General features: G+C 39.0%; 2 protein-coding genes across 3 annotated transcripts; one reads left to right on the top strand and one right to left on the bottom strand.

Moving 5' to 3' along the window:
• Positions 1-10,987: 10,987 nt before the first annotated feature.
• dnajc19 (DnaJ (Hsp40) homolog, subfamily C, member 19) lies at positions 10,988-17,837 on the top strand. Its single transcript, XM_067414926.1, has 6 exons — positions 10,988-11,139; positions 11,594-11,645; positions 11,743-11,813; positions 11,895-11,974; positions 17,516-17,586; positions 17,682-17,837. The coding sequence occupies exons 1-6, from the start codon at positions 11,137-11,139 to the stop codon at positions 17,750-17,752; spliced, it is 348 nt and encodes a 115-aa protein (XP_067271027.1). The 5' UTR covers positions 10,988-11,136; the 3' UTR covers positions 17,753-17,837.
• Positions 17,838-25,873: 8,036 nt separating this feature from the next.
• Positions 25,874-56,740, bottom strand: fxr1 (FMR1 autosomal homolog 1). Of its 2 annotated transcripts, XM_067416383.1 has the most exons (17): positions 56,620-56,740; positions 54,162-54,214; positions 53,988-54,081; positions 52,949-53,020; positions 52,712-52,860; positions 48,165-48,258; positions 47,964-48,080; positions 46,955-47,125; positions 46,064-46,142; positions 45,763-45,872; positions 45,589-45,675; positions 45,292-45,502; positions 39,950-40,159; positions 39,076-39,276; positions 33,090-33,167; positions 32,200-32,285; positions 25,874-26,780 (listed from the first exon to the last, which is right to left on the bottom strand). In XM_067416383.1, exons 1-17 carry the CDS (start codon positions 56,668-56,670, stop codon positions 26,673-26,675), a joined length of 1,971 nt encoding a protein of 656 aa, XP_067272484.1. In that variant the 5' UTR covers positions 56,671-56,740; the 3' UTR covers positions 25,874-26,672. The 2 variants fall into 2 exon arrangements, with proteins under 2 accessions (XP_067272484.1, XP_067272485.1); XM_067416384.1 differs by lacking the exon at positions 33,090-33,167 and having other exon boundaries at positions 56,620-56,736.
• Positions 56,741-72,089: the final 15,349 nt, after the last annotated feature.

Genomic DNA, 72,089 nt, shown 5'->3' on the forward strand with positions numbered 1-72,089 from the left:
CAAATACCTTGAGATGCCCAAAGGAAGCCTGCGGCCGGAGAGATGGGGCGATACATTTCTTCCTCACATTCTCAGCAGCTTCCTCTCTCTGCGGCAGAAAGCGAATGCTTTGAGACTCTGAGGCATATTTAATTAGAAGCAAGCTGTTTGCACTATCAGTGTGAGGATCTACCTCGCCAATCTCTCCTGAGTCAATCTTCCCCATCTCTGATTTTCTTTTATATTTATGCTGGAATATTTAATTGTAGACAAAAGGTTACTCGGGCTGCATTCACTGCACACAGGCAGAATAATCTGCTTTAAAAGGCTTGACATTTCAGGCTTTTGAAAAAGGCTGAAAAAATTATATCCCTGCTTTTGTTAATCAATGAAGTAGAACTCTCCTGAACAAAAGAATTAAATTGCTTGGTTGGTTTAATAAAACCAACAGAAATCGTGGCTTCCTCTGGGCTTTTTGTGTGGAGATGCAGCACATGCACCCGCCACTGTAATTCCATATGATTTGGGGGCAAAACTGTCATTCTTTGCACGCCATTGGCTTTTGCAATCCTATTGAAGCTCCAGCCGGCGTGCCAGGAGCTTGCAGGGGACGCGGTTGTCATTAGACGTGACTTTCGCTGACTGCGGCCCCCGTCCACTACAATTTACAATTTCTATACTGTCCTGTGGCTGTGAAAAAACACTGTAATTATGCAAATGAGGGGGGGGGGTAATAATTAGGACCTTCAACCATTCATTGTGTTGTTGCAGTGAAATCCTTCCCGATGGGAAGAGCCTGAGCGTGAGTCTGGAGAAACTTGAGCCAAACTTGATCATTTCCATGAGCGAATTAAGATGAAATCATATGATCTTCAACCCTGTGAGCATAGCTATGATGCGTTTTCTATGGAAGGCCATTTCTGCCTCCTAAGGGGAAAAATGTATGGCTTATTACTTAAAAAGAGCAAGTCAGAATTACTCTTCTTACTCTTATTACCAAGTCAGAATTATGAGATGAAAAGTCTAAATTATGACATACTAAGTCATAATTGTAAGAAACAAAGCCAAAATTGCAAGTAATAGGATAAAAAGGTTGAAATTATGTAATATTTGTGAGATAAAAAGTCAAAATGTACATACTAAGTCATAATTGTGAGATGCAAAGCCAAAATTGTGAGTCATGAGATAAAAGTTACAAATGTCATAATTGTGAGATAAAGTCTAAATTATAGCATACTAAAGTCATAGTCTAAATTGTGTCTAAATTGTGATTCATAATTATGAGATAAAAAGTCAAAATTATAGCGTACTTAGTCATAATTGTGATTTTAAAAAAAGTTCAAATAGAAAGCTCCTTACAGAGAAAGATAAAAAGTCAAAATTGATCTGTGTCCCCCTCTGCCTTAGTTCTTCCTCATGTGCCCTTGGGCTGGAGTGTTTTGTTTGGGTCCAACATTACCTCTGTGGCTAAGTGGTAGATTTCTCAACTCAACTCACCACACCAGAGACCCGAGTTTGAGCCTGGCTGGTGACATGGAAACCGAGTCCTTGTCATGGACCCAGAGTCACTCAGTACCAACGTTTCCTCACCCAGTGCTCCCTCACCTTCAAGCTCCAACCCTCAAGTTTTCCCACAGACCATTCAAAGATTGCTTACAATATTACCCTTCTTTCAGAAAAGGCGCTCTCCTGGGCCTCTGCGGTGTAGCAGTCCCGTGAGGCCTGTTGTGATTCCTATGTGGCATTTGTGGAAGACTTTAAGTGTGAATTTGATCATCTTGTCAGTGGTGGGGAAGCTTCCAGGCACCTACTTACTCTCCACCAGGGTTCTCGTAGCACGGCAGATTTTTCCATTGAGTTTCGGACCATAGCAGCTTGGAGCGGATGGAATGATGAAGAGTTGAGGGTCTGTTTCCAGGGAGGGTTGTCTGAGCCCCTTCAAGATGAGTTTTCCACCCTGGAACCAACTAAGGATCTCAAATCCCTTATGGCCATCCGCCTGGACAATCGTATGAGAGAGCGGATGAGCGTATGAGAGGAAATTCTTGTCACGTTATCACGGACAACAGGAACCTGGAATACCTCCAGCAGACGAAGCAGTTGAACCCATGGCAAGCACGATGGTCCCTGTTTTTTGATTAATTCCAGTTTCTTACAGAGAATCTTACAGACTCGGCAGCAAGAAGTTAAAGCATGATGTCGAACCTACTCTCCTGAACCAGAAGAGAAGCCCATGGCATTGATTATTTCGAGTTCTAGGATCGTGGCCCCTCTTCAGTGGGAACTAGAAAGAGTGGTATAAGAGGCCCTTGCCCATGAGCCCGATCCAGGCGGTGGTCCTGCCTGGTTGCCTGTACGTTTCTCTATCTGTCTGGGCCCAGGTTTTGCAGTACATGAGTCTCCCTTGAGGTGCCATCGAGGAAGTGCTCACACTTTGGACTTCCTTCAGTGGCGGCTTTGGTGGCCGTCCATCAAGAAGGACGTTTAGGTCTATGTGGAGGCCTGCCCCATGTGCAACCAGGGGAAGTCTATGGCTGCAATTACACTGCAGGTCTTGATGCACAATTCCGATTTAGTGACTATATCCAATTTTTTTGATGCCCTGCTTATATCATCTTTTCAAAAGCGACCCGTATCCGATATTTGCATTTACACTGTACACTGGCAAAACAGCCCAAGACGTTCTTAACCAGTGAAAGTGATTGTACAATGTTTTGCTGTCTGCACTGTTCTACACATCTTTAAAGGTCAGCAAAACATTTATCTCGTAAGGTGGAGAAAAAGAAGAGAGCCCTTGACAGGGTTGCCAGGTTTTCAAAACAAAACCTGTCCAATTGCAAATCAAAACTGTGTTAAAGTAGCCCAATTCTTCATTAAAACGCGGACTTGGCAACACTGGCCCTTGATCGCAGTTTGTGTCCACCTGATTTGACGTAATTCGCCTCCGTCCTTTTTTTAATGACGCATTTACTGGGGAATATCCGATCTGTCCGCTTACATGGCAGACGCTAATGCACGCATCCGAATCATATCGGATTTATTACCACATATGAGTGAGGCCTGAATCCGATCTGAGGATATAATTCATCCGTTTTTTTACTGCTTACACGTTCACATGTCATATCCGATCTGTGCCACATGAGAGGAAAAAATTGGAATTGGGTCACTTGAACCATGCACTGTAAATGGGGCCTAAATGTCAGTGACCCTAGGGACTGCTCCATCCCTTACCAGTTTGCCGCAGGCCATGGTCATGGTCACCTTTCTCTGGACTTTATGACGGGACTTCCTCCATCCCAGGGTTATTTGATATGTTCTCTGGTTTTGTTTTCTCCCCACGGGGAGATTTTATTTTCTCCTGTGATTCTTTGCGGTATCACTACTGTTATTAATACCTCTCTGAGAAGAACTTTTGTTTGGATTAATTTGTGATTTGCAAAGTGTTTTTTTATTTGTATTAATTAAAGCAGCACTAGGTAACTTTTCAACCTTCATAATATATTTTTTAAGACTCTTGTGATGATAAATCGACTTACAATAGGTTGAATGACACGTCTGCCATAGCCTGATGGGGTCTGTATCGTTTTTAATCGTACTTTTAAACTTCGGGTTTCGGGTAGTAACCCGAGAAAAAAAAAGAACTACAAAATTCGACTGCTTTACGGCATATACGTCACTTCCACCAACACCCACACTTCCTTACATTCGGACGTGCGAGCCCAACTTTGTTAGTCGGATAATATAGTCATGTCCGAAGCAGCACAGACAAATAAGAAAGAAAAGGTTTTGTTGGAGGAAAGCAATAAGAGGAAACGAAAAAGTGATGGGATTAAAGGCAGGACGAGGATCAAAATGTGACCAGGGTTTGCTCGTCGGCGTGAGCTGAAGGAGGCGTGCCCGACCGATGCTGTCATGCTTGTTACGGTGAGCTACCACTCAAACATTGAACTGAAGTATATAGATTCTGTAAAACGATAACCAATAGACTACTATAATGACGCTGGCTTTTAAACGTGAGCATCGTGATTATTTGGCGTTTGAAAAAAATAAAACCCATGAAATTATATTCATATGCCACTGACTGTAACGTTACCTGGGATGAAGACATTTCACACGCGACGCCAGAAGAACTCCTCTTGCAGTTTTCAGGGGAAATGTTAGTGCTGCACCGACCCGCGGGACGCTTTTATGAAGTTATTTGGCCCGCACCGCACCACTGTATATATTTTTACAACACGCCGCGCACCCGCGACCATTAAATAGACATACGGGGTCCGCGGGTTATGGGACGACCCACGCATCACTAGTTCAGGGCTATCAGGGTTGTCATGTCAACAAATGCACGCGCGATGGCATCCCCTGTTGTAGGATGACTGCTCTCACGACAGTAGTTGAGGACATTATTTTTTCCAAACTGTAGGGGGACCCCGAGAGCAAAAGTAGCCAAGTGGGGCTTTAATCTACCTTGCCTAAAGTGTTGCAAGTGTTTTGCAACACTTTAATGTTTTGTTTGGTACCAACATTACCGACTCTGTGGTGAAGTGGTAGATCTCTCAACTCACCACTCCAGAGACCTGAGTTTGAGCCTGGCTTATGACTGATAATGTGTCATAATTGTGAGATGAAAACTCAAGTATTTGTCACTTCTTTTGTGTTTGGTTCTCATTTTAGTTAGGACTTTTAGCTTACATTCTGTTTATTCTGTCCATAGTTTCCCACCATCATTAGTTTCCATGGTTATTCATGAACTACTTCACCTGTTTGTTTTCAGATTGTCTCGTTTCTCTTTTGGCTAAAGTGGTAGGGGTAAGGGGAAGGGCCATATAGCCCTTAAAACAGAGATTTTTCCGGACCACACTTCGAACGAAGGGGTACGAGGACTTTCCCTGCACACACTGACTACGCTGCTAGAATGCGTGTAGTGATGTTGCCACTCAGAATCGATCACTTGTGTGTCGCCTGGATGCCAGTTTATCTGTAACTTGCTAAAAGTGAAGTGCTCCATTTGAGTGACGTGAACAAAAACTAATAACAGTTTAAAAAATATATCTGGCCAAGGCCATCCTTCATAACACAGTCTCTATTTACATCACGTGTATCGTCTGTAAACTTGCGTAAGACAACAACTGACTCATTTAAATTACATTGCAAAGAGCTCCGTGATCGCCGCACCACAGTAGAAAAAAAAAATTATATCGGTACCGGCCGGCGGCTCAGCACGGAATGGAACGTTTAATAAACAAAATTAACATTTTGGCCCAAAGGAAAAGCAGCTCAACTAGTCTTGTTTGTTCTGTATTATTCTCTATCGTCTTAGGCAATTCGATAGCTGTTGGCCTGTTGCGATAGTTAATATATCAATTAATCACGCAATAAAAAAAATTGCTCGATAATTTTACCGGCCGCAATAATTTCCATTTGCCTGCTTGTTTGTTTTCCTCGTCTCTCTCTCAAACTGCGAGCGTCTCGTCCGTTTGGGGAGGTGATGAGACGTCATGCTCGGCCAGATTCATCTGGAACTCATGGCTCTTTGGTTGCGGAGCCGCGCGTAAAGTCACAAAATTTGAAGTGCACACCACCAAGCGAAATGGGGTCTCGTGCACTCCACATTGGCGTAATTTTTGTCGCGCACCCTCGCACTCGTGCAGACGCTTAGAGTATAAACAAGGCTTAAAGCTAAACTGAAGTTGGCAGTTTGATAAATACAAGTTAATTCTTCAATTCAATCTTTGTGAGCTAAAAAAGGCACATGAGTTCCTGTAGAGATAGCAATACACAATCTCCTTTTTTGCCAAATAAATGAAAAGCTTGTCATCAATGTCTTCTCTCTCGCTGTATCAAAATCTCACCTAGCGTTCCTCAGAGATGGTCAAGTTCAGTTAGTGCATGATTACATGATATAATACTGTATCCTAAATTGTGGATAATTAAGCTACATATCATATGCTAAAGTAAATTTCTGGAGTGTTAACGATTAAAAGAAAAAACAACAAGAACCGTACAGAACGGAAAACCGTGACCCTAAAACCGTGATACGAGCCGATCCGTGGGTTTCGTGAACCGTGTCGCCCCTAATATGCTCCTAAAACACAATCATCCATTGCAGTTTTCATCCATTTTATGTATTGTTTTTGGTATTTATTCAATGCCATATTTTGTTAACAGACTGAGAGTCCATTGCTTTTATTATTTTTGGTTATTTTGTTCATTTATTGTGGATATTTCAAATGTTTTCCATTTTCAGTGTTAACATTAATTGATCTTTGAAAAGGTGTACCTGCATTATTATGCCATTATCATTCTTTTAGATGAAAATGGTCTCAGAACGACAATATTATCGTTTATCGCAATCATTTTTTGGCCAATTTATCGTCCAGCAAAATGTGTTATTGTGACAGGTCTAGGCAAAGGGCTATAAAATAGAATTGGGATTGGGCCTTAGTCCCTCCATCCCTACGGCTTCACCAGGCTACTCCTTCCCTCAAGCTCTCCTCTGTCTTTAGTCTCCACCTCGACACCGCAGTCCTCAGTCCTTGGCTTCACCTCCACTACTCATCACTTCTGTCGCGCCGCGCTCCACTTTATTCCTATGGGTGACGTCAAGCGACTTAAATGCGCCCGCAGAGCATTCCGGGAAGGCAGCGCTGCTTTTGAACCGATTTGAACACAGAAATGACGGGAAGCTCCACAACATCGCGCTTCAGTCGCGTCGCAATAGTGGATCTCTACGGTCACTGCTGTCAGGACTTCACCAAATCAAGTTACGAAAGAAGTGTGTTTTTGACGGAGCGGTCCCAGCGATAAAGGTTCAGTCCTGCTTTTGAAGCAGCCGGTGAGCAAAACTGCTTCAAATGTCTGTTGTTGGCTATCGTCCAAAAAGTAAACATCAGTAAACAACACGATTGTGTATAACGTTAGTTAATTTATCAATGGAGCATGCGATCTATGGTGTGTGTTTAGCTGACCACTATAGGTGTCATTCAAATGCACTAACGGTTACTCCATTGTTGTTCTCTGTATAACGTTACACTAGTCTGACGTGCAAAACCGTTTTGCTTGCTACTGCTAAGGTTTAGTCGCATACAATAGTCCATAAACCGAATCATGTCCTCATAAACTGCGAGTAAACACACACAAATGTTGACAGGCCACTAAATACAGTCCATACCACAGAGACGGACGTCCTGCTGTTGCTGTTTCTCCTGTTCAATTTTATTTCAGCCTCCGGATCTGATTCTGGATCATATCTGTATTAGCTGAATCTGATTGATAGCCATGATTTTTTTAGGGTAACGTTTTCTTTTCCTCGCTTGAGGATGTCACAGCTTTCAGACGCTCTCATGCAGTAGCTGCGCGCTTGTCATTTTTTAGCTCCGCCCACACGATACGCCTCCAGTGCTCGTTTTTATCTTTCTTTTATAAATATAATAAAACTAAAGCTTTTCGAAGATATGTGTTTCACCTAGCCTAGAAATCTAGACGGGCCCTAGCGGCAGCAAATTTAATCTGCCCGCAAGTGTCATCTAGGAACTCTCAATACCCATCTGAGCTGTATTCCTCACAATCTGGACGGCCCAATCACATCGTGTATAGAGTCGGTGGGCGGGGCCATAATGACGACGGCCGAGTTGCGTTTGCGTGCTTCTAGTAAACACAGAAACTGGCGAACGGCGGCGGTCTTTCGAATCAGCTTTGACCGCGACTCTGGAAGACTTGGAGTTAAGCTTTTCTCTGAGAAAAGAACAAAGAGCGGCACTGAAGTCATTCTTAAAAAGGGAAGATGTGTTCGGAGTTTAGCCGACCGGATACGGCGAATGTTTAATCTGTCAGCGAGCTCTGCTTCACCTTCGTTGCTCTGGTTGGTGTAGCGCTATCCTATCGCGTGCAGAGGGAGTTTGAAAGACAACCGTTTATCCGCCCCTCGGATTGAGCTGTCAATGGTGAGTTTCCAGACCAAACATCTTGATGTGGGTCTGGCTTGTCAGGCTATGTTTCACCCCCCCTTTAAGCAGATTTCTCCCCAGATGCCATTACCCAAAAAAGCCATTTATTTTACTTTTTGTTTTTTAAATGAAAACAATTATTCTTATTTCAATTATTGTACATATTTTTTTTATTTGATTCTCACCACTGTAATACTGTCAGTATTGTCTATATTACATTACTAAATGTACTATAATTATTATATATTTTTAGCTATTTTAAAAACTTAAATCAGAATAAATTTGCTCTTCCATTATGTATAAATGCTTTTTACTGAAGAATACGGATGTATTAATACAATGTTTACAATATTGTTCTTTTTGAATGACAAGAATGTGTGTATTAAAAATAAGTTTTGCCAAATAAGTGTGGCTGTCAGTAAATGCCATAACTATTTGCATTAAATAGAAATTGGAATAGGATTTTTACCTAACAGTAATGAATATTTGAGATGTATTAAGCCTTAATAATGATTTTGGGTGAAATATGAGACTCAAATATGAGGCTATATATATATATATATATATATATATATATATATATATATATATATATATATATATATACAGGGCCGGCGCGTGCCTATAGGCGAACTAGGCAGCCGCCTAGGGCGGCAGCTCAGCCAGGGCGGCAAGAGAGAGAGAGGGCGAGAGACCGAAAGCGAGAGAGAGAATTTTAAAAAAAAGGTATTTGTTAGTTTTACATTAGGTAGGTTACAATTATCGCACTTATACCAACAACATTTTTTCCCACTCCATTAGTATACATTTAAATTAACTTTAAATTTAGAATAAAAATTCCCGCCCGGCCGCGCCCCCACCATTTTCACACCGCAAGCGTGAGCGGCGCGTGAGCAGCGCGTATTTTTTTCGGCGCCCATGTTGATCAATGAGTGCATTCACACCGGGAGCAGGAGCAGCGCGTGAGCGTCAAGCAGGAGCGTCGCGTGAGCAGCAGTGAAGCGGGGGTTTCGGCGCCGAGCCTATTTTTGCTGCGCTGTTGACGCTTCTGACGCTCAATTAAAGTGAAAGCACACGTTTAAAGGACAAAATAAATGTAATTTCACACAAAAAGTGCCTAAAATGCACACAGGAAGCACGTGTAGTGTATTTGAACAATAACTGGAGTATGTCAGAAAAGAAAACGAAGAATAAAAAATATCTGTGGAAGATTTTATCAAATGATTATTCAGTTTGGGTGAACGTATGGTTATGATTATAAAAAATAAAGTAAACTAGCCAGAAAATATAACAAGCTTTCGTTTAGTTTAGTATTTAATAGGCTACTCAGACAGGTAAAGGCTCTCGGTCTGCAGCTGCAGTCACGGTGTAAAGCGAAAGCACACTTGATGGACAAAATAAATATAATATCACAAAAGCGCTCAATGCACACAAAAAGCACATGTGGTGTGTTTTAACAATAACTGGAGTATGTAGCCTAATTAAAGAAAACGAAGAATAAAAATCATCTGTAGAAGATTTACCCATTTGTTAAACTAGTTTTAATTATTCAGTTTGGGTGAAAGTATTATAAAAATTATAGTAAACTAGCCAGAAAATATAATAATTTATTTTAGTTTAGTATTTAATACTCAGACAGGTATGCTCTATCATTGTGGGAGCCGCTGCTGTGACGCTGCACCAACGCTTCCAGTGTGAATACTCTCGCGCGTCTGCAGCTGCGATTAGTAGGCTATATGCGTGCAAAATACGCTCGACTGTGCCATCCGTTCCGTGGAAGAGTGCTTTTCGCTGCTTCGAGACCATGGGCGCATATTTGGATGACATCGCATCTCTCAAAGAAAAGGAGAATAGCCTACAATAGTTCTTCAGGATTGCTTAAGACTGAAAAAGGCCCTGAGTCTGACTCATGGAGACTCACGGGATGTTGGGCAGACGTCTGGTTGCTGGATCTAAACCACTGGATGCGCTTAAATTCATCTGTGAAAAAAGGATGGAATCAATTTTTCCGAGCCCGATCTCACGAAAATGCGTATAAATAGTCCGAGTTTGCAATCTCGTGGAATGTATACGCCAAAATGAGTTTTAGCGTGCACTTTATGGCGTATTATACATACGAACCCCCCACCCCACCACCCTAAACCTATCCAAGAGCGTGTCATATCATATGCACGCCATAAAGTGCGTATATGCACGCAAAAAAGATTTTACACTCGTACTATACGCATGACCATGAGATTGCGTTGATTTTTCCAAATGTTTTTATAGCATTAAAAGAGTGCTTCTCACTCTCACCGTCACTGTGAGCTCTGGAGAACGCAGTTTCTCAGAGCTTAAACTGATTAAAAATTATCTCTGAAGTACAAAGACACAAGACAGACTCAATGGACTATATTGCAATTGAGCACGAACTTGCTGAAAAAGTTAAACTCGAGGACGCAATCAAAGCGTTTGCCGCTGCGAAAGCCCGATGCGCACGCTTCTGAAATGTAGGCTATTATGTGAATGTGTGTTTGTGTGTATCAGTCAAGAAAAAAATCGAAACCTCCAATGAGCTAAAAAGTTGTGTGCATGTTTAGTTTTATTCTGTACACTGTCTATTATTAAAAAAATATATATGCAGCTGCAGCACTGTGTACTTTTTTCACGTTGCAGAATAAAAAATAAAATCTGAAAACATGCTTGCACGTTTTTATTTTAGTGTAATTTCATAGATAAAGAAACTATTAATTTGTTTACATGCATCTTAAGGATACCTAATTGTGAGTGTGAGGTGGGGGCGGCACGATCATGCTCTGCCTAGAGCGGCATTTGAGCTTGCGCCGGCCCTGTATATATATATATATATATATATATATATATAGTCTGTAATATATTTATCTACGAACAGACTTTGTTTCCGTTATCAAATGGGATTCAGAAACCATCTCAGCTTCTCATTAATAAATACCATTAGGCAGTTATATAATGGTCAATACTGTCTGTGGTTTAGGTTACCTTCACATTTCTGCACCCTACGAACGAAACCATGGAGCTAATAATAACTTGCCATAAACCAACTGACGTTTTACGACTTAAGTTTGCGCGTTGCGGCAGGTCGCTGTCTGAAGTTCAGAAGTCACCATAACAAAACACATGAGCCTGACATTTAGCAGTCAGTTATGATTAAAGATATAACGATAGGCGATCGCAACACAGGATCTTAGCAGAGAAAATGGCAAGTGTTTCCTCCTTCACTTTAACCCTGGCGTCTGGCGTAATTCTGGAGCGTTTATCGAGTCATTTAATAGAGAATGAAAGGTAGCATTAGCGCATTGCTAACTAACAGTGACATTCAGTGCTGTGACTGAGTATTAAACCATTCATGTCTATAGTTATTTGAGGTAGAGTTACATGTATATGCATGCATAGTATATGTTTGTTTGATATGCCATATGTAAAGCATGAAACTTTCCCAGTCTGGTTGGATGACCATAGCTGGTGTATTATTGCCTGATACTGTAAATTGGGGAGATATGATTATGATGCATGTAATCAATGTAGAGTCTGTATATAAGGGATGTTTTTTTTAATGATTGACGTGTCTGATGTGTGGTTGCGTTGAATAATGCAAATTGCCCCTTAATTAATGCAAATTGCTCAATCAAGGGTTATTGTTTTGTGTGTTTTAGGCCAGTACCATGGTGGCCGTGGGCCTTACCCTGGCAGCCGCAGGGTTTGCAGGTACGATTCCAGCTAAAATATAAAAGATTTGCACAGGAACATCATATAGCTGTGCATTAATTAAGCCTGATTGTTTTCTATTGGCTCATTTTTACAGGTCGCTATGCGATGCAGGCCATGAAACATATGGAGCCGCAAGTGAAACAAGCTCTGGAAGCATCCAAATCTGCAAGTTATATTCCTCACATTATGATCCATCCGTACTTTACCTCTGTAGACTCATGCAAATGATATATATATGTGTGACAGGCTTTTGGTAGCGGATACTACAGAGGCGGTTTTGATCCAAAGATGACCAGGAGAGAAGCTTCCCTTATTCTTGGCATCAGGTATTGTTTGTTTAAATATATATATATATATATATATATATATATATATATATATATATATATATATATATATATATATATATATATATATATATATAATATAGGCTCTATTTGCCCGAAAATAATAGAAATATTTTAATATTAAGACCATGGTTATAGATACTAAACCCATAAAAAAGAAATAGCTAAATAAACATTGACATTTAAAAACAGGGTGTCTGCGGGGTCTTAAAAAGTATTAAAAGTTGATAAATCAGTTTTGGGAAAATTAAGACCCTCAAAAGGTATTAAAAAGTCTTAATCACGATTTTATGAGTTATTACATTTTTTTCAAGCTTTGTCAAAAGAGTTTGACTCCAAAACGTATTCTCTTCCCCATAAGTATTGGGGGAGTTTAAAACAACAGGGTGCTCAGTCTGAGTGTACGGGTGACGTCCCGTATTTTGCGAAATGTGAGGTTAGGTGATGTGTTGCCCTCCTGAAACAGATATGCAATATAAACAATACAAAATTGGCCTATCATAGAGATTCTACATTCTACTACAACTGTTAGTTAAAGGTATAGTTCACCCAAAAATGAAATGTGATGTTTATCTGCTGACCCCCAGTGCATCCAACATGCAGGTGTGTTTGTTTCTTCAGGAGAACACAAATGAAGATTTTTAACTCAACCGTTGCTGTTTGCCAGTCATGTAATGATGTGAATGGGTAACAATTCTATGAGAGCAAAACAAACAAACAAAAAAACACGCTTAGACAACGTGCACAAAAACCCTGCTGCTCCTGACGACACATTGATGTCTTAAGACAAGAACCGATCGTTTCTGTGAGAAACACAACAGTATTTATGTTTTTTTTTTACCTCATATCAGACGTATCTCGTCTAGTGTTCCCATCGGCTGTTACTTACGTATGATAAGGTCAAAGCGGCGCAATCATAGATATATATTATGTAGATGCCTCATTCGACCGATCCGTGCAGGAACTAATGAGGATATATATATATATATATATATATATATATAAAATGATTGCGACAGCTTGACCTTATCAGACGGAAGTTACAGCCGATGGGAAAACTTGATGAGACTCGTCGGGATATGAGGTAAAAAATAAGATAAATACTGTTGAGTTTCTCACAGAAACCGATCGGTTCTTGTCTAAAGACATCATTGTGTCGTCACAAGCAGCAGGGTTTTTGTGCACTTTGTCTAAGCATGTTTTTTTTCCGCTCTCATATAATTGTTACCCATTCACATAATTACAGGTCCTTCTCAAAAAAAATAGCATATTTCATCCGACCAATAAAAGAAAAGTGTTTTTAATACAAAAAAAGTCAATCTTTAAATAATTATGTTCAGTTCTGCACTCAATCCTTGGTGGGGAATCCTTTAGCAGAAATGACGCTTCAGTGCGGCGTGGCGTGGAGGCGATCAGCCTGTGGCCCTGCTGAGGTGTTCTGGAGGCCCAGGATGCTTCGATAGCGGCCTTAACCCCATCCAGAGTGTTGGGTCTTGCGTCTCTCAACTTTCTCTTCACAATATCCCACAGATTCTCTATGGGGTTCAGGTCAGGAGAGTTGGCAGACCAATTGAGCACAGTAATACCATGGTCAGTAAACCGTTTACCAGTGGTTTTGGCACTGTGAGCAGGTGCCAGGTCGTGCTGAAAAACCAAATCTTCATCTCCATAAAGCTTTTCAGCAGATGGAAGCATGAAGTGCTCCAAAATCTCCTGATAGCGAGCTGCATTGACCCTGCCCTTGATAAAACACAGTGGACCAACACCAGCAGCTGACATGGCACCCCAGACCATCACTGACTGTGGGGACTTGACACTGGACTTCAGGCATTTGGGCATTTCCTTCTCCCCAGTCTTCCTCCAGACTCTGGCACCTTGATTTCCAAATGACATGCAAAATTTGCTTTCATCTGAAAAAAGTACTTTGGACCCCTGTGCAACAGTCCAGTGCTGCTTCTTTGTAGCCCAAAGTGTCTTGACCTGGGGAATGCGGCACCTGTAGCCCATTTCCTGCTCACGCCTGTGCACAGTGGCTCTGGATTTTTCTACTCCAGACTCAGTCCACTGCTTCCGCAGGTCCCCCAAGGTCTGGAATCGGTCCTTCTCCACAATCTTCCTCAGGTAGTGATGTTACGTATGACACTGAAGCTTCGATGCGTGTATTGCGTATGCGAGACCATTTCAAGTGAAGCTCCGTATCGGGGTGTGTATTGGTTTCCCAGAGTCACGTGATCGATGACAAATAAAGCCTCACTTTCTGTCCAATCACGTGCGCGTTTCTCTTTGCGTCTCACAAGGTTCAAACTCCAGATCGAGTTGTTGGCTCAGTCAGTCTGGTTGATGTATTTGTGAGGAGAGAGCTGTACTTTAAAAGTTAATTAATAAATGTCATTTAGATAACCAAAATGTCACTATTTATTTATTTGCCTTTTTTTGGTAAAACATTTGCTTTTTTTTTTTAGGTAATTTGGTGTTAGGCGATATGGTGTTTGTGTTTAGAGTAATGAGAAAGTTTAATGGAAAAGAGTAATGGCCTTTCCCTATCTGGGAAAATGTTCTTTCAATGTGATCCAATGTGTGTATGCTTTACAAAATAAATAAATGGGGAACTACTGTCTAAGAGAAGAAATAGACTCAGCCCCAACACTGTAAAACAGCTTTTATGTCTTAATAAAAATAATTCAAAACTTTATCACTTTTCTGTCATTCACTGTACACAAGCATTATCATTGCTAAGTGCCATAAGCACATTTAATGATCATATCACACAATGGCCTTATTCACTATGTGTGTGTGGAGGGTATGCCTACATTAGATCTTCGTGAATCACATATTTAGCTCATATATATTTTATTGTCACACTTTAATTGGTAAATTAATTAATTTAATGCAAATATGTAAGGCTTTTATTTGTACACATAGCATTAAAACGGTGGAGTGTGTTGTGATTGCTTTATCGGACAGAGCTTCGATCTTCCACAGGCTTCTGCCCGCTTTATTTTAAATAAGCACCAGATGGCGCTGTTCTTGACACTCGTGACGCCTCGAACCTTTTCCCGAAACAGTCAGGGTAACGCCTCACTGCTTCATGAGGCTTCATTTCCCCATCCCTATCCTCAGGGTCCGGTCACCTCTTCTCGTTGTGCAGCGTTTTTTGCCACACTTTTTCCTTCCCACAGACTTCCCACTGAGGTGCCTTGATACAGCACTCTGGGAACAGCCTATTCGTTCAGAAATGTCTTTCTGTGTCTTACTCTCTCGCTTGAGGGTGTCAATGATGGCCTTCTGGACAGCAGTCAGGTCGGCAGTCTTACCCATGATTGCGGTTTTGAGTAATGAACCAGGCTGGCAGTTTTTAAAAGCCTCAGGAATCTTTTGCAGGTGTTTAGAGTTAATTAGTTGATTCAGATGATTAGGTTAAGTTTAGAGAACCTTTTCATGAAATACTAATTTTTTGAGATTTTGGGTTTTCATGAGCTGTATGCCAAAATCATCAGTATTAAAACAATAAAAGACCTGAAATATTTCAGTTGGTGTGCAATGAATCTAAAATATATGAAAGTTTAATTTTTATCATTACATTATGAAAAATAATGAACTATGCTAATTTTTTTAGAAGGACTTGTATATGATCTACACACAGCAACGGTTGAGTTAAAAATCTTCATTTGTGTTCTCCTGAAGAAACAAACACACCTACATGTTGAATGCACTGGGGGTCAGCAGATAAACATCACATTTTCATTTTTGGGTGAACTATACCTTTAAATGTATGTCATTAATGACTCACCCTAATGTCGTTCCACACCGTAAGACCTCCGTTCATCATCGGAACAATCAATTCACATTCACAATCGAATCAATGCACACTTCACTGTCCATGTCCAGAAAGGGAATAAAAACATCATCACAGTAGTCCATATGAGACATCAGTGGGTTAATTAGAGTCTCTTGAAGCGTCAGAAATACATTTGGGTCCAAAAATAACAAAAACTACGACTTTATTCAGCATTGTCTTCTCTTCCATGTGCCTCCAAAAAGATCCAAACGGTTAATGAATCAGTGAATCGATCAATGATTCGGGTCACCAATGTCACGTGATTTCAGCAGTTCAGATCGCATCAAACCGCTAACGGCTGAAATCACGTGACATTGGTGACCCGAATCATTGATCGATTCACTGATTCATTAACCGTTTGTATCTTTTCAGAGGAACGCGGAAGAGAAGACAATGCTTAATAAAGTCGTAGTTTTTGTTATTTTTGGACCCAAATGTATTTCTGACGCTTCAAGAGACTCTAATTAACCCACTGATGTCTCATATGGACTACTCTGATGATGTTTTTATTCCCTTTCTGGACATGGACAGTATAGTGTGCATACACTTGCATACGCTCTCAGACTAAATATAAAATATCTTAAACTGTGTGTGAAGATGAACGGAGGTCTTACGGGTGTGGAACGACATTAGGGAGAGGAGTTAATGACAGACATTTCATTTTTGGGTGAACTGACCCTTTAAGTTAAAGGTTTGTTGCTGATTAGAACTTGAAGTGCGATGAGGTCTTAAAATATTTTTACAAAGTCTTAAAAAGGTATTGAAATTAACTTCAGGATTAACTAAAATTAAAACAAAAACAGGAATATTTTTTAAATATATATTTAAGTTTTTAATTACAATAATTTTAACTCCAAAATAGTATGTTTTCTGCTGCTTTCCACCCTGTTAATATGTAACAATTCATTCTTTGTCCTTATAGCTGTGGTGTGGACGTTGCTTTAGAATAGGAACAGATATTATAATTATATAGCTATAGACCCGTTCACACCAAGAATGATAAAGATAACTATATTAGCGTCCACATCAACACTCGATAGCGTGGTGTTATTACACTGAGTGCAGAATTATTCGGCACGTTGATTTTCTGATCATATTTTTTTTTAAACCGATGGCTTGAGAGTGACTCTTGAAGGACCAGCACCAGATCCTTTTGAGGATTCATCTTCCAGAATCTGCCAGTTACTTTTAGGAGTCCATCTCTGCAAAACAGACTTGATGAACTCCCAAAACTGCAATGTCTATTATTATATTATTATAATAATCATTATATTATATTGCATTATTATTGCAATCCTCCTCATGGACACTTAATAATTTTAAGTCTTTTTTTTGGCTCATAAATTAAAGTGCCTAATAATTCTGCACGCAGAGTGTAAGCACACCACAGGTTTGTCATTTTCAGCTTTAAATCCTCACACATTTTAAAGTGGGGCTATCGAAGGCTATTTTAATAATTCATCTTCTAGAAAGGAAAAAATCATTCAGAATATGACAACTGTGTCATTATCATTAAAGTTGTGGTGTGGACTCGAAGAATTAGAATGATTAGTAAAACTTTAGTTATACTTGTTGTCTTTTGTGTGAACGGGCCTTTAGTCTGCTTTCTAAGCCATAAAATGATGTTAACATAGATGTTAATAAATGTAAATTTGACCCATGTGTCATTCTCTTTCCTTTAGTCCTACTGCTAACAAAAACAAGATCAGAGAGGCACACAGAAAACTGATGATTTTAAACCATCCTGACCGAGGTGAGACTATATTTTGTTGTGGCTCAATCATAAAACGGTGCTAAACTCTGAAGTACGTGAGTTCCTTTGAGCTGTCGGTGTTATTTCTTCCGCAGGTGGATCCCCATATCTGGCAACAAAAATCAACGAGGCTAAAGATTTACTTGATGGACAAACAAAGAACTAGATCTTCATCGAATGTTTGAATGAGCCCTGTCTGACACACTTGAATTCTTCTTACCTGATCATTAAACACCATGTTGTCATCTCGATCTGATCTCCTTTTGTGTGAAAATTAATATATTTACACTTCAGCTGAATCAGCTTTTGTATACAATGTGAACAGCAAGGCCATATTTAATTTGTATTCAGCTCCGGTGTGGGACACGGTCATGTGTGTATGATGTAAGAAGGATGGCTCACACCAAGCAGCTTCCTGTTGGTCAACACAGTGGATCCATGTAACCAACTTGAACCTGTTGTGAAAGCACTTTTAATCTCAGTGTGGGCCGCTTCAAAAGTCAATTCCTATCTTTTGTTCTGAACATTCAATAAATCCACATATTATAAATATAGCGTCAAGCATAATGAATAAAGCTCATGCCAACATGGCTGGGAGCATCAGACTTACAGTATTGTTCAAAATAATAGCAGTACAATGTGACTAACCAGAATAATCAAGGTTTTTAGTATATTTTTTATTGCTACGTGGCAAACAAGTTACCAGTAGGTTCAGTAGATTCTCAGAAAACAAACAAGACCCAGCATTCATGATATGCACGCTCTTAAGGCTGTGCAATTGGGCAATTAGTTGAATTAGTTGAAAGGGGTGTGTTCAAAAAAATAGCAGTGTGGCATTCAATCACTGAGGTCATCAATTTTGTGAAGAATCAGGTGGCCCCTATTTAAGGATGAAGCCAACACTTGTTGAACATGCATTTGAAAGCTGAGGAAAATGGGTCGTTCAAGACATTGTTCAGAAGAACAGCGTACTTTGATTAAAAAGTTGATTAGAGAGGGGAAAACCTATAAAGAGGTGCAAAAAATGATAGGCTGTTCAGCTAAAATGATCTCCAATGCCTTAAAATGGAGAGCAAAACCAGAGGAAAACGTGGAAGAAACGTGGAAGAAAACGGAAGACAACCATCAAAATGGATAGAAGAATAACCAGAATGGCAAAGGCTCAGCCAATGATCACCTCCAGGATGATCAAAGACAGTCTGGAGTTACCTGTAAGTACTGTGACAGTTAGAAGACGTCTGTGTGAAGCTAATCTATTTTCAAGAATCCCCCGCAAAGTCCCTCTGTTAAAAAAAAGGCATGTGCAGAAGAGGTTACAATTTGCCAAAGAACACATCAACTGGCCTAAAGAGAAATGGAGGAACATTTTGTGGACTGATGAGCGTAAAATTGTTCTTTTTGGGTCCAAGGGCCACAGGCAGTTTGTGAGACGACCCCCAAACTCTGAATTCAAGCCACAGTACACAGTGAAGACAGTGAAGCATGGAGGTGCAAGCATCATGATATGGGCATGTTTCTCCTACTATGGTGTTGGGCCTATTTATCGCATACCAGGGATCATGGATCAGTTTGCATATGTTAAAATACTTGAAGAGGTCATGTTGCCCTATGCTGAAGAGGACATGCCCTTGAAACGGTTGTTTCAACAAGACAATGACCCAAAACACACTAGTAAACGGGCAAAGTCTTGGATCCAAACCAACAAAATTAATGTTATGGAGTGGCCAGCCCAATCTCCAGACCTTAATCCAATTGAGAACTTGTGGGGTGATATCAAAAATGCTGTTTCTGAAGCAAAACCAAGAAATGTGAATGAATTGTGGAATGTTGGTAAAGAATCATGGAGTGGAATAACAGCTGAGAGGTGCCACAAGTTGGTTGACTCCATGCCACACAGATGTCAAGCAGTTTTAAAAAACTGTGGTCATACAACTAAATATTAGTTTAGTGATTCACAGGATTGCTAAATCCCAGGAAAAAAAAATGTTTGTACAAAATAGTTTTGAGTTTGTACAGTCAAAGGTAGACGCTGCTATTTTTTTGAACACACCCCTTTCAACTAATTCAACTAATTGCCCAATTGCACAGCCTTAAGAGCGTGCATATCATGAATGCTGGGTCTTGTTTGTTTTCTGAGAATCTACTGAACCTACTGGTAACTTGTTTGCCACGTAGCAATAAAAAATATACTAAAAACCTTGATTATTCTGGTTAGTCACATTGTACTGCTATTATTTTGAACAATACTGTAAGTGCAACAATGAGCAACTAGACACATTAAGATCATTTTTAGACCATAATGAATGGGTTATCACTTTTGACCAATAGGTGACGCTGTGACCAAATTGATGTGGTGTGATCAGGGTGAGGTGGCAATGTGTCAAAGCATTGCAGCTACAGCCTCAGTCATTTTGTCATCATGTCTCAACTCTGTTGCTGTGCTATACGAAAATGGTTTTGTCAATCGAAACTTTTTGTCAGCACAGTCTGAAGATTATACGGTTTGATTTTGGTGAAAGTCAGGCCAATGGTTTAGGAGCAGTTCGAAAACGTAAGTTTTGAAAGAAAATCAAAATGGCGGACAGGAGGTTTGGCAAAATTGGAATCTATGTTCTCGGCCTGACCCAAGGAATCTATTAAGAGCAGTTTCATTATAATACACAAATCAAAAGGTATTAGCATTTTTGGAAATTCCATTATAACTTTTGACTATATTATACAGTAAAGAGATTTTTTTGTGTAGCTTAAGGGCACGGTGGGTGAAGACATACCGTGTTTCATAATGATGCGCCAATGCGCGTAAAAATACAGCATTTTACAGCAAAATTCAAAATGGCTGATGTGGGAAATTCGGGTATCGTATGACTGATGCACCGGATCTAAAGAGATGTGATGTTTAGACAAACCAATGAGAAGTTATAAGCAAAAGTTTAAGTGCCACTAGGTGGCACTGTGCCGGTTGCTTCAGGTCACAGTTTTCATAACACACACCAAGGGTGCGTCTAAATCAGCTCCCTAGTTCAGTAGTCAGGGCACGATCAGGGAGTCAGCCCATTGACTTATGTCCTGATCAGTGCCATGACTACTGAACTAGGGAGCTGATTGTGACACAGGCCAAGTTTGGTCAGATTATGATAAACCGTGGCGATATAGCCTAGCGCTCATTTTGCCGTGCTCTTTGTCAAATTCGTTCGCGTGTTTGAGAACAGTTTAATGAACTATTTTGTCTACAATGTCTGAAGATGATCTGGTTTATTGTTCATGGAAATCAGAACAGCAGTCTAGGAGGGGTTTGAAAGTTTTTTTTTTGTTTTTTTTATCCAAAATTGAAACATATTTATGATGGAAAATAATGCCATAGGGACCAATCAAATCATCTTGAGCTAAGGAATCAGAGAAAAAAAATTATAGCCCTTCCAGTTAAAAAGTTAAATGTAAGTGCAACTTTGGACAGTTGGTGGCGCTACTGAGTTAAAGATTGTGACAGCTCAGCCTGTCCTCTATCTGTGTGCCAAATTTCTCAACTTTCCTGCTAGCGGTTCTATGCGCTGCGATTGACTACAAGAAAATGAACCCTTTAGTCTAGAGTTCAGTTCTCTTAACTTGCTGCTTATTAGCATGCATATTAGGATACTGGCTGTTTATTAGGACTTAAAAAGCACATAAAAATAATCCTTATTCTGCATCCCTTAATCCTACACCTAAATACCTAAACTCAACAACTACATTATTTACTAACTATTAATAAGCAGTAATTAGGTGTTTATAGAGGGAAAGGTCATAGTTAAAGGTGCTGTATGTAAGTTTTTGACTGTACTAAAGCATAAAAGGACCATCATATATTTGCAGATATTTGGGAAACGTACAAACATTGAAATGTGCGTGCCATGTGGGAATATCTATTTGTGTTTTGGTCTGTGACACCACACGCCAGTTTACCCAGTAGTATTTCACCACCACGGGCTCTCTGCCATGGAAGCCAGCAAACAAACCGGGTCAGAGATCACAGACTCTACATGACCCAAAAAAGCCTCGCCAAGAGTACAGCACCTTTAATGGTGAGAATTGGACCCCGATCTAAAGTGTGATCGAAAACTGAACAAACCAGGGGTCTCCAAACTCGGTCCTGGGGGACCTGTCCTACAGTTGAGCTCCAACCCCAATCAAACACACCTGAATCAGCTAATCAATGTCTTATTAGGGCCTATAAAGACATTCCCTGCGTCCCAATCATAGACTGTAAAAAAATATGGACGTAGTGTCCGTGACGTCACCCATAGTATTCTGATAAGCCGTTCTGAAGCTTAAAGTATGGGCGAGCTGGGCGTTGCCATCTTGTGAGCGGGTCAACGCGTGTCACTCCCGCATAACAGAAAATGGGCAAAAAGCTGGGATGTGCGCGGAGCTGAGGTGACGCAATAACTATAGACGGCGGATAAACGGCTATCCACTTGTAACCACGCCCTTAATTATGCAGAACCTTAAAGGGATCCCATGGTGTTGAGACTTGTATGGCTTAATATAACATAAATGATGTCTCTTACTGAATTATGTGGTAGAAAACCCATGAAAGATCTACGTTATTTAAAAAAATCGATTTTATATTTGGACCATGGGCTGCGCCATTTTGTTTGCGTTCTAGGTTGATGACGTAGAGTGGTTGAACTCCTCAATCAGCTGGCGTTACCCGTTGCTATTTTTACCACAACGCAACTCGAAAATTGTTTCAGAGTTAAACAAAACAAATGAATTGCTTTGTAATTGTACTTAAAACACACTCAAACATACATGTGCACACAAACTCACCTACACAAGTCACAAACAGATCGGCGGGCGCGCACACACCTAGGTCAGCGACAGACTGCTCTGTCTCAATCGCATGCATCATCACCAAAACATCCTGCCTCTCTTCCTCACGTTACTTTATCCCATCGTCCTACCTAGATATTTCCCTCTGCTGGTCACAGGCATTACAGTTAATCTACTATCAACAGTCTATCTAGGATTATCAACACAGGGAATAGATTGAGGGTTATGTATGCGCGCACGCAGTGCGTGCGTGTGTGTGTGTGTGTGTGTGTGTGTGTGTGTGTGTGTGTTCGCGCCGATCTGTTGGGGTGTGTGTGAGTCTGTGTGAGAGAGAGAGTTTGTGTGCACATGTATGTTTGAGTGCGTGAAGTCGGACAGCTGTGTGTAAATCGGCTGTACACTCGTTATTGCGGTGGAACGTGAGACTGAATGACTGCACTCGAACATGTCCACTATGGTGTCGGACAACACTACAAATGTCCGTCCCTTCAAATAATGCCCTATTTAAGGGTATAGGGTCGATTTCAGATTCAGCCCCTGTCGTGGAGACTGAGCAGCCCAACATCTCGATTGAGACAGAGCAGCCTGTCGTGTGCGCGCCCGCCGATCTGTTTGTGACTTGTGTAGGTGAGTTTGTGTGCACATGTATGTTTGAGTGTGTTTTAAGTATAATTACAAAGGAATTCATTGGTTTTGTTTAATTCTGAAACAATTTTCGAGTTGCGTTGTGGTAAAAATAGCTACGGGTAACGCCAGCTGATTGAGGAGTTCAACCACTCTACGTCATCAACCTAGAACGCAAACAAAATGGCGCCGCCCATGGTCCAAATATAAAATCGATTTTTAAAATAACGTAGATCTTTCATGGGTTTTCTACTACATAATTCAGTAAGAGACATAATTTATGTTACATTAAGCCATACAAGTCTCAACACCAGGGGATCCCTTTAAGGCTTTATATAACGGAAACGAATGAGTTATAAAAAAATTCACCCCCCTCAGAGTTGTCATGAAGATCAAAATTAGCCTTATAAGCCAAAACCACAATTTGTACCAGGCTGTAAACATGTTTTTTTCTGCTTCAAAGTTGAGAATTTTAACATGGGGCTCAATGAGATTCTGCTCCCTTCTGGAGCCTGTCCCTAGTGGCCAGTTGAGGAATTGCAGTTTACATTACTTCCGTATTGGCTTCAAGAGAGATCGCGGGAGGTTGCCGCTTGGTCCCAATTCACATACTATCCATAATAAATAGTGTTCGAAAATAGATTTAGTATGTCCCAAATCTTATGTTGAAAAGAGTATTCCAGAGATACCCGGATGGTTTACTATTTCCGGTCCGAATACGAAGTATGGATCGATGGGCACTCTAACGGCTGATATTGCCCACAACCCACTGCGAGTTGGACGAGGATTCGATTAGAACTACAAACGCGGATAAAAAGTGTAAAAAAAAACTACAAACATGGCGGATGTGCGAGTCCGATGGTTAAGTAGAGAGGTTTAGATAAAGGGGTTTGAGCGATCAACTATCAGTAATTAACCTGACAAAAATATATTTATTCAGTGTTGTCCACATTATATTTCACCTGCAGCAGCGTTGTGAACTTTTATAATGACACGTTAGGCCATTAACTTTGTAAAGTGTCATTATCTTTAAACTGCAAATACACATGAGGAGTCTGCATTAAAGACACATTGCAGATCAACGAGCGGCTACATTTCTCTCCGATACGGTAGGAGATTAAACTGAATGAGGAGGATTTGAACTGTGACGAATCTGACGATGATTGACAGGGCAGATAAACAGTGACGGGATGCACGTAACTAAGCGACAGAGTCTGTTAAAGATGGCGAAGTAGTATGTCCCGAAGCTTCAAGGGGGTAATCTAGCGCTCGGAAAGCGTTCCACCCCTAGGGGCTGCCATTGCTAACCAAGCCATCACCTGCTGTTAGCATCCCATTGACTCCCATTCATTTTTGAGTCACTTTGACAGTGAATAACTTTACATCTGAGACGTTTAAAGACTCCATTTGTCCATTGTTTATTTCTAAAGAAACATGACAATGTATAAAAGGCTCCATTACCTTGTATCTTACACTATGGCCCCGCAGCAGCTGTTTTTGTAAAAATAGGCTAACGATTGCGTCATAACCAACGCGACCCTGTCGCACAGTTGAGAAATTACCGTATAGACCTGAGGAGACGCTCGCAGGCAATCTTTTACTGTCTATGAGACAATCGGGGGGACGTGGAGACATAAAGTCTGATAAAGTCAAGAGGGAAGAATGGGGAGAAGCCCATAGTGAGCTAAAAGCAACGGGAGAAAATATTTAAACAACGTGATTCAGCTTTCGCTTTCCACATCTACTAGAAGACCTACAGCTGTCAGACAGGAGGCTCACGTCACATCTACGCCGTCAAGCTCAGTCTGAGCCTGCGCAGTTTGCTCAGCCATCAGGAAGTGAGAGCCCCTAGGTTGACTTCATTCTTTCGCCGTAGACGTCAATGGGAACGCTCGGTCCATTTCTTTTACTGTCTATGCGAAGCTTACATACTCTTCTGCTACACACTCAACAGTATGTACTTCACAAAAAAAAGAGTACATACTTTTAGGACGTAGTATAAGTAGGCGAATTTGGACGCAGTGATTGATTAGCTGATTCAGGTGTGTTTGATTGGGGTCAGAGTTAAACTCTGTAGGACAGTGGCCCCCCAGGACCGAGATTGGGGACCCCTGATCTAAACAATAGCGTACAGCAGAACCCGTGGGGTTGGGTTCATGAGCCAATGACTCCTGTGAAGCGGTTCTTTAAATGAATCATCAAAGACTCATGAACTGATGAGTTATTAATGTGAATGAATCTGTGTAAATACATATTCTCAACAAAGAAATTGCAGGTAAACGTAATGAGTGATACAATCGGGATAATTATGGGGTGTGGGTCCTCACCAATAATGAAAGACTCATCAATTGAATTGTAAACTTGGATCACACAACCAGTCATAAAAGTCTTTTCTTTTTTAAATTGAGATTCATACATGAATAAATGAGCTTTCCATTGATGTGTGGTTTGCTAGGATAGGACAATATTTGAAAATCTGGAATCTGGGGGTGCAAAAATGTCTAAATATTGAGAAAATCTCCTTTAAAGTCCTTAGCAAAGCATATTACTGCTACTAATACATTTTTGTTATATTTATGGTAGGAAATGTACAAAATATCTTCATGGAACATGATATTATCATGATTTTTATGGCATAAATGAAAAATGGATAATTTTGACCCATACAATGTATTGTTGGCTATTGCCACAGATACACCCGTGACACGCAGGACTGGGGAAGAGCTCAAGGGTCAGATTTGCTAAGAAATTGGAAATGCCAAGTGGAGTCAGAATCAGTTTTTGCAAACAAAAAATGAAGTTGAAATCTTCAGGAGGCAAAGACCCAAACAACGGATACACCAACTCTGAAAGGTTGGCTGGAAGATCAAATGTTTATTTATGAACTACCTGCATACAAAACATATTGCACATCAAACAACCAGAATGATCTTTAAAAAAAAACCATAAAGACTAAAGAACGTAGTTTACAGAACAGAACATCTGGAAATTGATCTTTCAGTAGTCCAAATTTGCGATCGGCGTGCTAAGAAGATCTGACAGCTTAGTGTTAAAAACAACTGCCTAGTTAATTTTAAATACTGTACATTTTAAAATAAATAAACCAAAAAAAGGCTCCTTTAGCGAAACAGTCTCGGCCGCCACCGTCACGACCCAACAGGCAAAAGATGAAACCCAAATTCAATCGTTCGGGAAGTGTTTTACATACAGCATTTAAAATGGACAGAGTTAGCAGACCAGTTTCCAGACTAACATTATTCTAAAGGTCAAGAAATGACTATTCAGTGCAAAACATCCTTTCCCCCCCCTTGTAACCCCTCGAGAAGAAGTGGTTGCATATTAAAACGTAACAAAAAGCAGCTAAGGATGTCTGGGAGTCTGTTCGTTTTCTCTATAGCCAGCCAACATCATGTTGAAACTACGCTCTGAAGGCACAACATCTGATCAGGAACATAAGTGTGACTTAAGGTTGTTGTTTTTTTTGTCATCTCATAATTTGTTTTCTCATTGTAATTATCCGTTCCGCAGTGAAGGAACTGAAAAGTGCAATTGAGAATGTGGAAGTCCGTGTACACGTCTATCTTTGGCAAGCTTGTACAAGCACTATTGTAAAACTGTAAAGGTTATGAGTTTGGAGAAGGAGCGCGAGCTGATTAGGAGACTCCGTTGAGGACGGCCATCTTGCTCTGATCTTCTGCGCTGACGGGGCCGTTGCTCACAGCGTCGGTCGGGCCGTGCTCCGATATCAACTCCACTTGAGCCTGCGGAGGACAGGAAACACATTTAATCCCAATACAGCACCTCCAACAATGAGTTTATGACACTCTCCCGGCCGCTCGTGCGGATTGACCAACAAGGGTTTAGGCTGTGTCCACCAAAGTGTTTTTTCACGCAGCTGGCTGGTGTTTGTTTTAACCTAACCTGTATAACATTATAAACCAACAATACCTAACCTGCAGTGATGATCTCACCAGAACTTTGCCAGTAGGCGCAGCGCCGAACTCTGGTCTTAGGGAGAAATGTGTTGCAGTGGCAGATTGCACAGCCAGAAAAAAACTAGTGGTTCACCAGCGCTCATTGTTCTGATTTACTTCATATTCATATTTACTGCTTGGTGAAGGCAATCCAGAATTAATGTTGGTGAAATTATAATCAGAAATTAGAAATTAGCACACTTCTGCAGATTTTCCATATCATAAGCCAGAGGTCACTAATAGGCGGACCGCGGTCCGGATCCGGACCCACCCGCCGTTCTGTCCGGACCAATAACCCATAAATTATTGAAAATTATTTACTTTTGACGGAGCGTTTCTAATTTAATCCGCGCAGTTTTTCTAGCATCTATGGTACTGGTTTAGCGCAATAGACCAATAGCATGCGTTGTAAATCATGTCACGTGATGCTACTCGAGTCAGACAGCGAGAGATGCACACACACACACACACACACACACACACACACATGCACAGGGAGAGACGAGACGAAAGAGAGACAACGTTTCAAATGGCGTGCTCTAAAAAAAGAAAAGTGAACAGCGAAAAAAGAGCTTTTAATCAAGAATGGACAGATTCTTACATGTTCATTCTTCCCACGGGCAGTTCCAAACCAGTATCTCATATGTTCAGAGACTGTCGCGATTATTAAAAGCGGCAATGTGAAGCGCCACTAGCACAAATCTTTGGACCAAGCATACCCACTTAAATCCGCACTGAGGGCACAGAAAATAAACTTTCTAAAAGCCCAATAAGATCGATCCAGAAGAATCATTCACTGCCCAACAACGTGCTAACGAATGTTCCCTTAAAGTTGCTTGGATTTTGGGCAAACATAAAAAAAACATTTACTGATGGAGGGGTTGTCAAGGAGTGGATGAGTGCGGTAGCTGAAACCTTATTTGAGGGAAAACAAAAAGACGACGTGTGTAAAAATCAAGCAAATATGAAAAGAGAAGGAGAAAGAGAAAAGGAGGTGTTAAAGCTGTTCAATTGTTAATGTGTTTATTTTAAAATGTGTTTAAACATAAGATGTGAAAGGGAGTTAACTAAAAAGTAAAAGGGAAACTCAATCTATACTTTTTATTACATTTTTCTAAAATTAAGCTCTTTATTTTGAGATGCACTCTGTTGTGTTTTATTTATTTATAATTTATTTTTAAATGCAGCCTTATTTATTTAAATTGATAATTTATTATTAGAGAACTTATTATTTCCCTACAGCTCAATAAATAAACAGACATTAAATATTGTTGAAATATTATCAAATTTACTTTCATCGTCTCTTGACTAGGCTACTTACATATTTTCATACAACTACTAGGCTGTGGCACTGAATGATAACACAAGTTAGTCATTGTGATGTTGCGGACCTTTGGTTGCTGAATTTTTTTCTAACTGGACCTCTTAGAATTTTAATTGAATACCCCTGTCATAAGCAAAGTCTCAACTGAAGAAAAAAAAAACGCCTGCCAAAACACTCTCAAGCGCTCACAGAGAGATATTTTCAGCTGGCTAAAAACGCTTTGGTGAACACAGCCTTACTCTAAAGCGGAGTAGCTACACTGGAAAATAAATATTTAAAAAATAAGTTACATGGTTGCCTTAAAATTTTGAGTTCACTGAAATTAAAAATGTATGTTAATACAATTAACATTTTTGAGAATCACCAACCTTAATTCAAGTATTATTAAAAGATTTTGTAAGCATATTGGATAATTGTGTTTTATTTGTGAGGATGCAGTGAAACATGCCAAACAGTGCAATTTTCATGATTTATCACATTTTGTATGTGGTTCAGACAATCATATTTTGAGTTTCTATTTATTAAACCAATTTGCTTTATTGTATTAACTCAAAATTTTCATGTCAATAAACTCAATTTTAATGCAACCAGGTTACTTACTTTTTTAAGTTAAACCAACACATTTTTTTTTGAGTGTAGGAAACATCGTGGGAACATCTATGGGTTTTATAATATTTTTCATGACTTTCCCAAGCCTGGAAATATTGGCAGGTTTTCCATGACTGAGGGAAACCTGTGAATATAGGCTTAAATTAGAAATGCAAAGCTAATGTTTAGGCCACATTATTGCAGATGTTTGTGAAATATGAGTGATATTATAAATCAAAACCATTAAATAAATAAATAATGGTTTGCATATGCTAAAAGTTCGCTCAGGCGTCACATTTTAGTATAATTGAGATATACCTTTTGTAATATTTTGAAGTCTCTTTTTTATTTTAGTTGAATAATTGGTCATTTTAGTTTTTTCTTATTAGTCATTATTTTAAAAAACTATTATACAAGTTTATTATACATTTAGTTATAATTTTTTAGTAATTTTATTATATATATATATATATATATATATATATATATATATATATATATATATATATATATATAATAAAATTACTAAAAAATTATAACTAAATGTATAAATAAAAAAAAAAAAAAAAAAAAAAAATATATATATATATATATACATATATTTATTTATTTATTTTTTTATTTTTTTATTTTTAACCAACAATTGATAGTTATAGAAGTTTTAGTTATTTTAGTGCATCAAGTTAAACTAAATGAAAATTAGAAATTTCATTTTGAATAACTGAAATTAAATTTAGGTTTTTAATATTAATAATAATATTTAATAAAGTTATGAAAATATTTTGCTTATTTTTAGTGTTAGATAACAATGATAATGTACTGCACGATCTTTTGGGCATTTTTATTGTCATTTTACTATATTATTTTACTTGTAGTTTATTTTGTCATTTTTCTTCTAAACAAAACTAATACAAGTTATAGTATCTTATTATTTAGTACGTAGTTTGTATTCATCTTTAAGTTTTAGTTATTTCAGTACATCAAGTTAAACTAAATGAAAATGAGAAATTACATTTTTAACAAATTAAATTAATTTAAGTTTTTAATATTTTTAAAGTTAAGAAAATGTTTTGTTTATTTTGTTTTAGATAATAACATGATCACATGATAATATACGGCACAAACTATTCCTTTTAAAATCTGCTATAGACAAAAACAGATACAGTTAAACTGTAATAATCTATCGCTTAAAATAAGCAGAAACAAATATCCAATATCATACAATATCCAAATTATAAAATGATATTAAAATAATAAACATTATTAATTATACTCATTAATATGATTAAATGCCATTACTTATGATCACTGATGCCAGTAACGCGTTACTCTAATCGGACTACTTTTTTCCAGTAACGAGTAATCTAACGCGTTACTATTTCCAAACCAGTAATCAGATTAAAGTAATTTATCCAAGTCACTGAGTTACTGGGAGTCATTTTCTTAATAAAAAATGTAAAATATATATTTTTGATTTCTTCTTGCATCTCGGGGAGAGTATTCTTTCAGGAAATATTTTTTTAACTTGGTAACACTTTATTTTAAGGTTCAGTTATTAACTATTAACTAGCTGCTTATCATCATGCATATTACTAGGATATTGTCTGTTTATTAGCACTTATAAAGCAGATATTAATGCCTTATTCTGCATGACCTTAATCCTACCTAGGCATGAGCCGATATCAATTTTTCATGTTGCGATTAATTGATGAAGTTTTATCACGATATACGATATTATCACGATATTGAAATAACTTGCAAAAAAAGTGTTGCCATAGCATAACAGCTTTAAGAACTATTTTTGTAAGAACAAAAATAACTGAATGTTTAAATAAAATAATGCACCAAAAATATATACAGCTCTGGAAAAAAAATTAAGAGACCCCTCATTGAGAAATCAATGTTATGTGGTCTCTTGATTTTTTTCAGAGCTGTAGAAGTACAATTTTCAAACAGATTAAAGTGCAAAAGAATTAGGCTATAAAGAACAACAGGTAGGCTTACAAATTACAATAAGGTCTCATTATTTAATGCATTAACTAAGACTGAGCAATAGCTACATTTGGTACAGAAAGTATAATGTTTTTGTTAATGTTAGTTAAGAAATACTGATCATTGTTAGTTTTATCTTAGGTCCATTAAAAAAGTTATTTTGATTTTAATGTTATTAAAAAGTAACTAAGAAATGAACATAGAATGATTAATTCTTTATAAGTATTTTTCATTGTCAGTTTGGTAATGAATTAACATGTTAACTAATGAAGTCGTATCTCAAAGTTTTACTGAACAATAACAAATCATTAGAACAGTTCTAATTATTAGGGCATGTTGTAGTCCAGATTGAAACATAAAAATGTTTAAATTTGAAAATAAATAGCCTAATAAGTCTTTAAGTGTTAAGTATTTGGTGCTTGATGAACAACATTGAGATTACAAAAACGAATGGCTGTTTTAAAAACTACGCGTTTTTTTGTTTGTTTGCGGGTTTCCGGGGTAACCGCTGCATTCTGCAGTTCATCAGCGCCCTCTGCTGTCACTGAGCGGCACTTCAGCAGCGCGTCTCCTTCACTGGTTCAGTCATGTGCAGACGCACGTTGGGCTTGTTTATATCTGAGCGCGTGTCCCTTTGGCAGAATACAGCGGTGTTGAGCATTTATACTGTTGATGGGCAAAGTATTCTTGAGTGCATTATAAAAAAATTATAAATTGTTAATAAATTATTATTTACGATATTTTAAAGTGCCCACGATAACAATATCGTGCATATTCATTATCGTGATAAATCGCATTATCGAAAATCGGCACGTCTAATCCTACCCAATACCTAAACTTAAACACTACAAAAACTACCTTACTAGCTATTAATAAGCAGTAAATTAGGAGTTTATTGAGGCAAAAGTCGTGGTTAATAGTGAATATGTGTTCCTCATACTAAAGTGTTACCTTTAATTTAAAATTAAAATGTCAGGAGATACATTGTTGACGTTACTGTTAAAAACGCACTTCCAATAAAGTGAGTGTTGGCAAAAACGGTTGTCATTTCTATGTTGAGGCGGCAGGGGTGTTGTCAGAAACTGCTGAATGTAACTAATAAAGTAACTTGTAATCTTACTTAGTTACTTTAAAACTTAAGTAATCTGTAAAATAACTAAATTCCTTTTTAAAGGAGTAATCAGTAATCAGATTACTTTTTCAAAGTAATTGTGGCAACACTGCTTATGATTAAATATAAATATTGTGCATTCCTGTTCACACAGATTTAAATCAGAGATATGAAAGAAGAAATCTAGTCACCATCTCCTTTTTGTTCTTCCTCAGGTCTCTTGGGTTCCTCTGTCTGCTTTGAGATTCAGCTCGTGATATGTAGTCAGCCACAGTCACTGCAACAGATGCCAAAGATTTCATTGGCACAGGATCTCTATTATTCTTGAACAGCTTTGTGTGGTGAACGGGCCAAACACGTTTAATACTGGAAATGTTCCTCCGCCAGAGCTCTCGACTCTCACTTGCCCTTCCAATTGGAGGATGCGAGTTTCAAGAAACCTTAAAGGGTTAGTTGACCCAAAAATGAAATGTCTGTCATTAACTCCTCTCCCTAATGTCGCTCCACACCCGTAAGACCTCCGTTCATCTTCACACACAGTTTAAGATATTTTATATTTAGTCCGAGAGCGAATGCAAGGGTATGCACACTATACTGTCCATAAAATATCTTAAACTGTGTGTGAAGATGAACGGAGGTCTTACGGGTGTGGAACGACATTAGGGTGAGGAGTTAATGACAGACATTTCATTTTTTGGGAGAACTAACCCTTTAAACTTGGCTGTTAAAACTGATGCGAAGCGTGAGGTGGCATGTAGAGATTGGAGAGCTGAGATGAAGAGGAAGATTGACTTTCACTGTATGGAAAAGGGCAGCTTGGACTGAATCTTGGTTGAGAAGGTAAAACACCTACATGGATTTACATCAACCATGCAAATTAATACCTACAGCTTTATAAATGTTATTTGCAATTCCAAAGTTCTAGATAAAGATAATTGCTGATGTTATTTCACACAAACGTCTGTATTAATAAACCTATTGTTGTGATGTGGCATGTTGGTCATGTGGTCTGGTGCTCAATGCCATGCAGTTTGGGTCAGCAGCCGCTTGAGCACAAACCCGTGTTATTTCACACCGTTACCTGGCTGCCTCTCCTCAGGAGGCCGGAAGCGGCGGCGGCGGCTACGATTGCGCCGCTCTGGTTTAGCTTCAGCATCATCTACAAAACATCGGTGCAAAACCTGACCTTAAACACTGTAGCTGTGTTATCAAAAGCCATTTGAGCAGTTTGCAGCTTGTGGGATTTGTCTCTGTGTTATTCATTACAACTAAAACCCATAAAAACCTAAAAATCATTGTCATTGTATCAAAGGCCACAGATGTTTTTCAAAGAACTAGTTCATGTCTGGAATATAGCGCGGCCCCTTTAAGAGCTGGAATATAGCGCGGCCCCTTTAAGAGCTGCAATATAGCGCGGCCCCTTTAAGAGCTGGAATATAGCGCGGCCCCTTTAAGAGCTGCAATATAGCGCGGCCCCTTTAAGAGCTGCAATATAGCGCGGCCCCTTTAAGAGCTGCAATATAGCGCGGCCCCTTTAAGAGCTGCAATATAGCGCGGCCCCTTTAAGAGCTGCAATATAGCGCGGCCCCTTTAAGAGCTGCAATATAGCGCGGCCCCTTTAAGAGCTGCAATATAGCGCGGCCCCTTTAAGAGCTGCAATATAGCGCGGCCCCTTTAAGAGCTGCAATATAGCGCGGCCCCTTTAAGAGCTGCAATATAGCGCGGCCCCTTTAAGAGCTGCAATATAGCGCGGCCCCTTTAAGAGCTGCAATATAGCGCGGCCCCTTTAAGAGCTGCAATATAGCGCGGCCCCTTTAAGAGCTGCAATATAGCGCGGCCCCTTTAAGAGCTGGAATATAGCGCGGCCCCTTTAAGAGCTGGAATATAGCGCGGCCCCTTTAAGAGCTGGAATATAGCGCGGCCCCTTTAAGAGCTGGAATATAGTGCGGCCCCTTTAAGAACTGGAAACTAGTGCGGCCCCTTTAAGAGCTGGAATATAGTGCGGCCCCTTTAAGAGCTGGAATATAGTGCGGCCCCTTTAAGAACTGGAATATAGTGCGGCCCCTTTAAGAGCTGCAATATAGTGCGGCCCCTTTAAGAGCTGGAATATAGCGCGGCCCCTTTAAGAGCTGGAATATAGCGCGGCCCCTTTAAGAGCTGCAATATAGCGCGGCCCCTTTAAGAGCTGCAATATAGCGCGGCCCCTTTAAGAGCTGCAATATAGCGCGGCCCCTTTAAGAGCTGCAATATAGCGCGGCCCCTTTAAGAGCTGCAATATAGCGCGGCCCCTTTAAGAGCTGCAATATAGCGCGGCCCCTTTAAGAGCTGCAATATAGCGCGGCCCCTTTAAGAGCTGCAATATAGCGCGGCCCCTTTAAGAGCTGCAATATAGCGCGGCCCCTTTAAGAGCTGCAATATAGCGCGGCCCCTTTAAGAGCTGCAATATAGCGCGGCCCCTTTAAGAGCTGGAATATAGCGCGGCCCCTTTAAGAGCTGGAATATAGCGCGGCCCCTTTAAGAGCTGGAATATAGTGCGGCCCCTTTAAGAGCTGGAATATAGTGCGGCCCCTTTAAGAACTGGAAACTAGTGCGGCCCCTTTAAGAGCTGGAATATAGTGCGGCCCCTTTAAGAGCTGGAATATAGTGCGGCCCCTTTAAGAACTGGAATATAGTGCGGCCCCTTTAAGAGCTGCAATATAGTGCGGCCCCTTTAAGAGCTGGAATATAGTGCGGCCCCTTTAAGAGCTGCAATATAGTGCGGCCCCTTTAAGAGCTGCAATATAGTGCGGCCCCTTTAAGAGCTGGAATATAGTGCGGCCCCTTTAAGAGCTGCAATATAGTGCGGCCCCTTTAAGAGCTGCAATATAGTGCGGCCCCTTTAAGAGCTGGAATATAGTGCGGCCCCTTTAAGAGCTGCAATATAGTGCGGCCCCTTTAAGAGCTGCAATATAGTGCGGCCCCTTTAAGAGCTGGAATATAGTGCGGCCCCTTTAAGAGCTGGAATATAGTGCGGCCCCTTTAAGAGCTGCAATATAGTGCGGCCCCTTTAAGAGCTGCAATATAGTGCGGCCCCTTTAAGAGCTGGAATATAGTGCGGCCCCTTTAAGAGCTGCAATATAGTGCGGCCCCTTTAAGAGCTGCAATATAGTGCGGCCCCTTTAAGAGCTGGAATATAGTGCGGCCCCTTTAAGAGCTGCAATATAGTGCGGCCCCTTTAAGAGCTGGAATATAGTGCGGCCCCTTTAAGAGCTGCAATATAGTGCGGCCCCTTTAAGAGCTGCAATATAGTGCTGCAATATAGTGCGGCCCCTTTAAGAGCTGCAATATAGTGCGGCCCCTTTAAGAGCTGCAATATAGTGCAGCCCCTTTAAGAGCTGGAATATAGTGCGGCCCCTTTAAGAGCTGGAATATAGTGCGGCCCCTTTAAGAACTGCAATATAGTGCGGCCCCTTTAAGAACTGCAATATAGTGCGGCCCCTTTAAGAGCTGGAATATAGTGTGGCCCCCTTTAAGAGATGCGCGTTCCCTATTGCACTGCCGTGTGTGTGTGTGTGTGTGTGTGTAACGGTGCCATGATTCACGTGAAGAGTGAGAGAAACACTGACTCAGGAGCTCGCTTGATCAGAAAAGTATACATTGAAGTGTGTTTAAAATTATGTTATGATGTTACTCTGTGTGTTCGCTCGGCGCTGCTGTGTCATGTTCACACTGCTAAGAGAAAAGCGCTTCTGTATGGAGCTAGAAATATGACTAAATGATCTGAATTTGAATTGTATAAATCTGAATTATTGACAAGTGTAATCTAACAAAATTGAATATTATGTTGCATTTTACATAGTTCTGAATTTGAATTTTTTTAAATGTTGAATATAGAACCTTTGAAATTGAACACATCTGAAATGTTTTTATGTCGAAATTGTTTAGACATGTATTTTCAAACAGCAGATATTTTGTTCTGAATTAATAGACTGGAAATATTCAGTTTTTGAAAATACAGATTCAAGATTTCAGATGAAGAAGAAATTCAGATCATCAAATTCAATATTCTAAAATTCAGATCATCAAATTCAATATTCTCAAATTCAGATCATCAAATTCAATATTCTAAAATTCAGATCATCAAATTCAATATTCTAAAATTCAGATCATCAAATTCAATATTCTAAAATTCAGATCATCAAATTCAATATTCTAAAATTCAGATTGCAGAAATTCAGATCTTACAGAAAGTAGGCCAGAGGTCATCAGGGAAGAGTAAAGGATGTCAGAAAAATCCAACGGAGCACCATCTGATCATTTCATTTCCTATTTGTAATAAAACATAAAGAGAAAAGATCGAACAACCCCTTTATACTTTTTTGTTTATTTTAGATTAATGCACAGAAAAAGAGATTTCGGCTAGATTTCTCATTTTTCGTGTGGTTTACCGCACAATTAAATAAGGTTGGGTACTGATTCATATTTTATATATCAGATAAACATTTTTTTCTGTGAAATGGGTTTGCACAGAAAAGTCGCCTGATCTAGGACATGCCCAGTACAGTTTAAGAAGCGGTAGTCTTCTACTGCTATAAGACTACTATTTTGTTGAACAGACCTGGGCTGAATCTGAAATCGCCCCCTATACCCTCAATACCTGCAAACAAGTTTCAAAATCCGGCCTATCAGGTACAGCGTACAGAGTAGAGTACAGAGTAAATTGTATGTACTGTAGAGTGTATTGGGGGGATTTTTGGTGGTATAAATATATTGATTTTGAAGCAATATTCTCATCAGTGTTCTATCAGCTTTTACATAGGCCTACTTAAATCTGCATATTTGTGATATTTACCCCAGGGCGTTATGTCATTTTATAAAGGCAATTTTTTAAATCTTATTAAATGTATGCATTTCATGTTCAATTCTTACATTTGATTAATAAATGCAGTTATAATAGTAAGACACTAGGGCTTTTACCAATCAAATTAATTAATTTAAACTGCAAAAATAAAACAGCAATGAATAATGTTATGAGATTGATGTTCTAAATGTTTGAATATACAAATAAAAAAATGCAATGATACTTTTAAACATGAAACTAAACCGCCAATAGGTGGCAGCAAGTGATCATCTTAATGAGTGAGTCATTGAGTCGTTCATTCAAATGATTCATTCAAAACGCTGATTCATTCAATACAAAACACCGCGCTGAGTGTTGTTCCTTTGGAACTATATTCGTCAGTGAAATCATAGTTGAAATAGAACAAAATAAGTTTTTTTAGTCTAAAATGTAATTACCTAATAATGAATTATGCTACACAATTCACGATTGCAATATGTAGCTTTTTGAAATTGTTTATATTGCTGCTCACTTGTTTTGATTTCTCCACGAATGTCTCAAAGAGACAGGCAGCGCCAGCCTCAACGTGACTTTGTTACCAGAGATACACTCCATTATCAGTCGCTGTTTACATTGAATATAATAATAAATAAATTATTATCTGGTTATTTTAATGTTTTATTTGTCCGGTCGGGAAAGTAAAATCCTCTTTGATTTGTCCCAGACAAAGATAATGTGGAGCCCTTACAGTCAGCCCTGTGTGTTCATTGATGATTTCTCTCGTGCTGTAAAGCGGAGGTGATTGGTTCATGTCATGAGCTGCCGTTTGCTTGAACTGAGGGCTACAGTGATCTGTGAATGCCACGCCATAGACTGTTAAAAAATAGGTCACGCCACATTAGAGCATTTCCCATTATTATTGTTAACAACTTCACCCCCCACCCCCGAAAGAAAACTCATCGGATCTACATTCATTCACTCGTTCAAGTTTACTGTATTAGTGGACTAAAGTAGGGAATAGTGAGGGTTTATGGGGGCGATTTTGGATTCAACGCTGGAGAACGACAGATGACGTCAAATGCTTAGATTTTCTTCACTAATCAGCGATTTGTAAATCACGCACGAAAAATGAGAAATCTAGCCGAAATCTCTTTTTCTGTGCATTAATCTAAAATAAACAAAAAAGTATAAAGGGGTTGTTCGATCTTTTCTCTTTATGTTTTATTACAAATAGGAAATGAAATGATCAGATGGTGCTCCGTTGGATTTTTCTGACATCCTTTACTCTTCCCTGATGACCTCTGGCCTACTTTCTGTAAGATCTGAATTTCTGCAATCTGAATTTTAGAATATTGAATTTGATGATCTGAATTTTAGAATATTGAATTTGATGATCTGAATTTTAGAATATTGAATTTGATGATCTGAATTTTAGAATATTGAATTTGATGATCTGAATTTCTTCTTCATCTGAAATCTTGAATCTGTATTTTCAAAAACTGAATATTTCCAGTCTATTAATTCAGAACAAAATATCTGCTGTTTGAAAATACATGTCTAAACAATTTCGACATAAAAACATTTCAGATGTGTTCAATTTCAAAGGTTCTATATTCAACATTTAAAAAAATTCAAATTCAGAACTATGTAAAATGCAACATAATATTCAATTTTTTTAGATTACACTTGTCAATAATTCAGATTTATACAATTCAAATTCAGATCATTTAGTCATATTTCTAGCTCCATACTTCTGCAGAATAAAACCGAGGGTAGCGCAGATATGACGTGATTGTCAGGAGACTCGCTCAAACGCTATGCTGACTCGTCCCGGTCCTTAGTTAAAATAGCCGTTTGCTCACAATTTACAAATAGTTGGAAACATCTGGGATATTTTAGGTACTCAACTGAACAAAATAAATAACACTGGCCTAGTGGTTTTTGGATATTTTACTGCAAAAATTCTACATAGTGCACCTTTAATAACTCTTAATATCAAGCACGTCCCGCACTTTCCCATTCATGCATGTTCTTTTCATAACATAAAAAAGGACACCGAAACCAAAACTTTGCTTTGCTTCTGATGGACATGTGCAACTTTTTTTATTAAAAAGTAATGAGAGTTCTTTATTTAGCAGGCAAAATAAAACAAGCATTTAAAAAAGATATATAGCATCGTGATGCATGGTAAAAGTGATTATATTCCACAGCTCTAATCAGTAATTGAAATGTGTGCAGTAAAGCTTACCGAGGCCGTTCTCGCTGAGGGAGGTGTTGTCGGACTCACTCATGCCGTCCATGACTGTGGTTTCTTCATCGGTGCGGCGGCGGCGGGAGCGTCTGCGGCGGCTGGTGTTCATCTGCGAGTCACTGGCATCGGTGTCTGCCGTCTGATCCGTCTCTGTGTTGTCCAACAGACTGTACGGGTTTCCATCGGGATCGTTCAGGACTGACATGAAAAGAACAATACAAATATTCATACACAAATCACAGAACAAATCTCTCTTTTATTTTCAGTGCTGCTTGCCTGTGTAAAAAACAAAACCACCGTTAAAATTATTTACTTTTTTTTTTTTTTTTGGTTGCACTATGTAACTTTTCCGTCCGCTAGAGGGCGCCTATTCAAAACAAATGCGTAGTTTTATGACGCTAAGTTTGAGCTCAGCATCTTGGGACACATTGGGAAATAATCCGGGTCGCCAATGACTTTCAGCAGTTCGGATCGCGCGTCAAACTGCCAGACTGCTGAAATCACGTGACATTAGCGATCCGAATCACTGATCGAGTCACTGATTCATAACCCTTTTAAACTTTTTGGAGGAACCCGGAAGAGAAGACAATGCTGAATAAAGTCGTAGTTTTTGTTATTTTTTTTTATTATTAACCCACTGATGTCTCATATGGACTACTTTGATGATGTTTTTATTCCCTTTCTGGACATGGACAGTATAGTGTGCATACACTTGCATACGCTCTCGGACTAAATATAAAATATCTTAAACTGTGTGTGAAGATGAACGGAGGTCTTACGGGTGTGGAGCGACATTAGGGGGAGGAGATAATGGCATACATTTCATTTTTGGGTGAACTAACCCTTTAAGTGTGTAAGGGCTCCAGTGTACCTGAGCTGATGGAGTTGGACGCCCCTCGCCCTGAGCCTCTGCCTCTAGCTCCTCCACGGCCCCTGCCCCGGCCCTCTCCGGCCCTCCTCCGGCTGTCCCTCTGCTGTCTGGGGTTGCGCTCCGGCTCCTCTCCGGCCAGGGACCAGTCGCTCAGCTCTTCCTTGCGCTCGGAGTCCGTCTCAGATGCGTACGAGTGCTCGGAGTTGGTGCCTGAAAGCCATGAGAAATGAGACCGTGTAATTTTGCAGATTTTCAACCCGCTTTTCACTGTTAATATGCCGGTACTGCATGGAAATTAACAATGTTTACTCGTTCTCCATGTTATTCGGACAGAGAAATTCACATCTATTTGTCAGCAAAAGTCTAGCACATGGACAGCTCCAGGGCTTTTGAGAAAACTACCAGTATTTCTGCTGGTCTATTTCATGACCAGCGCATTCTGGAGTGTCTGCTGAGACTAGGGCTGGGCGATATGGCCCAAAAAAAAAATCCCAGATTTTTTCACCAAAAATTCGATTTACTATTTAAAACTAATTTTTTTCCCTATTTAAAACTAATTGATTTTCCTTAAAATCAATCTGCAGATAACAAAGAAATTGTTCAAAACAAGTTTTAACTTTATTTTGTTTAGGTAAAATTAAATATCTGCGGCTTGGTAGAGTGTGAATAACCCCCGACTATTCCACAGTATAAATGGGCACCATATCTTTTGCAATATACAGTATACATATCAAAGGTTTATGAATTGATATGCAGATAACTTTTATTAACAACAGTAATGTGCAAAAGCAGTATAGGGAAAATTTAAATGTTATGCTCGTATTAAATATAGATTACTTTACTTGTTTTCTGTGTAATTTAGTCACAATTTGAAGAAAAGTTTAGTTTTTCCTGAGACTTTGCGACTTCGTACTTTTCTCCATACATTAGGGAGTGGAAATCGCTAATAAATCAATAAGTGCTCTTCTGCTGGTTATAGTGGTGGGCATTTAATATCTTTTTTAAATAAAAATGCTACAAAATGGATTACACATTTTTTTTAAATAAACTAAAAAAAACATTCCACTATTTCTTTCACAAGACCCCTTTAAACTTTTAATTTTACAAACCATCACATTAAAAATAACATTACAATCGGATATTTAGAGCTTTGAAGAGCTGGAAATAAGTGTGAAGCTCTTGAAAACCATTGGAAAGTGCTTGAATTTCAATCTCAAAAGGTTGTACGAATCCTGAGATAAATAATGACAACAACAACAACAACAACATTAAATCCATGTGCTTTTACTACAGTAAATCATGGTGAATGTTGGTGATCTGTGACTGAAACCCCTGACCTTCGCTCAGCTCTGTTTGATCTGATATCTGTGGTTTATAACAGAATTCAGCCCCGACCGCTTCCACTAGATCACAGTAGCGATGGTATTAATTCTGTGGTGAATTTAAACGCTCTCTCACTGGATCACCAGCGCTGTGTATCGTGTCTGTCACGAGATTGGCCCGTGTGTGAGCTCGCGCTGCGTTCGTGTCAGCGCAGCTTTAAATGAGTAGCGCCTAGCGCGGTTCCGTTCAGACTTCAAACACACTTTGCAGCGGGGTATTGTTAATTGTTCTGTGAAAAACTAAACCAATTACGAATGACACTGTATGTTGTTAGACGCGATCCTTGTTGTTTGTGTACCTCTGTGGCAAACGCGCGCGGGGAGGGCTGAGCCATTACGGGAGCTCAGAGGGGAGCGTCGGCAGATTTGAAAGAGAGAACCGATTTTCATTCACAAAAATCGTCGTAAACTAAAAACTCGAATTAATTCATAAAATCGATTTATCGCCCAGCCCTAGCTGAGACCGTGTCAATTAATGTCTCCTCCGAATTTGGCCACCGACACATCATTCTCAATAAACCCGTCTTCCGCGTGATGACTCCGATCCTTCAAATATTCATATTCTTGTGTAATCGTTGCGTTATCCTCAATAAACCCGTCTCGAGTGATAACTCAAACTTTTGCATATTGCGATTTAATATGATTTCTGACATGTAAGGTTTCCAGAATAATAATCCTACACGGTGTGTTAATAGGCCAGAGGAGAACTGGCACCCCGACTGAGTCTGGTTTCTCCCAAGGTTTTTGTTTTCTCCATCATGCCCTGATGGAGTTTTGGTTCCTTTGGTCGCCTTTGGCTTGGATCATATTGTTAGTGTCCCCAACTGAGCAAGCCAAGTTATTCAACTAAATATACAAATAAAATGAATTACTAAATGAACTGTATCAACTATATCATTGATCTGCCAACATTGTTGTGCAGTATTGTATTTGTACAAGAAGAGACACATATTGGTGCCACTAATGAACGTTGCAAATTGCTTCCTCATTAAATTTCTTATTGTTTAATTTAGAAGTGGACATTTTAAGCTTTCTATACACATTTCTCATGTTGTGAGGCAAGTAGCCTGCTGAATTTCATTTTATTAATGAGACATACTTAAGAGCAATGTAAACATGAAACATTGATATAAACAGGAACTTCCTGTGAATGGTCTGAAAGTCTGAGGGATATTACAAACAAATCTGAGCTTTTGAACTAATTTTCTAGGTGAACGAACCACTCATATTCACGTGCTCTATTGACTGATATTTTTGTTCACTGAAATCCCTCCCACAACAGCGTGGTGCTATTGGCAACAAGCGCATGCACAGCTCTGTGGACTGTTTCAATCTGTTAAATAATGACAAACCTCGAGCCAATAGTATTCAAGTATGAGATGTGACGGCGGAGCATGTGATTTGTTGAATCAGTGAACGAATACGCCCTCTACTGATCGAGATAAAGTCTGACTTTAAGTCTGACTCTGAACAGGAGACTATACGATAAATTAAAATGAGCTGATAACATCACCGTTTTCTCCAGAACGACTGATTTTGTTGCAATATTGTCCTGTTTAACACTGTGAAGCTGCTTTGAAACAATCAGCATTGTAAAATTACAAATAAATAAAGTTGACTTGACCAGCCACAGACAGTCTGATTGTCAGGGGGTCATTAATAGCCCGGTTTTTAAAAAAAGTTTACTCATTCTCCATGTTATCTGGATAGAGAAATTCATGTTTATTTGTCAGCAAAAGTCTAGCAGACAGCTCCAGGTCCAGGGTTTTCGTGAAAACTACAGGTTGTATTTCTGTTTCCCGGCCACGGACCGTCTGATCGTCAGAGGGTTGTTAAAGGTGTCATGAACTGGCTTTTTTTTATTGTTTCAACTAATAATGAATAGCCCATTACTTGTTCATGTGGTTTTTACATTCAAAATAAGTTTTTACATAACTAATAAAGTAATAGGCTATTTTCTACACTGGTTTTGAGGCTCTCTCCAAAACGCTGTTTATTTATTTATTTTTTTTTTTGCTCTCTCCAAAATGCTGTTTAATAAAACGCAGTTGTAAATTGTCCCCGTGACGCACTGGAGACTTGGAAGTAAACGCCCAAGGCTAGGATTGGAAAAGATTTGCATATTTAATGAGCTTAACTTCCACTGTCAGTTTAACATGAGGGAGAAGCAGCAAGGAGCTGTCCAAAGACGCTGGAGACAAAATTGTACATCAATTGTACACCTCCACAAGGCTGGAAAGGGCTACGGAGAAATTGCCAAGTAGCTTGGTGAAAAAAGGTCCACTGTCGGAGCAATCATTAGAAAATGGAAGAAGCTAAACATGACTGTCAGTCTCCCTCGGACTGGGGCTCTATGCAAGATCTCATCTCGTGGGGTCTCAATGATCCTAAGAAAGGCGAGAAATCAGACCAGAACTACACGGGAGGAGCTGGTCAATGACCTGAAAAGACCTGGGACCACCATTTCAAAGGTTACTGTTGGTAATACACTAAGACGTCATGGTTTGAAATCATGCATGGCACGGAAGGTTCCCCTGCTTAAACCAGCACATGTCCAGGCCCGCCTTAAGTTTGCCAATGACCATTTGGATGATCCAGAGAAGTCATGGGAGAAAGTCATGTGGTCAGATGAGACCAAAATATAACATTTGCTCATAATTCCACTAAACGTGTTTGGAGGAAGAAGAATGATGAGTACCATCCCAAGAACACCATCCCTACTGTGAAGCATGGGGGTGGTAGCATCATGCTGTGGGGGTGATTTTCTGCTCATGGGATAGGGTGACTGCACTGTATTAAAGAGAGAATGACCGGGGCCATGTATCGGAGATTTTGGGGAACAACCTCCTTCCCTCAGTTAGAGCACTGAAGATGGGTTGAGGCTGGGTCTTCCTACATGACAATGACCCGAAGCACAGCCAGGATAACCAAGGAGTGGCTGTGTAAGAAGCATAGCAAGGTTCTGGCGTGGCCTAGCCAGTCTCCAGACCTAAACCCAATAGAGAATATTTGGAGGGAGCTTAAACTCTAAACCTGACTGATCAAGAGAAGATCTGTGTGGAGGAGTGGGACAAAATCCCTCCTGCAGTGTGAGCAAACCTGGTGGAAAACTACAGGAAACGTTTGACCTCTGTAATTGCAAACAAAAGCTACTGTACCAAATTTTCTCAGGTGTTCAAATATTTATTTGCAGCTGTATCATAAAAACAAATATTAAAACAAATCATACATTGTGATTTCTGGAGATTAGATTATGTCTCTCACAGTGGACATGCACCTACGATGACAATTTCAGACCCTTCCATGATTTCTAAGTGGGAGAACTTGCAAAATAGCAGGGTGTTCAAATACTTATTTTCCTCACTGTAAGTGTGTTGCACCATTCCTGTCAGATCCAAATCCAGTATCGACCGGAGATTTGTTTACACACGATCCCGCAGTGAACATGTCTTCCCCAAGTGAACTGGACCTTCATTAAAAATAAAGTTCAACCACACATTCCTAATATTAGGATCCGAAGGAAGCTTATGCAGCGACTGTGTTCTTCCACAACCAGGAATAGCGCAATATTTTGCTATCTTTCTCTGCTTAAAATTGTTGTTGGCTATAGCACGAGCCCTCCATGAGTCGGTGGGCTAGGATCCTGGATTAGAGGCGCTGTAGCTGTAGGTGTTTTGTCGCGCAGTGAGGTAAGTATGAAACACAAGACTGGGCCTGGTGTCTATAAAAGCTTTTCTTTGACTGACAAGGAAGTTTTCAGCTGATAAAGGATATTCTTATATTACCATGACCTTTAATATTTAAAAGCTCGAGGGAAAGTTGATTTTCTCAATTCATCACCCCGTTAAAAAGAAGTGCTTGTTTGCCACAAATTGGTCTACACGTTTAAACTTTCAGATTTTAACAAGAGTTATTTTAAACCGTATCGTACTGCGTCTACTCTTTAAACAAACGCCCTACCGTAGCCAGAGGTGTATCCAGGACCCCGACGGCCACGGCCTCTGCCGACATAGGAGCGATTGACATGGATGGTGGTGTTGGATGTGCTCTCTTCAGTGGCGTAGCCCTTGTCCTTATCTCCGGCTCGGTTTGGGACAGGCCTGTAGCCCATCCCGATCTGACGCAGCTGCTCGTCAATCTGCAGCCGCTCCAGTCGCAGCTGCTCCACCTCCTGCAAAACACAAACAAGCGCTTGAGCTCCTCAAACATCTCCGGCCTTTCGTCACCACCCCTGCTGCATTTATCTCTAATACTCACGTTTAGGTAAGCAATATGGTATTCCAGTAGGACCTGCACATTGCTGATACTCTCCTTCGTTCCAACAAATGTAAATGGCACCATTCCCTATTTAAAAAAATAAATAAGACTGCATTATAGTGTGTGTATACATTCATCTGCCTAGCTTTTGTGTGCTACTCTCGGGTGTCTTACTTCCTGTCGGGGGAGTTTGTTGTCATTGTCGCCTTCGATGCGCACTCTCACCACACCGGATTTATCGACAATCTCCTGGATAACCTTGCCATTTTTTCCAATAACCTTCCCTATAAAAGGGAAAATTTGTATGAAAATGATGCCAACATACGATTTAAGGTTTTCTTGTTAAACTATTGAATTCCCCAAGAAACTTTCTGAATCTGATTCAATGTATAAATAATAAATAGTATACTAAAATTGCACTTTAAATATATCAAAGACTTAATGCAAACTGGTTCTAAATGAAAAGCTTACATACCAACAAGATTGCGAGGAATCTGCACCGAATCTTCCAGAAACTCTAGATAGTTTCTTGCTTTCTGAACCGCCTCTACACTCTGTAGAGAAACATTTAAAAAAATGCATTGTATCTATTACAAGGAAGCGGTTTGATGAAATGTCACACCATGGGCAGAAAGCGGTAGCCTGGATGCCATCCGAACTTAGCCCCGCCCACAATTTATTTTAGGTCGGGCAATTCGGTCTGGCCTTGCTCCATAGAGGAGTGATTATCCCCGAACAGAAACTGTTCAGACCAATGAAATCATCAGGGCAGGCTTTAGACGATGATGGACAGATGATAAACAGTAACGTAATCATCACGTCATCAAAGGGGCTTGGGTTATATTTGATTGAATCCTAAACGGAGAGCTTGTTTGTATCTGCATCACCTTCACAATTTCTCTCAGAAATGATGATCATGTTGGGTAAGTACTCTGTATCAATAAATTATTTTACAACACTGGCAAAGATCGTGTATTCCAGCCTGATTTCAGCGCAGACAGGGTTGCCAAGTTTTTACAACAAAACGCGGCAACTACTAGGGGGGGTTCTCCGGTGAATAAATGGCATTTGGGGGGTAAAATGTGTTATTTTGGCAAGGTTGCCTGCTAAAATTCGCACTCATGGGTCTATATATCACATAATAGTTGCTTCAACCCGCAGACAGAAAAGTACCCGCGGAAAAAACGCGGACTTGGCACCACAGTGCAGTTGAACTCTGTTGACATTTGACAATGCGTCGCTACGTTGCTCTGATTGGTTGTTGGTCTGTCCAATTGATGTCTTTCCTGGTTCGGTTGAAACACGCCCCATAATCACAGCCCAATGGAGCAGTTTCAGACTCGTCAGGCTAAGAAAGCGGACACACCTCTCCGTAAATCCTGAAGGTTCGAGTCTCCTCGTCCAGTTCGATGGCGGTCACTCCCGGGACCTTTCTGGCTTGCTGAATGTTACTGCCGTGGCTTCCGATTGCGAGACCTATGAGGTCCTCTCTCACGGTGAACTCCTCTTGAAACGCGGAGGCCAACTGCTTTGTACTCTACATGAACACACACATTTTTAAACAGGGTTAAAGGGTTAGTTTACCCAAAAATGAAAATTATGTCAACAATTACTTACCCTCATGTCATTGGACACCCATCAGACCTCCGTTCATCTTCAGACACAGATGAAGATATTAGTGTTGAAATCCGATGGCTCAGAAAGGCCTTCATTGACACCAATGTCATTTCCTCTCTCAAGACCCATAAAGGCACTAAAGACGTCGATACAAAGCCCATCTCACTACAGCGGCTCTACAATCATTTATGAAGAGGCGAGAATAGTTTTTGTGCACAAAAAAACTAAATAACGACTTATATAGTGATCGGCCGATTTCAAAACCAATATTCGAACAGTTATGAATCAGCGAATCGATTCAGGATTCGGATCGCGTGTCAAACTGCTGAAAGCACGTGACTTTGGTGATTCGAATCATGAATCGATTCACTGATTCTTAACAGTTTGAATATTGGTTTTGAAATCGGCCGATCACTATACAAGTCGCTATTTAGTTTTTTTGTGGACAAAAACTATTCTCGCCGCTTCATAAATGATTGTAGAGCCGCTGTAGTGAGATGGGCTTCGTAACGACGTCTTTAGTGCCTTTATGGGTCTTGAGAGAGGAAATGACATTGGTGTCAATGAAGGCCTTTCTGAGCCATCGGATTTCAACACTAATATCTTCATCTGTGTCTGAAGATGAGCGGAGGTCTGACGGCTGTCTAACCACATTAGGGTGAGGAATTAATGAGATAATTTTACTTAGACAGAACTTAAAGTGTGGTGTGAAAAGCCCCACATTAATAATCAAGGAAAATAGATTGTGGCTGATGTACCTCCAGATGTTTGGTGGCCTCCTCGTTCCTGGACATGAGCATGAGTTTCGTGCGGATGCTGCGTAAATGCATGTCACTCAGCAAGGAGACGCGCTTGACGGTGGCTTCGGTCATGGACTAGAGGTGTTTAGAGAGTGTGGATTAAGCTTTTGTCATAATCAAACCTACTTGCAGAAGTTGCAACGGTTAACTGAGACTCACCAGCACAACCAGTTCATTTTGCTCCGGGCTGTAAACAATACGAATGGCTCCAACCGCCTTTTTGAAATCCTTGTGGGCATGTTCGCTCTCACATCTAACATGAGCAATGAGGAAATAATTTCATTGTTTTAACTTCAGCACAGAACATCAAAGAAAAATGTATTCAACTTAAAGAAATACAAAAAAAGACTTAAAATGCTGTTGAAAATTATTATTGCTGAAAAGCAGTTGTTGTTGTTAAATTCTCAGTGGTGATAATGGTGGAAGCTTGTTTCCGTCATGGAACAAAATATAAAAACGTAATTGCGACTTCTCATATTTGGAACTTTATAATTTGCAATTCTGACTTTAATCCCTTAAGTGTCACCCCCCTTTTTGAAAATATACATGAAAATTCACTATCCAAACTTAAATGGTTGCAATTCAAGAATGCTTTGGTCTAATTTTAAAGAAGACAGTCAGCAGAGTATTGCTCAAGTGAAATCACTAGTTAAAGTATAAAAAAGTTATGGAAGTTTAAATGTACTGTAAATCAAATATACTGTACTAGATATTTAATATTTAATATAAATATATATGTTACAAAATAATGTGTACTCTAAAATTACTATCAAATCAAAGCCATATGTCTAATCAATTTGTGTTCCAAATTTGAAGTTGATATCACAAAAATTGAAGTTCCCATGAGGTTTTGTTTAGGCGTTGTACCACAAATAGCCACCGGGTGTCATTGAAATTCCAACTGATATTTAATAATGCAATTTCCTGTGCCAAATGTATAAATTTTTGTGTAAATATCAAAAAACAGTTTGCAGATATAGAACCGTGAGACTCAGACCTTTCCGACGATATGCGTTTTGTCAAGATTAGAAAAGGTTTTTATTATAAAGTAGTTAAATAAATATGAAACATGACGACGCCACTTGGGGAGGAGCCCGCTAGAATAATTTAGAGCACCGTTACCATGGTAACGCAAGGTCCGATTTCAACACGGTTTGCACAGGATGAATCTTGAGTTCATATTTTTCGAATGATATTTAGTTTGTCAACATTAGATCAGGATAAATATAGGATATAATTGTTTTAAACATGCAGTGGCAAATGGGCCCACCGGTGGGCCAGTGACACTTAAGGGGTTAAACTCGAAATAAACTCACAATTGCACAATTCTATGAAGAAAATGTTTTGTTACGATATATAAACTCACAATTGTGAGAAAAGTCACAGTTATGAGATATAAAGTCATAATTCTAAGGAAAAAGAAATCAGTGTTACAAGATATAACCTTGCAATTGTGACAAAACAACAACGAAAGAAACAATTCTAAGAAAAAAATCTGTTATGAAATATAAACTTATAATTATCAGAGGGAAAATAATTGTAACAAGATATAAACTTGCATTTGTGAGAAAAAACTCACTAAATTCAGAGACAGAAAAATCAGCGTTATGAAATATAAATTCATAATTCTGAGGGGGGAAATCAAAATTAAGAAGAAAAAAAACATTTCTGGGAAAAAAGCATCATTTTACAAGTTATTATTAATAATAATAATAATAAATTGTATTTGTATTGCGCCTTTCTTACACTCAAAGCGCTACAACAATACATAAAACACAACTCCATAATGAACAATCACAGTGATACAAAAAAAAGAAAAAAAAAGCAGCAAATATGGTAAAATTATTACTTAAAAGCTTCACTAAAAAGATACGTTTTGAGTAAATTCTTAAAACAATCAAGAGATGGAGCATTCCTGATAGAAAAAGGCAGAGAATTCCACAACCTGGGACCAATACAAAAGAAAAAGACCTCCCACCCATAGTTTTAAGTTTACAACGAGGTTGGTACAGAGTGAGAATGATTTAGATTATTAAATGATTATGACAAAAATTCTGCCTAGATATGGATTTATTTAACACTAAACCCTATTGTCTGAACCAAATGCTCATTGCCTGAACCCACTGATTGAATCAATCACTCTTTTGGCAAAACCGTAAGCACTTTTCACCTGTTTAGACATAACTAACAACACATTTTCAATGTGATGCACTCGTGCTGCAGAATGGTGAGCACAGGTGACAAAAAGCAAACACAATTAAAGGGGGGGTGAAACACTCAGTTTCAGTCAGTGTCATGTCAATCTTGAGTACCTATAGAGTAGCATTGCATCCTGCATATCTCCGAAAAGTCTTTATTTTTTTAATAATTATATAAGAAAGATGCGCTGTTCCGAGTCTTTCCGAAAAAAGCCGAGCGGGTGGGGGCGTCGTGTGAGCGGAGCTAAATAATGACGTGTGCAGCAGCGCGCTGTGTGTTGAGTCGAGCGTCATCCCTAACAGCGGTAAAAAAACTTTATTCAAAAAAAAAATATGGCTTTTAATCAGATACAGCCATACATCTATGATCCGGAATCAGACCCAGAGGCTGCAGTTGAACAGGAGCAGCAGCAAAAACGACTAGAGCAGGACGTCTGTATGTGGTAAGTTACAAGTTATACACTAACTATATAATATGCTTAGCGGCTTGTGTTATTTACATATTTATACTTGAATTATATCGTCGTATTTTTGTCTTTGAAGGTGTACATGTGGGAAGTGCAGTTGTGCACGTGTGTTTGTGTGTTTACGCGTGGTTTGTGTAGACAATTGTAACGTTAGTAAGCGGACTGGTTTTGCACCGCAGGCTAGTGTTTACATAGATAGACACGGAATAGTAGCGCATTTAAATGAAGAAGCGCGCTTATTTAGTTCAACATATTTCCCCCCTTTGTGTATTGTTGTTTGGAGTGCTTTTACAATACACAAACATAAAGTTACACATATAGTGGCCAGCTAAACAAATGTACACGCACTACACATCGCATGCTCCATTGATCAATTAACTATACGTGATCATGTTTGGGCTACTTGATGAGCATAGGCAAAAACACAGACATTTGAAGCACTCTTACTCACAGCCTGCGGTTCTAACGTTAGGACCTTTATCGTTGGGACTGCTCCATCCTTCAGCATTAGGCGATCGGGAAAGCCGGCGTCAAGCTGGGCCTTGTTTATGAAACAGTCGGCACCGAAATGCAGCGAACAGATATAAACATTCGCGCAACTCAGTTGCTGATCCGGAAAAGCTAATTACATCCACTGTTGCCTTAACGCGGGGTTTTTGGCGAATCTGTGCAGGACTGTCTTGGTCTGGCAACCAAAAACCCACTTTTTTGGTGACATATGTGCTATGTGTAATTGTCACCTGTCCAGCATCCTACAAGCCAGCGTTTTGATGGGCATAGCCTGTTGCTTTCGCTCTCTCCCTCTCTCTCTCTCCCTCTCTCTCTCTCACGCGCTTCCGGTAGAATTGTCCGTAAGGCCCATACAAGGAAATTCCGCCCCCACTAACGTCAATGGGGACGCATGATCTCAAAAAACTTGCCGAAACTTATGACTAACCGGAAGTAGTATTTTTGACAAAGAAATACTCCCATCAAACGTCCACCTTAACTTTTGAAACTTTGTCTATGTTTAGTATGGGATTCCAAGTCTTTAACAGTGTAAAAAGATCAGTATGCATGAAACAGCATTTCACCCCCCCTTTAAAGCACAGATGTCACCACTTGAACACAACAACTCAATATTGATCACACTTGTGGCTAATGATGTGAGGGAACATATTAAGTAAGCCAGTTCAGAGGGCACTGGTTTGTGAAGCCCTACAATGCAAAAAGAAAGCCCGTCCTTCGGATGAGACGTTAAACCGAGGTCCCGACTCTCTGTGGTCATTAAAAATCCCATGGCACTTTTCGTAAAAGAGTAGGGGTGTAACCCCGGTGTCCTGGCCAAATTCCCTCGATTGGCCCTTACCAATCATGGCCTCCTAATAATCCCCATCCCCTGAATTGTCTCTATCACCCTCTCTCCTCTCCACCTATCGCTGGTGTGTGGTGAGCGCACTGGCGCCGTTGTACTGTGGATGCCGTCGCATCAATCCAAGTGGAGCTGCCCACTGGTGGTGGCTGAAGAAACCCCGGACATGAGTGTGAAGTGCTTTGGGTATACAGTATAACATATGAAAGCGCTATATAAATGCCTCATTCATTCATTCTACAATGGATAGAAATCTGAGAGGAAGAGTACCGTACACAAGTGGCAAACGCTTACGATTTCTGTTTTGTCTTTTTGTGTTAAATGCACAGGTTTTTTCTGTTTTGCATCATGCATTTAGCCTACAATGAACAATAAACATTAATTTCTCCAGCTTCATGTCCTGAGCATTGTGTTTTCTATTTTTCTAGGTAGTGTTTAGTGACTGTTCAATAGAGTTTTTTTTTTTTTTGATTGACTCAGGGCACAATTTGACAACATAGTTCAGTTTTGAGCACAGTTTTGAGGTGAAAGTTTGGCTTTGCAAAAAGAGGTTTTGTGAATGTAGCTTGAAAATTGGGGTTTGTGTTCACAGTTTAGAGAAAAGGAGAGCATCTTTTAAGAAATGTGTCTTAGCAATCAAGAAAAACTGTAATTATTAGTGCATCTACACATTATAATGCCAGTACTCACGCTGCACTGAGATCATCTGGGACAGGAACTGTACACTTGAAAAATGTGCTCTTTGTCACAGCTTTATTGCGGTTGACTGGGCGGAGGCGTTCAAACGTTACTATTTCGTTGTAAGTTGCATCACAAGCGGCGTACTCGATCACGTAGAACTGCAGGAAACAAAAGTGAAAGTGAACTCAGAGCTCTTCAGAAGAAAGCGAAAGTTAACTGAGTGAGCGTGAGGCGTGTCATACTCACATCTCCTTTCATCATGCGCACTTTAGCCAGCCACCAGCCGCAGGGCTCCTGCTCGTTTGCTCTGGAGAAAATCTGCACAGTAAAGCACAGCTTGGTAAGCCTGGTTAAAACCAGAGCATTCTCAGGAGTAACTGAGTTATGGTCTGGCAAAGCTTCATAGGCAAATCATTCCCAAAGGGGCGAGTGTGTGTGTGTGTGTGTGTGTGTGTGTGTACCTACTTAACCATATTTTTCAATGGACGATGACGTAGCAGAACGACGGAGAAACATCCGAGATGGCAATTCTCGGTTTGTGATTTTGAGGAAGATGTTGCAACGGCTTCTAACGACTTGTGCCGTTGTTGTAAAAGAAATATGATAATAGCTGATAATAGTGTCCATCGCCACTCCAGCAACATTTGTGCAACATTGGGAAACCCTACATATCATCTCAGACCGACTAAACATCTCAGATTAACGGTCGAACATCGAGCTCTGATCGCATTCGCCGCCGCTGTAAGGCATTTGTATTGCGATTAGAACGCAATTTGCAATATTTTGAAAATAAAATAATATTGATGAGTCTTTGGGGAATTGTGTCTCACAAACTATATTCAAATTCAGTCATTTCAGATGTGTTAGCACATTTTCAGACTTGAGCATAGTTACGCTAGTTATTTATTCACAATTTTAACATGATTACCAGATCTAGTGTGAGGAAATAAGCACAGAAAGGCCGGATCCAGAGGTTTAAATTGCTTAAAACAGACGCGACAGCTGATTTTAAAGAGTGATGTTCACGGCGGCAGCCATCTTAGTAATGTACAAAATCTGCTTCACCGTCGCTGCGCTGTCATCATCGTGTAAAGCCCCAATGTTTCTGATTGGTGCCGCGATTTCGACGGATTAGAAATGGGTTTGAATGAGCTCTTTGCAAGACTACTTTCAGAGCAAATCTAAATGAGTTGTCTGTGTTTTCCCAGGCTACAGCTTGGTAAGAGTTTGTGCTGCTTCTCACTGGCAACATTGCACAGCAATAACAATACACATATTTCCTCACCTCCACTTCTTCTCCTTCGATGATTTCCTTTTTGCCGTCGGCAGGAGGCGGTAACCGCACGTCACTGAAGGGGACTTGTCTTTCCGGTTGCCAGCTGAGGAGATCATTTTCATATCATGATGCTCATTTCATAAGCAATATTTTCATCATCGTGCACTTGTAGCTTCTACTCACTTGTTTTCAAACGAAATGGAGAGAGAGTCGTCGTGAACATCTTTGACAAAGCCCTGGAACAATAAGATTTATTATCCATTAAAATACATGTAAACAAGTAAAGATATTGATAGAAATCCACTAATGCTACTATATAAGTCGTGAAAGTTTGTGCTGTAAAATAGTTGTTATCGTGAACTAAAACTAGAATTAAAAATATTTTCTTAAGTGAAATAAAGCTGTTAAATTATAAAAATTAGACAAAGCCTAAACAAAAATTACTAATGTGTGAGTGTATAATTCATAAATAAAGTAAATACAAATACTAATAAATACAAATTAATAAAATAAAAAAATACATAAATAAATAAGCATTTTAAACTTAAAACTGAACTTTAACTTTGTCAAGCCAACATAATAAAAAATTAAATAAACCTAAAGAAAAAGAGAAAAAGAAAAATTTGAAGCACTGAAATATTTTCTTTTTGAATATCCTGTTGCACTCAGTATCGTTATGGTCAACTAAAAATGATTAAATAACTTTCTGTAATTAAAAAACAGCTGAAATAAAAATGAATAAATATAAGTTAATAAATCATTTTATAATTAAAAATGATGCCTTGGCAAGCGACGGAAATAACGGAAGTATGAAAATTACTAAAACTAAAATAACACAATTAAAGCTAAATATAAATATTTAAAATAATAATAAAAACATCAACATTACAAGTGTGTGTGTGTGTGTGTGTGTGTGTGTGTGTGTGAGCCTGTTTATGTGGTTTATGAGGACACAAATTTGTATAACTACATGGGTATTACACTGGTATTACACTATAAATGTGGTTTATGAGGACATATCAAATGTCCTCATAATTCAAATGGCCTTAAAAACATACTAAATTATGTTTTTTTGAGAAAGTAAAAATGCAGAATGTTTCCTGTGATGGGTAGGTTTAGGGGCAGGGGCAGTGTAAGGGGATAGAAAATACGGTTTGTACAGTATAAAAACCATTACGCCTATGGAGAGTCCCTGTAAACCACATAGACCAACGTGTGTGTGTGTGTGTGTGTGTGTGTGTGTGTGTGTGTGTGTGTGTGTGTGTGTGTGTGTGTGTGTGTGTGTGTGTGTGTGTGTGTGTGTCTGGAGCTCAACACCAGCAATGCGTCTAACAGGTATGTGTGTGGCAATAGTCAACTATAAATTGTATGCATCAAAATTATCCATTTTTCTTTTATGCCAAAAATCATTAGGATAATAAGGTCATGTTCCATGAAGATCTTTTGTAAATTTCCTACCATAAATATATCAAAAATATATTATAATGCATTACTAAGGACTTCATTTGGACAACTTTGAAGGAGATTTTCTCGATATTTAAGGTAGGGCCAATTATAAAGAGTGAGATCATTGATCAATCAAATAAAAAGTTAAATTGATATTACATAAAAACAAACGGATACTTCATAACTTAAGATCAACTAACTGGTCAGCACTGCCTCTCAATGGCAACCGACTCCAAAATGGAAGATGGTATCTCTTAAACCTCGTCTCAAAATAGACGGGTGTTAAAATATCTGCGGTGCTGGTTGACAGCTGCAGATGGAAACCCAACAGCTGACATGCATTGAGATAAGCATGAGCAAAATGACTGAGGGATGAGACAGAGACGGAATAATAACTTTCCAACTGGGGCTTATTAATATATACTTTAGGCAGAAAGTAATCACATAGCACACACAGTCATTTGTAATAGGACTGTACAGTACAAAGATAGATTTCTTTGACATTTCTTGACACAACTAACGTGAAATCATATGCAGCACACAAGCTGCTTTTATGATCTGACCACACCTTAAATTATGAATATGAGCTTTCTGGAATCTTTTTAGCTGGACTAAACATACATTCGAGAAACATAATTACACAAGTTTACATAAACAGTTTTACCTGTATTTTTTATAAATAAATCTGGAGAGTAAATGGGTTGTGAGAATCAACACAATATCAGTAAAACTAACGAACATGACCGATAGCAGGTTTTATGACCAATTACTGAATTTTATATTAACAATATGATAGTATTATTTATTATCTAAGCGTTTGTTGTGATTATATTCATATGCATCGCTCATCAGCAATCCTGTGACTGAATAATGTTCAATAACAGTTAGCAGATAAACAAAGTGAAACTAAAAGTCAGGCCCTTAAAACTAATTTTCTCCTTATGTAAACTTCTTTTGTATATGTAGTTATGGTAAAAATAAAACTTCGCATTATATGGTGCAATGTTTTTTTTATTATTTAACATCCTCGCGCTGTTGCTAAGCGGCTAATGGCTAACAGACACTTTATACGCGTTAAAAGTACATGACACAGATCGTTTTCCGATAATTTCTTGAAGGTGTTAGCATCATCGCTGTCTTAAGAGACTAATACGTGCGTGAAGTAAAAGATAGTGAAGTGAAATTGTGTATTTACCTTATAATAAGCTCCATTGGAGCCACGGACCTCCACCGTCAATTCCTCCATGTTGAGCGCGAAGAGGATGCTGGGTAAAGTTGTCGAAGTCTACAGGGCTCAGCAGTGAACCCTGAGGAACTCATTCATACTACACACAGAATGAGGGATTAAAAACTGATGTTTTTTCCACTGTACTTAACTTTTTTTGTAATGTTTAACCCCTTAACTGCCACCTCCCTTTTTGAGAATGGACGTGAAAATGCACTATCCGATCCAAAATGGCTGTAAGTCAAAAAATAGTTTGCACCTAAGACCAACGTTTGGTCTTGTTTTAAAAAAGTGAAAGTATGAAAATGTTATGGAAGTTTACATTTACTGTAAATCAAATGTACTGTACTAAATATTGTTTTATTTTACATTACTGTACTGTAAAATTTGTATAAAATATCACAACAAATGTTTTAATAGGCCTATCACAAAAAAATGGAAGTTCCCATTAGAATTTGTTTAGGCGTAATACCAACAATATGACCCTGGACCACAAAAGCAGTCATTTTTTTAATTGAATATTGAAATTTAAGCTTATTTCTGAATAAATAAGTTTGTTAGGATAGGACAATTTTTGGTGGAGATACAACTATTTAAAAATCTGGAATCTGAGGGTGCAAAACAATTTAAATATTGGGCAAAAATCGCCTTTAAAGTTGTCTATATACTAATAATAATTTTTGATATATTTACGGTAGAAAATTTACTAAATATCTTCATGGAACATGATCTTTACTTTATTTAAGAAAAGTTTATAATTTTGACCCATACAGTGTATTGCTGGCTATTGCCACAAATATACTCGTGAGACACAGAACTGGTTTTATGCTCCAGGGTCACAAATAGCCACCGGGTGCCACACAATATGATTTTTTTTTTTTTTTTTTTTACATTTAATATAAAAAATATATGCATTCTGCTGTAACAAATAAAAACATGTCTATCCAAATTTCACTTCTATCACAAAATATGGAACCTTGAGAATCTCTTTTGTCAAGATTAGAAAAGGTTTTGATTGTAAATTATGAAACATTGACGAGCCCGTTTTGACTGTTTCCATGGTAACGCAATGTCCAATTTCATATATATATATACTTATAATAAAGTAATAATTATAAAAGTAATAATACTTTTAGAGGATTTTTTTTTAAATAATTTACATATACTACATTTACAAATAATGGACAAATACTACATTATATTTTTTATTATGAACCTTTAGCATGAAAACCAAAGTTTCAATTTTCAATTATTCAAGTTTCAATTATTTAACAATGACTTTGTGACACAGGTCAGAAATCCTGTGTTATTATCCTGTGTTATTATTAAGATCAACGCCTGTCCTGGACTCCATTTCCCAAGATCCTCACTGCCTCACACCTGAACTCACTCCATCATCATCTTTCCCACTCTCCGGATTCCCTGAACCTGGGGGGTATTCCAGAAAGCCGGTTATGTAACATACTCGGGTATGTTTAAGAGTAAGTTAGCGGATAACCTCAACTTTCAGTTCCAAAAACGGAGGTTACTTTCAGGGTATGCAAGTAACCATAGCAACTCACTCTCTGAACATAAGCTCATGATCCAGGATTAGTTTGCTTAAGAGATATTCAGATGTGTTTTAAATAATGAATATAGAACTATTAATTTAACCAAATTTGTTTGTTATATAATATAACTGAATATTATATATTAATTCTAAAGAATTATAATAAGAAATGAATAAATAAAAAGTTTAAATGTTAATGCAATTCGAATATATTTATTTATTTTATTGTCATCTCACACATGGATCTGCATTAAATTAATTAGCATCAAACAAACAATATAATACTTATTCTCAGTGAATAAAGATTACTTATTAAACTAAGACATTTATTGCATAACCTTCAAATACACTGTAAAAAAAAGTCACAGCCTGAAATTTTTATGTTAAACTGACTTTAAAAAATGAGTTGTATTTTGTATAACTTATAAAAAAAGTTTAACATTCCTGAACTTATTTTGATGAGTTATAACAATATAAAAACATGTTGTCATAACTTATTGAACATATAATTGTTTTACAGTGTAGGTGGTGATGTGCACTAAGTAGGTTATATAACTCGCCATTAAAGGGTTAGTTCACCCAAAAATTAAAATTTGATGTTTATTCTTACCCCAGGGCATCCAACATGTAGTTGTGTTTGTTTCTTCAGTAGAACACAAATGAAGATTTGTTGGCTGTTGGATAAAGCGTTGTATTTGAAGTAAAAAATGATATAAATATGGTTCAATTTCTCACACAAACTGATCGTTTTGTGTCTTAAGATATCAATGTGTCTTCATGAGCCACAGGGCTATTTGTGCATGTTGTCTAAGCATGTTTTTTTTTGCTCTCATAGAACGTTACCCATTCACATGCATTATATGACCTACACACTGCAATGTGGAGTAATGGTTGGAGTAAACAATTTTTTTGGTCCCTTATAAGCACCTCATAAAAACATGAGATTATGATGTTATATAAATTCTATCAAAACACTTTAGTCTATAAAGTTTTATTAATGCGTATTAATTTATTTAAGAGCGTTACTTGTTTATTGTTTCACTAAAGCATGCATATTTGTTTCACTAAAGCATGCATATTTGTCCATACGCATGTTGATTAGAGTATTAAAAACTTGAAACATATTAATTGAAGGTACATTTAAAACTGATAAAAATGTCCCATTAATTGCGATTAATCACGAGTTAACTCATGTGATTAATTGCGATTAAATATATTAATTGATTGAACGCCCTAAAAAATGTTATAATAAGTTATAATAATTTTCAATGGACCATAACAACTGTTCATATTTGTAATATTTAGTAGATAAAGTGTTTTGATAGAATTTATATAACATCATAATATTTTTATGAGTTTATAAGCGATCAAAAATGTAAAAATATTTTAAAGTGTTTGCTCACCCAAAAATTAAAATTATTTCATTAATTGCTCACCCTCATGTCGTTGGACATCCATAACACCTTCATTCACCTTCGGAACACAAATGAAGATATTTTTGTTGAAAGCTGATGGCTGAGAAAGGCTTCATTGGCATTCATTACATTCCCACTCACAAGACCCATAAAGGCACTAAACACATCGATACAAAGTCCATCTCACTACAGTGGCTGTACAATAATTTTACGAAGCGACGGGAATAGTTTCTTAATAATCTAAGTAATCTAAATAATGACTTTATCTGCCAAGTTATTGTCTTCCGTGTAGGTCTTGGACATGAACTCAGGCGAAAGCGGCGCTCCTCCTCTTCTGGGTCATGTGTCCGAACTGTGGAGCTGATAGTTAATGAGTTCAAGTTAATAGTTTGGTGGATAAAGTCGTTATTTAGATTTTTGTGCGCACACAATAACTATTTTTGTCGCATTGTAAAATTATTCTACAGCCACTGTAATGAGATGGAATTTGTATCGATGTGTCAAGTGCCTTTATGGGTCTTGTGAGTGGGAATGTACTGAATGCCAATGGAGGCCTATCTTTCTCAGCCATCAGCTTTCAACAAAAATATCTTCATTCGTGTTCCGAAGATGAACGAAGGTGTTACGAGCGAGTGTCCAATGACATGAGGGTGAGTAATTAATGAAATAATTAAAAATTTGGGTGAGCTAACCCTTTAACTTCAAAACAGCTAACTTAACACATATTGCACTTATAAAACAGGGTTACGGTACAGAAGGGATGGAGACACTATGTAAGATTAACAGTTCATTTGTGAGAACCAGCAGAGTGAACTGTAGTGCAGGTGAGAGATTCAGATAACACGTTGAACAATGGTGCAGATTTCCGGGATGACACAGTCTGTATACTTGCAGGTGATGATTACTGATGGTTGACTGGCAGTGGTGGAGACACTGAACACACACACTGGATGCGGGAACACGATGAGACTAGGAAGTTTCTCTGGAGACAGGTAAGTAGCATCGAGGGAGTCCTTGAAGTAAGCAGAAGGGTAAGTACATTTAACAAACGTGACCGGATAGTGACTAAGTATGTGAGTGTCTTTTGCCCTGCTGGTGATTGCTGTGATGAGCTGCAGATGTGTGTGATTAGAACTCAGGGGAAGGTGTGCATTCTGACTGTGTGATGTGGGAGCCTGGTGTGTCTGTGACATTACCCCCCGCTCCTGAGAGCCGAGGACCCCGACGTCATGGTGGTGGTCGTCTTCTACCTCGAGGCACAGGTCTGTTGGGATGAGAGGCATTTCAAAGGTTTTGAGCAGGTTAGGATTAAGAATGTCATTTCTAGGTACCCATGAGCGTTCTTCTGGGCCATAGCCCTTCCAGTCGACCAGGTATTCCAGGACACCACCACGGCGCAGGGAGTCCAAGATCTCGCTGACCTGATAGGCGGTGCCGTCTTCCACGATGAGGGGCTTCTTTGGCTACGCCAGGCTCTGTGGAGAAACAGAGAGAAAAGTGGGAAACAGAGGGAAAGTGAGGCTTAAGGAGGGAAATGTGGAACATGGGGGGAAGATCCAGGAGATCCTTAATTCTTGTATTAATGAATATTGCATTGTGGTGGTAACTGAAGTCAATACGTGACTGGGTTGATCTGCTTCACGATGGGAAAGGGGCCTATGAATCTGGGACTGAGCTTCCTGCATTGCAGACGCAACCTGATGTAACTTGTGGACAGCCAAACCTTTTGTCCTGGCTGGAAGGTGGGGGTGCTGGATCTCTGAAGGTCAGCTGTTATTTTGCGTCTGCACAGGGCTCGTTGGAGTTGGTGGTGAGCAGCATCCCAGACCCTCTCGCTCTCCCAGAACCAGTAGTCGATCGCTGGAACATCCAACGGTTCCCCAGACCAGACCAGACAAAGTGTGGGATAAGCGGATGGGGGGGGGGTGCACTGTGTCCATGCAACATACTAAACTCGTGGTGGGCAACCCGGCAGAGTGTTGGTGGAGACATTGGAGGAGGGTAGGGTTCCTCAGATCAGTGATAGGATTTACAAAGATCTTTTCAGAAAGGATGGGTTCCGACTTCTTGGTCTGCTTCTCTGGATTGTGGAGATGTGAAAGGGCATCAGCCTTAACATTCTTGGGTCCAGGACGGTAGGAAATGGTGAAGGTGAACCTTGTGACGAAGAGAACCCAGCTGAGTCATTTGGCGTCCCTCAGGTACTCTAAGTTCTTGTGGTTAGTTAGTACCAGGAAAGGATGTCTGGAACAATCCAACCAATGCCTCTACTCCTCCAGGGCTAGCTTGATGGTGAGAAGCTCCCGATTCCCAATGTCATAAATGACCTCCGCCAGGTTGAACTTATGGGAGAAGAAGGCACATGGATGGCGCTTAGTCGGCGTCCCCAGCGTCTGCGACAGCACCACTCCGGCTCCTGTGGTGGAAGCGTCTAACTCGACGACAAAGGGCTTTGTGGGGTCTGGATGCACAAGGAGGAGAGCAGTGTAAAGGCTTCCTTGAGTTCTTTGAAGGCCTTAGTGACCGAGGACTTCCAGGACAGAGACTTGGGCTTACTGCGAAGGAGTTGTGTCAAGGGGCAGGAAATCAGGCTGTAATTGTGTATGAACCCGTGGTAGAAGTTAGCGAAACCTTGGACTCTCTGTAGTTTTTGTATGGTTGTGGGAGTTGGCCAGTTCTTGATGGTGTCCACCTTCCCCTCATCCATCCGGATGCCACTGCTTTCAATGTTGTATCCAAGGAATGGCACTGAAAGATTGTGGAAGGAACACTTTTCGGCTTTAAGGTAGAACTGGTACTCCCTCAGGCGTTGCAGGACCTCCACTATGTGATGGCGATGTTTGGCCAGGCTCCGGGAGTAAATCAAGATGTCATCGATGTAAACCAGGACTGACTTGTGGAGAAACTCCCGGAGCACCTCATGGATGAAGTCCTAGAATACGGAGGGGGTGTTGGCTAGGCCATACGGCATCACCAGATATTCGTAGTGACCGGTGGGCGTCACAAAGGCCGTCTTCCACTCGTCCCCCTCACATTTCCGGATGAGGTTATACGCGCTCCGGAGGTCCAACTTGGTGGACATGGAGATGGAGGAAGGGGATAACAGAACTTAACTGTTATTTTGTTCAGTGCTCGATAGTCGATAGAGCCTCCCTCTATTTTGGCCACGAAGAAGAAGCTGGAAGCAGCAGGGGAAGTGGACGGCCGGATGTATCCTTGGTTGAGTGCCTTCTGGATGCATTCCTCCATGGCCTTCTCCTCTGGTAGTGGCAGTGGGTAGATCGTTTTACGGGGCACTGGCTTACCTGGAAGCAGATTGATAGCACAGTCCCATGGCCGGTGAGGAGGCAGCTTGGAGGCGCAGTGAGGGCAGAACACATCACTGAAGGGGTCGTAGCATGGTGGTGTTCCTGCCGATTCGGGAAGCAGCTTTCGCCCCACTTCAGGATCTCACCGGTCTTCCAAGAGTTGACAGGGTTGTGCTACTCTAGCCAGGGGCGCCCTATGATGATGTCAGCGGTGGACTCCTCCAAAACCAGTAGATCGATTTGTTCCGTATGCCGAATCCCCACTTGCAGTTGAATGGGACCAGCGATGGAGCAAACCTGTCTTCGGCTCAGGTGTGTAAGGTTGGAAAAAACTAGCAGATGCCGAAATGTATAATCAAGGAACAAGGACTCTGAGAAAACAGGAAATTAGCATCTGAACTCATTCATACAGTTAGTGTCTCTGTCGTTGATGACATCACACTGAGTGAACCATCTATGAATGAGACTAATTTACATGCCTTTCCTTTCAAATGAAACTTCCCCCAAACTCCCCCTCATATTGAGATCACCTGAAATGCACCAGAAATCTCTTCGTTACAATGTCAATCCTCACGATACAGTATTATACGTGTTTGATAAAATTTGAAATGTCTCAGTGCGACTGGTACAAAGATCTCAACTCCACAGAAGTAAACAAGAACATCATAAATGTTTTAAGAGTTTAAAGATATCTTGCCTTGGTGTATGGTGGTGTAATACAAGTCTATAGGACTTGATTTCTGCAAATTCCCATTGTGAACTCGTTTTTACATTTGAAAGAGTTTGTGAATCTGGTCTGGGTATTTTAAAAAAAGTTGGAAAAAGCTCAGGGCTTGATTCTGTAGTCAGGTCAGCCCGTAATGCTGGACGTTTCAAGGTAGCTAGCATTATGTAATTTTCAGAGGTCAGGTAAATATTTCATTCTTTACTTCAGAGGTAGCCTAGGTAGCCAATGTAGCCAAATCCAATGTAGCCAAATCCTAATTCTAAATTATGATTAAATGGAATAAAATCCCTTTTCCCAGCTGATGTAATTTATGATTAAATTGGAATAAAATCCCTTTTCCCAGCTGAAGAGACAGAACGCGCAGCGACCTTCACCCACCAATCGTTAGCCTCCATTGGGACGATTTGGGTGGCCTTACAGGTGCCTTCGGGTTATTGATTGGATCGTGAAGGAGTATTAAGCCCCGTTTCCACCAAAATTACCCGGAACAATTTGTACCAGGAACTTTTTTACAGGAACTTTTTTCCCCTCCAGACCTGCAGCTGTCTGCGTTTCGACCGCGATCTAAAGTACCGAGAAGATTAGGCAAATTAGTCCGGTGATGTAGGACTGCACGCGATTGAGACGTTATCTAAACCGATCTGGTGTTTACATGTGATGACTTTCAATCGCAATCATTTTGTCACATGCAGTTTGTCTGCCGCATCAAAAATGTCAACGCTGTTTTCTCCAGCAGCTGGAATGTGTTAACTGAGGCCATAACAACTCTTAATGGCATTATATAAGCTATTTATTTGTTGTAAAGTGTAATAATCATCTCAAAAAAAAAAAAATCTTCTGTCAGGCGCAGTAAAAACTGCCTGGGGCAATATACGCTGTGTCATTACTCCAACATTTTCTTCATAACTTACGAAATAAAAAGTTTACCCCTCAGAAAAATGAGCTTTCCTCTCTTGTCAACATGAGCGCGGCGCGTGCTGTCTCGTCATGTAAGGACACACACTTAAAAGTAATCAGTCAGGTCGTTTACATGGTGAAAAAATTTAATAACGAGTATGGAAGAGATTCAAGCTGTGCTGCTTTTGCTGGTTATGTATAGGTTTACTAAAGAGGTAATTAACAACGACAGAAAAGAGCACTAATATGCAGATTCAGCAGCATATTCAGAAAGCTTGTAAAGCTAGATTTAAAATGACAATGTATATTATTATCAGCTATTACGGACATTGAACGTGAGATGGCTTAGACGAACGCGCGCCATCAGACAGAGAGCAAGACTGATATTTACTGAACGTAGACCGCAAAAGACTTTTAAAAATGCCGGTTGAACTAAAATGCTGCGTGAGCTCAACCAATCAGCATGTTCAGCGCCCAAGTCCCGCCCTCGAAAGTTCCTGAACTTTGAAAAAGTACTACCTCGCGAGCAGGGCCGTTTGGAGGGGGAAATATTTACCCGGAACTTCATTTAGACCCTGATTCCTGCGGTCAAAACACACCAAGTACCACCCCAAAGTTCCTGGTTCCTGGGTAAAGTTCCTGCGGTGGAGACGCGGCTATAGAAGAAGTGCTGGTGGATGGGGAAGTGATCACAGGTGGAGGTGCTGGTGAACTGGATGGTAGTGCTGGATGGACTGCGTCCACGAGTTCCTGGAAGGGATCCGGATGGCTCATGCTGGTGCTTGTCGGTTGTGTCCGATCTTCTGTTACTTTACAGAAGGGACGGAACAGTTTAACAGCTTATCAGTTTATTTGTGAGAACCAGGAGAGTGAACTGTAGTGCAGGTTCGTAGTGTAGTGTACTGCAAAAAATGCTCTTCTTACTTAGTATTTTTGTCTTGTGTCTCGTCAAAATATTTAAAGATTCTTACATTAAGAAACATTTACTAGACAAGAGAAAATTATTGTCTTGTTTGGGGAAACTTAGCAATACACTACTTAGCAAATACCTAAAACAGCATGACCAAGATTACAGTTGCTAAAATTGTTACATTGTTATGCAGTTGCCAGGGTGTTGTCAGCATTTTAATGCATTGTTTTGCAGTTACTAGACTGTTTAAGGTGATTGCTAGGCAATTGCAGATGCTAATTTTTTCTCACTGTTTTTAGAGTATTGTTATGCAGTTGCTATAGTGTGTTCTTGGTGGTTTCCAGGGTGTTGCTAAGCAGTTGCTATTTTCATTGTTTTTTATCCATCGTTGCTGAGGTGTACTGGTGGTTGCCAATGCATTAAAGGTGCCCTAGAATGAGTTGAAACAATATGTTTAATTGTTCTCTGATATCTAAATAGAGGGTATGTGGCTTATTTAAGGTCAAAAATTGTCCAGATACAGTTTTACAGGTCCATTTACAACCCTATAAATTGTCCCTAGGATGTAATGCTCTGTTTTTGCCTTATTTGGAAGGGTCATGAATATTAATGTTGAGCTCTGCTCTGATTGGCTGTTTCACTGTACAGCTTGCATCTATACCATTTGTCATGGCAATGATTTTACAATGATAGCTTCTTAACTTTGAATCACAAACTGGGTAGCGCGTAAATATGTTGTTTGTACAGTAACGTTACCGTTTGACAGTAGAGTACTGATTTAAAAGTCAACTTATTTGGCCAAACAAAGTAGCCTAATGTAGAAGCCACTCAAAATAGGCAGTGTCATGTTTACTACTCACCCGCTGGAAAATAATACTTCACTTCAGTTCTCAAAAATGTTTATTTAACAAATTGACTAGAAGCCTTGTCAAAGGACTATCGTTTCAACTTAGATGGTGGAGAAGGTGACGTTAGCTACAAGGCTCGAGTGAGCGATCTGTAAGCAACTAAACAGTAGTAGTAAACGTAGTTAGCTTCTGAGTTATGTGTTGATGATGAAATATAGGCCAATTTAGATTTCAATCCGTCAAAAGTGATCGACATACGTATCTACTGTTATATTTTATGACAACACTGGCAGGAAATAATACTAACCTTTTTCATTTGACAAAATGTTATGTAAGCTACTTGGAGTTTCTAATACTAGCATCTTGGAGGCAATGAAGTTTGAGACTGTATGTACTGAACTCTTTTTATTGAACTATGGCTAGGTTAATTCAATTTTTCATTCTGGGGCACCTTTAAGCCCCTGCCAAGGTGTTGTCAGTGTGATTTGTCACATGATTAATCAGAATTTCCTCCCAAATCTAAAATGAATCCAACTTTAACAATGATAACTCCTTAGTATTTTTTTTTTTTACCTGCACCTGAACTTTTGCAGTACAATCGACTTGGATGTTTAAGTTATTTCAACTTAAATTATGTTAAACTGACTTTAAAAAATGAGTTACATCTTGTATAACTAATAAAAACAAGTTTACAATTTCTAGACTTATTTTGATGAGTTAAACAATGTAAAAACATATGTTGTCATAACTTATTGAACATGTAATTTTTTACAGTGTAGGGTGTCAAATTGTACCTTTAGGGGTAGAACAGCTTGACACTGGGGCAGTACCCTTAAAATTACATTTTGATACCTTTTTTTTTTTTTACCACATATTTTTTTTTTTTACCATATTTTAACTCTATGGTATTAATATGCACCTTTTAGGATTACAAGAGGTACAAAGATGACATTTTAAGGGTACTGCCTAAAGCTGTCACATATAAATACTGTCGTACCCCTAATTGTACAATTTTAACACCCGATAGAAGGAATGGGCTAATATTCTGGAGCATTTCTGACTGGTTTGGAGAAAAAAATCCACATCAAATGGCTTGCCACTTGGTGTCAACGTATAGGATGATGCACTAGTGTCCACTAGTGGTTAATGTGCAGCTATGCCATCAAAATGCAAGGAAAATGCTTAGGGTTAAACAGATTTCCATAACCGTATCTTTACTTTTACTTAAGTATCATGCACTTGGCACGACACTTACGATACTAACATGGTAACAATAATTCTGATCCTCTATCAAACACACTTTTTCCACACTTTTACATCACACAGAACATATTTAATATTACTTTGTGTAAAAAAAAATAAAAAAAAATCTTTATTTATTTATTTTTTGCAAACAAAACAAAATATCTTAATTCTGGCTTTCCTTTTAACAATGAAATTATGTAATAATAAAACCGAGTGTAAAACCAACCAAATATTTCATGTTTTGGATACGACACATTTATGCAACCATTAAAATATGACTTGGAAGGGCATCTTATGCCAACATGTTATCAGCTGCACTGTATTTTATTTCAAGTTGATGATGAGCAGAATGAGATCAATCAAGTGCAAGAAGCTGGAAAAATAGGGCAGATCTGATGCTGACATCTAGTGGTGAAATACCAATAATTTTACTAGGATATTCTCATACTCTGACACCAGCCACTAATATTTGAAGAGAACATTTAAAAATAATAATAAACAATAGATTGTCAAGAAAAACAATGACCTCTTAGTATTATAATAAGTTGTATGAATGCATATTTTATGATATATATATATATATATATATATATATATATACACACACACACACACACACACACACACACACACACACACACCATTATACACCAAATAATCATTTAGAAATTATGTAAAGTTATTATTTCACACTTTTAGCATTACCAATGCTCAAATGTTAACATTGATTATTAATTGAAAAAAATCACATTATTCGTTGTTGGAATAGGGAATGTCACAAGCCTACAATGTTTTATTTACAGAACACTCCTTCACTATAGATTTATTCATATTTGATATGCATTAAGCATTTACATGCATTATCATGTCTGGGTGGCCAAAGCTCAGGCAAATGTTATTCATCACGAGAGCCTCATGTTTCTGGGAATAAATATTTGGGGCAAGGTCTCCGCAATCACTCGCACCCCAGATGTGTAAAATCTGCAGGCAAATAACCTACAGCGTGTGCCGGTGCAGATGTTTGACTGGGTTCACCAGCGCTCCGCCATATAAGCATTTATGGTTTGACTGATAGTATAGCCCCATATTCAGACTTAAACCAGTTTACGAATTCCATTATGCTAAGCCCGAGCACTCTCACCGCTGATGAATGATTATAAAAATACATAATCTCCCGTGGTACCACCATTGCACTAGGACAGGGAAATTTCATTCATTCTATCCAATTTTTCCCTTATTTAAAAAAGAAATTACTGGCCGCTAGTAATCAGATATACAGGCAGGCTGTTTCTGGAGTTAAGCCCAACTTCTATTAGGATTTCGTCTTCTCTCATTTTTAGGAAACACGCGTACACACTGAGATACTCCAGGGCTCATTTGGCCAAGCCCCGTCCTTAGTTTTTAATGGTTTAAATGCGTTTATATGCTGAAATCCATCTTCAATATTTCAGTGCTGACAGTTTTAGATGTTAACAAAAATTAGTATACCCAATCTATACACTGTAAAATCAAATTAGACTTAGCTGAAAATAAAAAAGTGTGCAAACCGATTGCCTTAAACAAGCGAAATAGAAATAGTATGTTGTGCTGCCAAATGCTCAGTTAGTATCGTTCACTTACACACGAGCACTTGATCATTTACTGAAGATTTACTTAGAATTAGTAGCTGCCATTGTTGTTAGCATTGTTGTGTTTTGCATGCTATATTTGCTTTTAAAAGATGACCTTATTTTCGACTAAATTATTAAATATAGCACATTTTTCTGCCAGACGTTAACTTTAATCTTCCTTTAAATCGTATTAACTGTGATTTCTTGTTGCATTGCTGCACCAATAGGAAGATAATTTCAATAATATGATGTTTCAAGTGCCCAACCCAAGGGAACACTGATCTCCATAATGGTGAGTTTTTTATTTTATTTATTTGACAAAATGGCCTTTAAACCAAACATTTAATCATAACTTGGTTGTTCTGAGTAAACAATGTGTAGTATGTGAATAGTACAGATTACCAGATTTTTACAATTAAAACATTCAGTAAATTTAACAAAAAATTGTCCATTTAGCTTACTTTTACTTCATACTTGAGGAAATAATACATTAAAAGGATATACTAATTGCAATTAAATAAAAATGTAAATTCATATTAAATGCTAAACTAGCTGAACTACTTAAGTAGGACAATTTCATAATTTTTCATTATTATTTATTTTGCCTTTGAAATGTGGTTAGTGTTGCTAAATGTACTGACAAGCAATTATAGTAAACTAAAGCCATTTCAATTGAAACTTGTATGCCATATTCAAATGCATTTATAATTACACATTTGTAATGATGAAGGTGCAATTAATATTTATATATATATATATATATATATATATATATATATTAACCTTAAACATGAGTTCAGATAGTGGTTGGAGAAAGTTTTTTCAAAAGTAATGCAATATTGTGTTACTCTTTAAAAAAGTAACTAGTTATAATTACTTTTTATGGAGAGTATTTACATTTCTTTTGCGTTACTTTTCCTCACCTGGGCTTGCTTGTGTTTTTATAACTAAAATAACTGAAAAACTACATTTATTTTAATAAACATTTATTTTAAACATACATTTATTATAAACAAGATATTTTGTTGTGCATTTAAAAGTAATCCGTTACTTTCTCATTGCTGGAAAAAGTAATCTGATTATGTAACTCATGTTACATTGGATAACACATTAAAGTTAAAATTATAATACGGTACTTTTAGTATACTTAAGTTTGCTTATTTAACTTACAGCAAAAGATTATTAAAACATACTTTACAGAAAAACGTTGCATTTGAGTGCACTTTTTAAATGCGTATCTATGTAAGTACACTTAAGCGATCTTTTATCTCAATACTATAATATTATCTGTAAGTACAGTATTTTTTACAATGTACTTTCAAGCTCTGAAGTGCAGTACAAGTGCACATTCAACACAATTAGATGTGCTTCTTTTTCACAAGGATGCATCTGCTCAAACACAGCTCGCTTCCCAGGCAGAGACAGACATTTTCAGCTTTTCATTTGAAACGAAAATCCTTTGATATGCAAAAAAACCAATGTGCTATTATCACTAAATGATCTCAATTTACATGATCTCAAATTTCATCCCATAACACATTGGTATTGTGGCTCGTAAGTTTGTAAACATCAATATTTTGAGCTATACCTATATAGAGCACATAACTGGGGTGTGTGTGTGTGTGTGGGGGGGGGGGGGGGTCTTCCTCTGTGAAAAATGATAATTATTTTCTCATAATCAGACAAAACTGAAGAGGGTGACACCGGAGCGAGCGTATCTATTAGTTTGTGCCCCGCGCATGTCCAATTTCTCTTCAATCTGCAATGCATTTTTAGCTATAATTGAAAATTAGCCGTACATCTTTTTTTTGGGGAAGGGTAATTTATCACGGCCCATTGTTCCTCCGTGACACTTTAGCCTTGCCGCTAACAAGGCTTCGAGAGCCGAGGGGTTGAGCCACGATGAGCAATTCTGGTGTACGGATGCATTTTCGCTGCTTTGTTGCTAATTGTGGCCTCCTTTCTATTGAATAGTGAGTCGAGTAAAAGAGCTTGTTGGCTCGATGCAGTGGAGCTCTCCGGCCCTCTCCGGCTATTATCAAAGATACTCTTGATCTTTTCAAAAGCAGGAAATAGATTTTTTTCCCTCCTGTACAGGAAAAAAAGTAATTTGCAATGCATCCATTAGTTCTTCATTAAAGCAAGATTAAATTGCACTGCAAATCACATCTGCCTTTGGATGATTAAAGGGTGGCGTTTTATAGGCCAAAACTAATTACTAGTCCAAATGAATGAGAGTAAAAAAAACAGGCATGTTTTTACATTAGATAGTGTGGCTTGTAATTAGATTGAAGCTAATTCCACTATTTCATCTCTTTTAATGAGATGAGACTGTCCTCATCTTTCGCCCCGTTTTTGTCGAGCAACACTATAACGGCTCCAAATGTATAATTTCGATAATACTGAGAGTTTATAATAATGAAATTTCCAAGTAACCTGCTATAAGGTTCCATCTGGCATTGAATTATTACACACGGGGAATGAGGGGAAGGGGTTTAAGGTCGTGAAATGATGTTTCCAGCCGGGATATGACCACACGAGGCCGTCAGAGAAAGTCTCCTTATGCAGCTGGAATGTGTGATTGGCGGTTGCTCTATCGTTGGTTGCTAAGTTGTTCTGAGTGGTTGCTAGGGCACTGCTAAAGTGTTCTGCTTTACGTGGCTGATTTCCTGGTTGTTCTGGGTAAATATTTGCTACGTGATTTCTATGCTGAAAATGCGATAGGATGTTATCAAGTGCTAGGGCATTATTAGACTGTTGCTAGGGTGGTCTGGGCTGTTGTTAGGGTGAGTGATTAGTAGGGTGTCACTATGTTGATGATACCATATTCTGGGTTGTTAAGATATAGGATTTCTTCTCTTAAGCCTCATCAGTCTGCAAGTTTAAATTTAGTTATGCTAAGTGGTTGCTAGGGTGTTGCTAAGCGGTTGA

Source organism: Pseudorasbora parva, chromosome 14 (assembly GCF_024679245.1).
Source record: "Pseudorasbora parva isolate DD20220531a chromosome 14, ASM2467924v1, whole genome shotgun sequence".
Classification (NCBI taxonomy): domain Eukaryota; kingdom Metazoa; phylum Chordata; class Actinopteri; order Cypriniformes; family Gobionidae; genus Pseudorasbora; species Pseudorasbora parva.

Coding starts and splice junctions, on each gene's coding strand:
- dnajc19 (XM_067414926.1), top strand. Junction 11,646..11,742: donor GGCAGCCGCAGGGTTTGCAG/GTACGATTCCAG, acceptor TCATTTTTACAG/GTCGCTATGCGATGCAGGCC. Junction 17,587..17,681: donor TTTAAACCATCCTGACCGAG/GTGAGACTATAT, acceptor TTTCTTCCGCAG/GTGGATCCCCATATCTGGCA.
- fxr1 (XM_067416383.1), bottom strand. CDS start 56,670: ATGGAGGAATTGACGGTGGAGGTCCGTGGCTCCAATGGAGCTTATTAT. Junction 45,676..45,762: donor ACAAACTCCCCCGACAGGAA/GTAAGACACCCG, acceptor TTTTTTAAATAG/GGAATGGTGCCATTTACATT. Junction 33,168..39,075: donor CCTCAGCGAGAACGGCCTCG/GTAAGCTTTACT, acceptor GATGTTTTGTAG/ATGATGCTGAAGCTAAACCA.